This window comes from Vigna unguiculata, chromosome 3, assembly GCF_037176805.1.
Source record: "Vigna unguiculata cultivar grain cowpea cultivar isolate G323 ecotype 2 chromosome 3, ASM3717680v1, whole genome shotgun sequence".
In the NCBI taxonomy this organism is placed as follows: domain Eukaryota; kingdom Viridiplantae; phylum Streptophyta; class Magnoliopsida; order Fabales; family Fabaceae; genus Vigna; species Vigna unguiculata.
The window spans coordinates 37471577-37543665 of NC_140794.1; the positions used below are offsets into that span (position 1 = coordinate 37471577).

The 72089-nt window shown below is 32.2% G+C and overlaps 4 protein-coding genes across 9 annotated transcripts; 3 read left to right on the plus strand and 1 right to left on the minus strand.

Moving 5' to 3' along the window:
• Positions 1 to 3025: 3025 nt before the first annotated feature.
• LOC114176085 (nodulin-related protein 1-like) lies at positions 3026 to 3568 on the plus strand. Its single transcript, XM_028060997.2, has one exon. It carries the CDS (start codon positions 3056 to 3058, stop codon positions 3407 to 3409), a length of 354 nt encoding a protein of 117 aa, XP_027916798.1. The 5' UTR covers positions 3026 to 3055; the 3' UTR covers positions 3410 to 3568.
• A 23181-nt stretch (positions 3569 to 26749) lies between these two features.
• LOC114179095 (Remorin family protein) lies at positions 26750 to 29049 on the minus strand. Of its 5 annotated transcripts, none has more exons than XM_085670989.1 (6): positions 28933 to 29049; positions 28532 to 28626; positions 28024 to 28272; positions 27463 to 27817; positions 27217 to 27298; positions 26750 to 27144 (listed from the first exon to the last, which is right to left on the minus strand). In XM_085670989.1, the coding sequence occupies exons 1-6, from the start codon at positions 28956 to 28958 to the stop codon at positions 27088 to 27090; spliced, it is 864 nt and encodes a 287-aa protein (XP_085527115.1). In that variant the 5' UTR covers positions 28959 to 29049; the 3' UTR covers positions 26750 to 27087. The 5 variants fall into 5 exon arrangements, with proteins under 5 accessions (XP_085527115.1, XP_027921113.2, XP_027921114.1 ...); XM_028065312.2 differs by having other exon boundaries at positions 26750 to 27124; positions 28933 to 29047; XM_028065313.2 differs by having other exon boundaries at positions 26750 to 27124; positions 28532 to 28606; positions 28933 to 29004.
• An 18112-nt stretch (positions 29050 to 47161) lies between these two features.
• Positions 47162 to 50592, plus strand: LOC114177730 (putative inactive purple acid phosphatase 9). Its single transcript, XM_028063223.2, has 2 exons — positions 47162 to 48115; positions 49019 to 50592. Exons 1-2 carry the CDS (start codon positions 47408 to 47410, stop codon positions 50294 to 50296), a joined length of 1986 nt encoding a protein of 661 aa, XP_027919024.2. The 5' UTR covers positions 47162 to 47407; the 3' UTR covers positions 50297 to 50592.
• A 488-nt stretch (positions 50593 to 51080) lies between these two features.
• Positions 51081 to 58948, plus strand: LOC114175353 (alpha-1,4 glucan phosphorylase L-2 isozyme, chloroplastic/amyloplastic-like). Of its 2 annotated transcripts, XM_028060129.2 has the most exons (16): positions 51081 to 51549; positions 52044 to 52273; positions 52377 to 52478; positions 53532 to 53708; positions 53876 to 54151; positions 54344 to 54615; positions 54956 to 54997; positions 55135 to 55252; positions 55388 to 55834; positions 55950 to 56102; positions 56506 to 56634; positions 57088 to 57324; positions 57422 to 57498; positions 57666 to 57852; positions 58173 to 58373; positions 58483 to 58948. In XM_028060129.2, the coding sequence occupies exons 1-16, from the start codon at positions 51333 to 51335 to the stop codon at positions 58597 to 58599; spliced, it is 2982 nt and encodes a 993-aa protein (XP_027915930.1). In that variant the 5' UTR covers positions 51081 to 51332; the 3' UTR covers positions 58600 to 58948. The 2 variants fall into 2 exon arrangements, with proteins under 2 accessions (XP_027915930.1, XP_027915931.1); XM_028060130.2 differs by lacking the exon at positions 54956 to 54997 and having other exon boundaries at positions 51082 to 51549.
• Positions 58949 to 72089: the final 13141 nt, after the last annotated feature.

The following is a 72089-nucleotide window of genomic DNA, read 5'->3' on the forward strand; positions in this document are numbered from 1 at the left end:
CACCAATTGTTGTTGTTCTAAAGATGTTGTCTGGCGCTGCATCGACGCTTCATATTGTTGCATCATATTAGTGCTTTGTTGAGTTAAGGCGGCCATCATATCCTCTATCGCCCAAACGATATCTGGTGCGTCGCCTTGAGAAGACTAAGAATTCCAATGCAGAGGTGCCATGTCACTGGCACACAGGAAAATAAGAGTCAAACTTGGTTAGATGAGAAACTTAGCTAACAATACAAAAGACACTATAGTAGCTAAGCAGGCACACTAGACCATAGATCCTAAGGAACGACAGCTCTGATACCATAAATGTAACGTCCCAATTAAATAGATAAATCTAATTTAATAAAACGTTGCATACATAAAATATTCAGAGTGTACAGAGTTTGGGATATGGAGGTATATAACACACCATGCATATCCATACCAAAAGGAAAGAGGCCACACATGGCCTAAACGAAGTACAATAGTTTAAAAGTAGCACAAAGTCTTGTCCAAAACAAGAGGATCTTAATCTAACAAAACTCCATCCGTTGTGGGCTCCGTAGCGAGCCCAATACCCGTCCATAACCATCAAGCTGCGGCATTCCTATTATCATTACGACTACCAGGGGTTCTCACATCTTCTCACATCAATTAAGTTGATGATCATCGCAAAGGAGAAAGACCACACATAAACATACAAACAAGCAGAAGGGTAAGCTAGTGAAAGAATATCTTATATCATAACAGTCAACATGCAGTTTCAAAGTCAGGCATAAATAACAGACATTCACACATGGAATACCAAACCATTTAAGACTCCAAGACTTGACTATTCAGATATGTAAAATGAGGCACCACTAGAAGACCGTGGAATTACGTCCTAGTAGTGAGGCACCACCATGAGGCCTTCGTGAAATTACGTCCTTGCATGAGGCACCACCACGAGGCCTTCGTGGAATTACATCCTGGCCTTGAGGCGCCACCACGATACCGGCGTGGAATTACGTCTTTTGGTTGAGGCACCACCATGAACTCTCACCCCGAGGATTCATGGAATTAAGTCCAATAGGTGAGGCACCACCAGGGACTCCCATTAGGAGGGTCCATCGGATTACGTCCATTAGATGAGGCACCACCATGAGCCCTCACTACAAGAGTCATGGAATTATGTCTTACTCATACTTTGTACATGTTTCACCAACCAATCAGAAAGCTCCCATGAACATTAATAACATGTCAATATGTATAGGTAGATAAACAACCAATCACACAAATCATACTTCCCAAGTCATAAATAATAAAGCAACATCTTGTTCTCATCTCCACCTCATACAGTAATCATGGCATTATCCTTCAAACCTTTCTAGTAAAGTATTTAAGTCAGGCAAGCAAGCATCCACATCAACCACATCAGTGAACCATTCACACTATAGCACAAAATTTGCCCCAGCCTCGCTCAGGCTAGAAGACCTCGCCTAGATGAGACACGCTCGCTTGGGCGAGAAAATCTGTACCCACCATTGTTCTCGCGTGCAACAGACAAACATTCAGGCCAAATAATGTTTAAACATGTTTTCAATCAATTAAAATCATCAATCAAGTCATGCCATCATTAAACGGAAGTAAAGCAAGCAACAAATCGAAACAAACAAGCGAACCCTAGCTTCCCTTACTTGGAAAGAGTTTAGCAAATGACTTCGACACCAGACTCAACGAACCTAGCAGCTTCAAGAGCGGACTCAAGAGTTGAGAACAGTGACAAAAGAAATAACGAGGATACTACAGTAAGCCCAACAGAACCATGAGAACCAACTTAGAAAGAGAAGAGCACGATTGAAGAATAACTTACGTGAAGGGAGAACGAGGTTGGGCTAGCTCGAAAGGGATGTAGGACCAAACCCTAGCAGAGGATCTGTGGAGAGGATGAAGGGAGAGTTAGGGTATTGATTTCGCAAAGTGAGCTGAAATTGAGGGACTTGGCTGCTTTAGAGGCCTTTGCATCCTATGGACCAGCCTTTAAGCTCAACAATGTGACAGCCCTTAAACTTTAGGATACTAAAATAAAAGTGGGCCTTACAAAATTTATTTTAATTTATTTATAGCTATTTTTAACACATTTATCAAATTTGAGAATTACTTATCTCTAGAATATATATATATATATATATATATATATATATATATATATATATATATATATATATATATATATATATAAAGTCTTGATGGATAAGAGTAACTAGTTTCGTTAAGTTAAATTCTAAATTTCTCAATATAAAGTTGATTTTTAATTTATATATAACAAATATTATAAAATAAGTTTTGGATTTATATTCTTTTATATTTAGTTATTTTATCTTGACATATATAAAAAAATTACCCAAAAAGGTGAAATTATGCCAATAGTACTCTTCTTAGCTGAAGTAGTGGTCTTGTGATAGGCGCATTAATGATTAAGGAAACAAGTTTGCAAATCTTCAAAGATATCAACCAACAACACTATTAATATTATATACCCATCAACATATTTTAATCCACATCATCCAATTAAAAAAGAAATTGCTAATCAGTTCCATAATTGTTGTCTGATTTCGTTTATATATTTCCCGGTTTCTTAAGTCAATGATTGTATATTATTTTAACGTCTATATAAATTATTTTCATAACATATGGTACAAAACATTTATTCTTCTATTATATTAAATATGTAACTATCCAAGAGATATAAACTTCCCCAATCCACCTATTATTTTATTTTCTTTAATCTTTAAATTAATATATATATATATATATATATATATTTTAATTTATAACATATTTCTTGTATACTTTCATTAAAATTTTCCATTTGTGAGAATTTTATTTTCTCTCTAAGCATAAAGAAAAGAAGGAAACAGAAACAGAGGTTGCCGACACCGAGAGCAAACAGTACCACACGACATGATGTCTGAGAGCAGATAAGGCTGACCCACATATCTTGAACCACAAATTCAACAGATATTTTCTCTTGCAGGATCTTGGGCACGCACTATAAAAACCCACTAACAGTTTTCACAGAAGAAGCAACAAAACAATGGCTTCGGAAGAAACCCAGAACAAAGCGACAACAGAGCAGTCGAGCAGCGAGCTTCTGGCGAGCGCGAAGCTGGTGGCGGACGCGGCGCAGTCGACGCTCCGGAACGAAAGCGACAAGGTGGACAAGGCGAAGGTGGCGGGGGCGGCGGGGGACCTGCTTGACGCGGCGGGGAAGTATGGGAAACTGGACGAGCAGAAGGGCGTAGGACAGTACGTGGACAAAGCTGCCGATTATCTGCATGGGTACAAGGACAAGGCTGCTGCACCTTCTCAATCTGAAGATTCCAAACCTCAAGAGGGTGGTGGTTTGGCCGGTGGTATTGCAAATTTGGCTGGAGGATTTTTCAAGTAGTTCTGCTACAACAAAAAGGACTCACTTTCTTCTTCTTGTGGTTGTTCTTCTATGATGTAATAAGACTCAATAAATATGATCTGGTCTGGTGTTTGTAGAAGAAAGACCTTTTCTTAGTTCCACAAACATGCTAATTACTACTTCTTCTCTTTCTGTGTATCCGTTTCCTTTCCCTTGTCTTTTGAAAATTTAGGATTTTATAATTAAAATCAAATTATAATTAGGTTCAAGTTATTTAAAAAGTGATACTGTTAAATAAAGTAAAATTAGTTAATAAGCTGATGGAGTATAATTCACCTAAAATGTTTTTTTTAATTATATTGCAAGAGTATGGTCTGGTATATTATATGTACCGTCCGGTTTCTTCGGCATTTGATTTAATTCCTACGTATGGATAAGGCGTTTGAAAATTAATTTAAAGTTTATGAGTCTTCGATATTATATTAACATATATGAGTCAGTGAACTATTATTTCTGTAATTATTTTGTTTATAAATAAAAAGTGAACTATCAAAACTAAGAGAAAATTATTTTCTGATCTTAGGATTCTTTATTTCAAGTGAAGTCGTGAGAGTTTTTAAGATTTTTTGTCGGATCATAAGAGCTCGGTGAAACATTTCCTAATGGCACCACTATTTTTAATGTCCTAAACATAACTTAACCCTCTCCGTTTTGCCTCCTCAATTCTTTCACCCGCTCGCTTGGATGCCTTCCACGCCATCACAATTACTGTTGCATCTTCCGCTTGTGCAAATTACCCATCGGATTTAGCCGTAGAGGAGGAAATCCGAGTATTCTTTCTGTCCATTATTAATAAGCATGTATACTTGTCTACGTATTCAAACATATTTATATATAAAAGCTTTTTCTTTTTTCTTATTTTTAATTTTTACTAGCTTCAAATATTTCACTTATGAAAGTTATTTGCGTAGTTAAAATATTTACGAAACTTTTTATATATAGCAATTGCTTATTTTGAATTATAAATAAATTTATTTAGATAAATGCCACAATTGTTATGTATATTTTGACATATATGTAAACCTTGAGTTTGACTTGGGTTGGTAAAAAGATGTTAAAACGATAAATCTCGAGCTTGGTCCGGGATTGGTGAAGAACGGTTAAAGCGACAAATCTCGAGTTTAGTTTGGAGACAGTGAATGGCTATTAAAGCAACAAATCTCGAGCTCGGTGAAGAGCTGTTAAATCGACAAACCTCGAGCTCAACTCATGGACGGTGAAGAGTCGTTAAAACGAAAAACCTTGAGCTCGACTTAAGGATAGTGAAGAGCCGTTAAAACGATAAACCTCGAGCTTGGCTCGAGGGTGGTGAAGAGTTGTTAAAGCATAAACCTCGAGCTCGACTCAAGGGCGGTGAAGAGTCGTTTAAACAACAAACCTCGAGCACGACTTAGGGGCTGTGAGGAGCCGTTAAAACAACAAAACTCGAGCTCAACTCGAGGGCGGTAAAGAGCCATTAAAGCGACAAACCTCGAGCTCGACTTGGGTACAGTGAAGAGTTATTAAAATGACAAAACTTGAACTTGACTCGGGGTCGGTGAAGACCCGTTAAAGCAACGATCCTCGCAAAACCATGATTTCTTTTTTCAGCCTTTATGCCTCAAATATTGATGCTTAAGGCTAGGGGGTTGTGTACCATCCTAGTTGTCTGGCGCCCGACCTAATTCTTAAAGATGGATAAGATGTTTCAAAATCGACCTAAAGTCTATAGACTAGGAATTAGGCCCAAGTTCATCCTTCTACTAGTAGATATTTTATTAATAGATATTTTGTGTATGAGAGATTTTTTGGTCATTCGATTATTATTTTTCTAATTACTTTACCTATAAATAAAAGGTTAACTCCCAAGATCAAGGTGAAACTATTTTCTAGCCTCAATGCTCTTTATTTCACGTTAGGTGAGGGGGTTTTTTAAAATTTTGTCTTTGTAGAGAACACTCTATTTTCTGCTGGAACACATACATGACAACAATTGTGTGTTTTAGGTTGTGTTCTTTTGAAGAGATGAATTTGGAGAAGAATCTGTGGATAAATTTAAGTGGATTAATTTTTGTATTTTTTTTATAAAGATTTAGAAGTAAAAGTGAATGAATTTAGGATGAAGTTTATGAAGGTTTGTGAGGGATTCGAGTGATATAATAGATTAAATTTTTGTAATAGATTAAAATATAAGACTATTATTTTATTCTTATAGTAAAAAATAATATATTATTATTTATTAATAATAAAATTAATTATTATTAATATTAATGTTATTATTTATTAATAATAATATTAATTATTATTGTTATTAATATTATTATTTATGATTATTATTTATATTATCATTTATTATTAATTATGATTTATTATTACTACAATTATTTATTATTATTATTATTATTATTAATTATTATTATTATATATAATAATAATAATTAATAAATTTAATTAGTTATTTTATTTTCATAAAATGAAATTATGTTTAGTCAAATGGAGCATTACATGTCTTTGTGGATAGAAACGATGGACCGAAAAGAAAAAAAAGAAAACACAAAAGTGGAACCAAAAGTATATGCATGTCCAATTTGAAATTTATGTTTATTTAAAAACAAGGTATTATTGTAAATGTGAATAATTCACCTCCAAATCTCTTTGCAATTTGTGGAATGAAAAAGAGTAAAAATCTCCTCATTCGCGTCTGGCTTCCCTCATAAAACCATGGAAAAGAACACGATTTAAAACGCAAATTCATTCTTCATTTTTTTATAAATAATAAAATTCATAGAAAAGAACAGGTCTTAGATATGAAAACTTACTTCATCATTCATCATTCATCATTTCATCACTAATTCATCTCTAACTAATTAGTTTTATTTCGGATAATGATATATTAGCAACATATATATATTTTTTTATAAATTAAGGTAACTAATTAGTGAGATGTTTTTTCCCTTCTGATTTGTTATTTTTTTAGTTATTTTGTAAATAATTCTGGACTAATTTCTCACAAAATTATTGAACTCTTTTTCTCTTTAGTATTTTACCTTGAAGTGGTCTCCATTGTTTTTTTACATTTTTATTTTATTTTTAATAATTTTTCATGTGTAGATGATTAATAAATTTTTGGATATCAATATATTTGAGACATTAAAATTCATAATAATTCTTTACATAATATTATTTATAAGTATTTTACCTTAAGAATTTATAAGTTTTTGTCGTATAGTTTTATTTATTTATATGATTGTATAATAAAATTATTTGTTTGATTAGTCTTATTATCAAAACAATGTCGACCTCTATCGATAAGTCGTCCATCACTTCCTCGTGTCTTGCATTTCTTTTTGGCTGTGGCTGTTCTATCATTGTCACCTCCTATCTGTTAGTGCTCAGAATCAAATTTCTCAACATGTTGTCGGAGTCTCTCCACTTTTACGACATTGTAGGCGGTAGGAAAATTACAACCAAAGGCTTTTCGTCTTGTGTGACACTGTTAGTGGTTGTTATTTTCAAACGCAACCGACCTCAATAGTGGTTGTCAGAGCCATCGAATTAGAAAGCATCCGGTCCCAAATGAACCACAAATTTGGGAAAATGCAACACCTGAGAAAAAATTTCTCCATAGATACAAAAGTCTAACAAGAAAGTGAAAAGAAAATTTCAAAAGCCAAAATGGACAAAGAAAAAATCATTACCAATGTGGTCGACATAAGAAGATTTGAAGAGAGAGATTGGAAGCTGCGATTCACATACAAAAGAGAAATGGAGAGAAATTGGAAGTTGTCATTCATAAAGAGCAAAGAAAGATTTCTTATAAAGATTTAAAAAAGAAATTAGAGCACTCAGAGTAAAACAAATGAGGATAGAAAGGAAAATGTTGGGTTTTGGAAAAATGAAAAAGGGGGTTTTACGAAAATATATGAGAGAAATGAAATTTACGGGGCTTTTATTAGAAAATCCCTTGATAGTTACCAGAGGTTTAGAAAACCTCAGTTACAGTTAGGTATATTTATTAGGAGATGTTATTATAAGCGTAGTTAATAAACCCTTGTAAAAAACATAATTTTTTATAGTGATACTTGCAGATCTTTTTGAAATCATAATTAATTAGTTACATATTATTTGTGAAAAATATTTTTTCCTATAAATTAGGGAATTTTTTGTGGTGAATAAGATATTATTTATGTAATATGTCCAAACTTTCCCTGGTTTCCAAAATAAATATTAATAGATGAATATAATAAATAATAAAAGAGAGAAAAAGAAAACAAATTGTAGCCTACTTAACTTTTCTTTCTCCAACTTCCCATTTCTTAAACCCTCAATACTCTTCATTTGTTGGCTCTCAAGTAAGTATTCACCCACAAAATTGTCCTTTGAGTGATAATACTTTTTATTGAGTATTTATGGATATAGGTTAGTATTCGTGGATGTAGGCCTTTAGATGTTGTTTCTTGCTCTTATTTGTGGGTGTGCTTTGACTTGAAGAGATTATTTTCTTAGTGGACTTCCATTTCTTGCTTTTATTTTTTATGAGTATTTGTGAATGTAAGGCTTCAGGTGCCATTTCTTGCTCTTATTTATGGGCGTGCTTCCGCTTAAAGAGATTATTTTCTTAGTGTGTATTTTCCAACCTCATTTTACTCTCAAATTCATCTTCCACTCTCAAATTCATCTTTCATTTTCATCTATTTTGACAATCAAATAACACCATGTAGGAATCAAAGTTCCCAGGAGCATTTTGAATCAATCCGTGTTTGTAAGTTCTATTAGTTCTATTTCTACACTTTTTGTTTAAATCAATTTTTTTCCACCTTGCATGTAGTCTTTTTTTTGGTTATTTTGTTTTTCCACCTTTTAGATGGTATTATATAAGTTTACAATCTTAGAATCACACTTTGATATTTGTTTGGGCCTTATTGTGGGTGTAGAAAGAGCAAATAAAAAAGAAGTTGTGTAAAGAGTGGTCAGTTTTAGGAACCACATTAGGGCAAGGAAAGCTAATAATTTTTTCTTAAAAATTGATTTGAATGAATTATTAATGTTTTTGAAATATTGAGTCTTTATTTTGAATTTAAATTTGGGGGGTGTTGTGTTTTGGAGTGTGTTTTGATACATGTGTGGGTGTGCTAATAAATGGGATCAGAAATTTGGTAATTTCGGTGATTGTGATTATAATATCTTAATGCTATGAATTTGTGAAGGGATAAAATGATGTTAATCTTAAGTGATAAACTATTTGTATGTGCATGCTATGAAGCTATGATTGAATTTAGATTGTCAATGAAATTATGATGAATTTAGAGCTTTGATGAACAGGAGAAGTGTGGAGGAAAAATAGTGCGGTGAACAATGAAACGTTGTGGATGAGTTGTGTAATGAATGACCTATAATTGTGAACCAAATAATTCATGATGAAATTTTTGTGTGAATATATGTTATTATGCATAAATTGGAAAGAGACGGCCAGGATGAAATCTAATGCGCTGTTGTGCAAATGTGGGCTGTTGTGTTTTTCATGCCTACAATTTGAGTTTGTAGAAATTGTAAGAAATTGAATATAAATTATGCAGTTGAAATTTTGAGAACTTTGCTATGACTTTTTGAGATGATGAGAGAAAATAATTGATTTATGTTATGTTGTTATGGATTTTTATGTATTAATATATTGTTACTAGTAATTATGTATGCCCGGTGAAAATAGTAAATTGTTGAGAATTAATGCAATAAAAGATTTATGACAATTGAAAAAGGTAGGTGAGTGATTGTCTTAAGTGCTAAAATATTAGATCTACATTGATGCTTTTTTTTTCTATTGGACCCGTAAACTCACCGTTGGACAAAAAACTTCATAGAAAAGGGGGTTCTTCCTGCACCCCCAATATTTCTTCTGCACCTCCAAATATTCATGCTCTTCCATTTATGTCCTTGGAAAATTAAATAAAAAAAATTAATTAGGTAGACGCAATAATTAAACAATTATGAACTCACAGAGTTAGTTAGTTGCCTGAATAATTACCAGTAGTGTTTTATATACCCTGCACCCCCTCTTCTTTCACTTTCACTTGCATTGCAATTCTTTCACTTTCACTTTTTCACTTGCACTACAAAAGAAGAAATTTCGTTGGTGGTTGAGGTGTGAATTTTTCAGTTGAGGGTCCATTCATATTTCACCATTTGCTTCATTTCTTCTCAGAAAAAGGTACGCGCATTAGAATATAAGTTTATATTTGATAAGTTTATGTTTGAGGTAAATGTTATAGGTGAAAAAAATAAGAAAAAACTTAGCTGCGTTTTTAATATTTCATGTTACGTTTTACGGAAGTCATTTTTCATGCAGCCATTTACGGAAGTCGACTTCCGAAATCGACTTCCAAAACAGAAGTGAACTTGTGCGGAAGTCAAGTTATGTTTTCCATTCACAGAAGTCGACTTCCAGAAGTGTATATATAAAACGAAAGTCGACTTCCAGAAGACAAGTGAATTTCTATGGAAGTAATTTTTTCCCTTATACGGAAGTCGACTTCCGGAAATGTATGTGTGAAACGGAAGTCGACTTCCGGAAGTGTATGATTAAAACGGAAGTGGACTTTTGGTGAAGTGAAATTTTTTAGTGTTACGGAAGTGGACTTCTGGTCTTTAAGTGAATTTTTCGCAACGGAAGTCGAGTTCCGGAGAGTATTTTTTGTTGTTGTTATGGTAAGTAACTTTTTGTTGTGGTGAGTAAATTTTTTCCACTTTCGTAGTAAGATGGTTTCTCTGCTTTTTCACTTTTTCCACTTCCGTAGCATGCTTTCTCTTATCTACCATGCTTTCTTTTTTCTTTTCTTTTTTTCACTTTTCCACTTTCGTATATGCTTTTAGACTAAGTGATATTTTAATTTAGTTTTATTTTGTAATTTGTAATTTTGTTAGGGTTTGAATAATAACTTATGTTTTATTTATTATTTATTTAATTTTTATTTACATGAATGTTTATTTTTTATTTATATATTTTTTATTGTTATATTTTTGTGTGTTTTAATTATTATTTGCTTAAGTTTACTATTTATTTATTTATTGTGTGTTTGTTTTATATTTTTGAATGAATATTTTTATTTTTTATTGATTTAATTTTATTTATTTTGAAATTTTGTTTTATGGTTGAGTGTTTATGTATGTTTTATTTTTTTATATTTATTTAATTGTTTGAGCAATATTTTAATTTTTTTATATTTATTTTATTTTGTAAAAAATGGTATTGATTACTAATGTTAGATTATAGGTGGTTAAAGTTATCTAAGATAGACGATCTCTCTTTAACTTTCATGGATTCACAAGTAAATTCGAGTTTCATATCAGATTTCTCTTCTTTTATAAATGAGATGAGTGATGGAGACTATATAAATAATTTTACAACTGATCATATATTTTCAACACGAGATTAGTTGATTAAGTGGGTTCGAGGGATAGCATTTCATCTTGGTTTTGTTGTTGTCACTATCAGATTTGACAAAGCTACTTGTCAACCTAGGAGGAAAACGTATGTATTGTTAGGCTGTGAAAGGGGTGGTAAGTATAGGAAGTATAAATCTGATGTTCAACCTAGTGTCTCTGGCACAAGAAAATGTGATTGTCCATTTAAAGTCAAAGGCAAACCAATTAGTAATGGAGATGGTTGGATGTTGAAGGTAATGTGTGGATATCATAACCATGATATGTCTCATACACTAGTTGGTCACCCATTTGTTGGGAGGTTAAAATCTTCTGAACAGTCCTTACTTGTTGACATGTCTAAGAATCAAGTCAAGCCAACAAATATTCTACTCACTTTGAAAGAAAATAGTGAGTGTAATGTCACAATGATAAAGCAAGTTTATAATGCAAGATATACTTATAAACGATCTTTGAGAGGTTCAAGAATTGAATTACAACACTTGATGATGTTGTTAGATCGTGATAATTACATCCATTGGAGTAGATGTCAAGAAGAATCTGAAGTGGTTAGTGATATGTTTTGGACACATCCCGATTCTGTTAAATTGTTGAATGCATTTAATATCGTATTCTTGATGAACACCACCTACAAAACCAACAAATATCGATTGCCATTACTTGAGATAGTAGGGGTGACATCTACAGGGTTGACTTTCTCTGCTGCGTTTGCATTCATATCTAGTGAACGAGAATCTAAAGGCATGGACAAATCGAGAAATGCATTTAGGAAACACAACATCAAACATGTATGTTTCATTGTTATTATCATCAGTTATGTTCTTAATTCACTTATAATATTGTTTATGTTAAATATAATAGGGTTGAATCAGCGCACTGGAGCCTGAAGAAAGTTCTAGGAAGTAGTATGGGAGACTTATGCTCGTGTTGGGATGCAATCCATAACGTTATTATCCTCCAACATAATGAAATCAAGGCATCTTTTGAAAAAAGTATAAATCTAATCAGTGACGCGTATAAGGGAGGCATGTATAAAAGATTGGTTGGAATTGTATCAAGACATGCTTTAGGACTCATTGCTGATGAGGTTGAACGAGTCAATCATACAAGATTTGATAGCGAGAGTTGTGGATGTGTGTTGAGAGCGACATATGGTTTACCATGTGCTTGTGAATTAGCACATATGTCTATGGGGTGATTCCTCCGACTGTTCTTCATATAATGTGGACTAGATTAAGCTTCTCAAATATTTCATCAAATGAATCGCTTCCTAGGTTATGCACAGACAAGGAAATTAATATGGTTGTGAATCATTTCAGTGAAGTCGACATTGCAGAAAAAGTAACAATCAAACAAAAGTTACATGAAATTGTGTGTCCTGCAATGACATCAATGGTGGTTCCAATGCAAAAAGTTAAAACCAAAGGTGCACAACAAAAAAAATGGTCATCGATCAGAATGGTCCACTAAGCGTGATCCATCCTACTTTGAGCATGTCGACACCTTCTTTTCCTCTCAGAGTGGTCATTCCTTAAAAAGTGACGCGAAATCTAAAAGGAAATATAAAGAAAGTGCAATTTCGATGTTAGATCAATTTCATCCTATCTGTCACCCTTACATTGTCAATGTTGTTGATGTGGTTGCTGATGGCCATTGTGGGTATAGATGTATTGCTACCTTTTTAGGGATGGGTGAGGAATCGTGGCCCCTAATCCGACATGATCTTTTTAAAGAACTTAGTTAGTGGCGTGATGAATACGCAAGATTAGTAGGATCTTATGACCGTTTTGAAGAACTAAGGAAGTCATTGTTAGTGGAATCGTAAGCAGGGGTATGTTATATCTGTTTCCTGAAACTTTACTGTTTACTTCTTACAAATACGTTTCTTAAGCAATATTAATCATTATTTACATTATTTACAGGCTAATATGGATAAGTGGATGACTATACCCGATATGGGCTACGCGATTGCTAATCGATATAATGTTATCTTAGTCTGCATATCATCACGACAAAACATTATAGTTTTTCCACTACGTACCAGACCACCAATTGATTCAAGACAACATAAGCTAATAGTACAGGACATGTTCACAATTCTCATTTTGTTCAGGTAACCCAATTGTTTTATTTTTTATTTGATTTACAATTTCAATGTATCACATCATTCATTTGTTACAGGTTCACCTAAAAGATGGTTGTCCTATACCCATGGTAGATATCATATCATCTACACATTGTTATCCTGAGGCTCGAGCTTGGTCTGCGTTTTACGCTAATAGGATGCAGACATTTGTGCACTTGATGGGTATGAATACTAGTTATCTCTGCTAAGCTGACATCACCAATAGAAAGTGGAGACCTCGGGATATGCTGCATAAACCCAAATTGGCGCAAGACACGGTCCGACAGATGACGGTGCACAATTTCTCCCAACCGGATGAAGCCACAGAATAGAGTGATGTTCATAAGAGGACGAGTAACCCGATGTGTTGCATAGGGGTTCCAAATGACCCCATCTTACGTAAGTGCATCTAATTGTGCCCTAACCTCAACCAAAGTACAATTCAGTCTCGGTGTCACATAATGTGTCGCCCGAGGTCTCTGTTCATCATAGTTGTCCAGTACTTGCTTCCTTCCCAATCCTGGGAAGTGCTCATATATCCAACTCTACAAACAAATGCATAGATTTTTCATCAGTGAAACAAAAAATATGACCAAAGTAAAAAGTTAATTTTCGAAAAATAATTTTGTACCTGTAAAAGAGTAAGATATCCAACTAATTGCTTGGTGTGGGCAAGACTAGCATCGCTAAGCTGCTCATAAAGATGTGTCAATGCAATAGTTCCCCATGCAAACCTTCCACAAGACTGCAGATCTGCAAACATATTGAGGTACGAGACGTTGATGGAGGAAGCGCTCTTATTCACAAAGATGGTGCAGCCAACAAGATGCAGCAGATACGCCCGTGCCACAAACTGCCACTACTGATTGTCACAACACTCAATGTAGACGTCTCTCAACCAACTGAGTCTTACATGGGGACCGCGAAAATGATTCAACTCAGATGATGCCTTTGACAGTTCAACGCCTAAAAGATCAATCACACACTCAAGAGCAACATCGAAGTCTAATGCTTCATTGCTTAAAAGCCCTCCAACTATAGGCAAATGGAGAAGGACAAAGATGTCGTCTAATGTCACAGTCATCTCTCCAAAAGGAAGATGAAAGTTGTCAGTCTCTCTATGCCACCTCTCAACAAAAGCTTGTATGAGACCCTTATCAGGATATTCATATATTATATCACATAGTGGCATCAATCCTGAATTTTGAACAAATGGCTTAACAACTGCATGACAAACTCCAAATCTTTTCAATTTCTTGCCATGGGACACTAACTTCATGTCCACTCGGTCCTAATAAAAACCATTACACAAATATTTTAAATTCATCCACCAATTTCAACAAATAAATTATTAAAGTACAATACTAACTTGGCCATCCCAAATAGCACATGCAACATGACTAGTTGATGAACCAGCTTCCCCATGAGATGATGGACCACTCTCTCTATGATGACCCTTACCTCTTCTGCGAATAGATGCAGTAGGTCTTTGTCTAGGCTTTTGCTCAAAAGCCTCAGCATGTGAAGAACTTGAGCCACCACGATGTGCTCCTCTTGTCCTAACCATGTCTGTAATTAAAAAAAATTATTCAAACAATATAATTAATTAAAATGATCCAAATTTGGAGTTTGCTTGTTTCTTGGTTTTTGGGTTGCTTAGTGGGCCTTTGTGTAGAGAGGAATTGATGCCATTAGAAAGCTTGAGAAGTACTCAGCTTCAATATTGGTTGCTCTCACTACTTGTCTTCTAATTTGGTCTTGTGCCAAAGGTGGTGGCATTGGTCATATGCTCTCTTTGTCTTCCAAGCTCTCTACATCTGAATTCTAGTAGGTTTTCTTCCCTTCTCTTTGTTGGTTTTGTTTGTCTAGCTGATGGTTTTTGTGTTGGGTTCAAGTGGATAATAAATACCAGCACTCATGTGAAAACAAGGAGAACACTATTCATGGATGGGTGAGTGAGTGTTGATGCCGATGCACCCGTGGGTTTCTGGATTATAACCCTAAGCATCTAGTTCCGCAATGCTCTTGATCCCCCAACTCTGTGGCACAAACTCGTACTTCTGTGAGCAACACAATCTCACCAACATTTATCAGAATGATTAATAGAACTATGTTATTTGTGAAATTATGTCAAAAATTATTATCCTCATTCTTCCAATGTTTATCTCCTCTATTTATATCAATTTCATAGTATATCATTTCAAGGTCTTATCCAAACTGTTATAAACAGTTAAATTATATAAAAAGAAGTTAAGCAAATTGATATAGGAAAGATAAAAGTAGGAATGTTTAAAAATGCAGTTTTTTGAGTTGGGTTTAGTTTTAATATTTGGAAGACCCGATACTCTTAGCTAAATAATGATAACTTTGATGGTGGGAAAGTGAATATATTCTTTCTATGCACACACCATTCTTATAATTTGTTTTATACTCTAATCAAAAGTTATATTTTAAAGGATTTAATATGTTAAATGTCGTAATTGTCTATACAGTTATTCTGTTTTTTTAGTCAAGTATAATGTTTAAGAAGATAAAATGCTTAAAATTTATAAAATACATTGTTTTTATACTCTGTTATTAGTTAACTATTTCATTTAATTGTTTTGAGGATAGAACGCATTTCCCTTTGTTTGAGGATAGAACATCTTTATTTAATTATTTTAGAATTTAATTGTATGGATATCTTAATTTATTTGAATTTCACTTATTCATATGTAATTGTATTCTTTTTTCATTGTAGGAAGTGGTGCGTCATACAATATATGAAGATTAAGTGGTGGGAGCAAAACAACTTAGAATTAGCACCGCAAGTTTTATAATTGTCTTATAAAATTGTAATGTTTTTTTGGATGAATGAATATTTTGGTACTTTGGTGTAATTATGTTATGTTGATAATAAAATAATTTAGTCTATTAATTTCTTTTTTTATAGTATTATAATTTTATATATATTTTAAATTATCATCAAAAATAAATTTTATTAAATTATGAAAGTATCAATGTAAGTGGAAAATAATAAATAATTAAATATTAAAATCATGACACTTGATAATAACGTAATTTATCTAAAAATTAATTATAATAGTGACAATTAAAAATGTCATGATATAATGATAATAATATTAGTTTAAATGACATTTTTTAATTGAAATTTGTTTTCTATTAAAAATATTACGTGAGTTTTAATTGACGTTATTTACATCTTTAAATCGTCATTGTATACATAGTATAAAATGACGGTTTCTATGGCGATTCATCTTAAACCGTCATATTATACTTTGTGACGGTAAGAATTACGACGTTTCTGGAAAATGTCGCTCAAGTAAATAACGATGGTTAAAAATGACGTAAAATATAAAAATAATTGTCGCTACTTACACATTTTTTTGTAGTCAAAATTATAAATAATAATTATAATTTTTCAAAATAATAATTATTTATAATTATTATTATTCAAAATTATAATTGATTATTATTATTATTATTATTATTATTATTATTATTCAAAATTATAATTAATTATAAATAAAATTAATTAATATTTTAATTAATTAAATTAAATTAATATTAAAATAAATTTAAAATAAATTTGTTCAAAATTATAATTATTTAAAATTATATTTACTCAATAATAAAATTAAATAAAATTAAAATTATTCAAAATCGTAAATAACTACAATTTTAATTATTCTAAATTATAATTATTTAAAATTATATTTACTCAATAATAAAATTAATTAAAATTAAAATTATTGAAAATCGTAAATAGCTAAAATTTTAATTATTCTAAATTATAATTATTTAAAATTATAGTTATTTAAAATTATATTTACTCAATAATAAAATTAATTAAAATGAAAATTATTCAAAATAAATAACTAAAATTTTAATTATTCTAAATTATAATTATTTAAAATTATATTTACTCAATAATAAAATTAATTAAAATTAAAATTATTCAAAATCGTAAATAACTAAAATTTTAATTATTCTAAATTATAATTATTTAAAATTATAATTAATTATAATTAATTAATATCAAAAGTTATTTACATTAAAATTAAAATTAAGTACAAAAAAAATTATAAACGGAAGTCGCCACGTCATTACGAAAGTGGAAGTCATGCCTACGAAAGTCGTGTCTTCTACGGAAGTCGCGTACGGAAGTCGCGTACGGAAGTTGCGTCTTCTACCGAAGTCGCGTCTTCTACCGAAGTCGCGTCTTCTACCGAAGTCGCGTCTTCTACCGAAGTCGCGTCTTCTACCGAAGTCGCGTCTTCTACTGAAGTCGCGCGTTCTACCGAAGTCACGCGTTCTACTGAAGTTGTGTCTTCTACGGAAGTCACACGTTCTACGGAAGTCACGCCACACCTCTACGGAAGTCATGCCTCTCTTACAAAAGTCAGTTATCTCTACGGAAGTCACTTCAGCACGAAAGTCATTTTCAACTATGGAAGTCGACTTCCGGTATTGATGGCTTACGGAAGTCAACTTCCGTAAGTGCCATTTTTAATGTTTTTACGTGATCTACGGAAGTCCACTTCCGAAACTTGTTCTCTACGGAAGTCCACTTCCGTCACTTATGGAAGTCGACTTCCGGGTTTGTGTGGTTTATGTTTTTACATATCTATACTCAAATAAAAAGAATGTCTATATACATAGATGCAACAAAGCAAACATGACAAGAACAATAAAAAGAATTAAAAAATTAAAAAATATAACAGGGGATATGTTTACCTTACCTGTTAATGTAGAAGAATGGTGAAGGGAAGAGGGAGAGCGGAGCAAAAAATAGAGAGGAGGAGTGGGACACCTTAGAGAGGAGAGTGAGGCAAATGAGATATGGGGGATGAGGTGAGGCGGCGGCTAGGGTTTAGGTTAAAACAAAGTGAGACATTAAATAAGAGAGAGGAATAAGATATTAATTGATTTATAATTTTAAGGGTTAAATATGTTTTTGGTCCTTCAAGTTTCAGCGAAATTTGGAATTAGTCCCTCATCAAAACTTTTGACTAATTTAGTCCTTCATCTTTCAAAATGCGTGAATTTAGTCCTTTTAACCAAATTTTGTTAAGTTTATCTGACGTTTCAAGCGCATTTTATGATAGTATTTAAATTATTTATACTGTTTGACACATTTTTGCTTCAATGTTAACTTAAATACTATCATGAAATGCGCTTGAAACATCAGATAAACTTAACAAAATTTGGTTAAAAGGACTAAATTCATGCATTTTGAAAGATGAAGGACTAAATTGGTATAAAATTTTGATGAGGGACTAATTCCAAAATTCACTGAAACTCGAAGGAAAAAAACATATTTAACCCAAATTTTAAAATGGTAAAAGGACAATTTTGGATTTTAAGAAAAATTTGGAGGTGCATAAGAAATATTGGGATTGCAGGAAGAAAACCCCCCACAGAAAATTCTCTGTTTTGAAGTGCTGGACCGCAATTCTAGCCTAAACTTTTATAAATCATTAATTTTAGAACTGTGTTTGAAGTAATGATATTTTCATAAAGAAATACTACTTTTAGTGTCAAAATATATTTAAGGAACTTAAGGAATAAAACTAAATAATATTATTTTATATAGAAGTACCTCTAGACTTTTGTGATGAATGTATCAAAATAAAACTTCATCTTTATAAAATTCTAAATTATTATTATATTTTATTTTTGTTTGTAATAATCTTAGCTGACACAATTAAATCTTTATATATATAATGTTAAATATATATGTGTTTGGTGTATTTTTAAGGATGTTACGATTTATAAAATAAACACTCATATTATTTAAAATGATGTTGTACTTCATTTCATTTTTTAAAGAGTTAGAAGCAAAATTTAAGTTGAAGTGGATGGCTGAATTGAATTTCGAAAATTTTTCAGAATTAGATGAGGCATTTACTTTGTCTAATAAACTTGTATGATTTTAAAGAAATGACAAGATAATGTTAATTTGTCTTTCAATTTAGAAAACATTTGTTTTAGCTAAAAAATATAAAAAATATGTAGAAATAGGAAAAAGAAGGGAAACACAAACACTTATATTGTTTCCCTCTGACCAGAGAACTGCATTGAATAGTTTAATTATCCTAATTAAAGTAATTCACTTATATTTAAAGTTTTGCAAGCATTTCAGAAGAATTCTGACATGATCAGTTTTTACTTCTCAAGGATACAAAACTTTCAAGGCAATCATCACAAAGCCACCAAAAATCTGAAAGTGTCTTTGGATACACACTTACTTATCATATAAAAAGGATTGGACAAGAACATATAAGTAGAAAACGAGAAGAGAACAGATATTAATAAGTAAAGTTATCAATAAAGAAGATCTTAACCATGTAGAGTTATCTCCTTAGAAAACAAATTTAGTAAATATATCTTGACATAAAAAGGATTCATTTTTTATGTACACATTTTTTTTTCAATTTTACATTTTTTTAAGTAACTGTCACTTTAAATTTAGATAATTATATTTTTATTTTTATCGTTTAAATAATTATTAATCTAAATTTAATTATTTTTATAAATTAAAAGAATTATTTTATTATTTTATACTTTAAATATTTAATTATTTAAATTTAAATAATTATTTATAATTAATTAATTATGATTACACAAATATTTAGCACGAACATATAATGTAAAAGCCACTTCATTCTATTATCAAGTTAAATATTGTAACATCTCATTTAATAGCTTTACGTTACTAAATAAAACGTTATATCATGATCACGTAAAGCAGATAGTAGGAATAGATTGATATAGAGTACTAATACAGTCAGCCAAAAATAACCATATGGGTCAATAACTATATGTACAACCTATACTAAGAAAGAGTTAACTTGTACATTCAAAACTCAAAAAAAAAAAAACAAACAACATAACCTAACAACTACTGCTAGACATCCAAACCACAGATTAACTCCTGTTCAAGAGGGGAGTGTCTTCACCTGAAACTTTCTCTGCTCACACCAATTAGCAGGTGATCATTGCAAAGGAGAGAACATACAAAGAGAACAACACAGGCAAGAAGGGTAAGCTAACTTAATTAAGAGAAATCATGCAGTTCAATTATGAATATCTAGCAAGAACCTATCACATTCATCAGAATTACTTAAACCACCAAAAGACAACAAAGATACATGACTCTAGACTCAATATATGGATTATGTAAGATACATTGGAGCTCTTGGTGGCGTGCACCTGTGACGGTCCCCAAACTCTGCATAGTTTGAGCTCAAGGGGTTATCACCCGACACTCCTAGGGTAAGTGCTATTCGCGTCTAAGACTGATCAAGTCCAAAGACTAGGACCTCTTGCTACTCCTCACGACATAATCCATTCTGCTCTATCTGAGCATGAATGATTATTGGAGTTTCAGGATACCAACCAATCAGGAGTCCTCATGTCCTTACACACACTAACATACTCTTTGGAATTTCCCTTGAAATCCTAGTCCACCCACAACTTCTCATAATTCGATTTCTTACAATTTCACCACATATAATACCAGCCATAACAATCCAAGCATATTATGAACAAATATCACATTATCTCATTTAAATATAGCTTCATCCATTTAAAACCGAGAAATAAACATAATTCTGCAGTGGTTCTCGCTCAAGGTAGAAGATCTCGCCTAAGCGAGATGGCTATCTCGCTTAGGCAGATCACTCTCGCCTGAGCGAGACTCGAAACAGTGGGCAATTAAAAAATTTGAGTGAATTCTCGCTCAAGCTAAGCTATTTCGCTTAGACGAGAGTGTCTCTCGCTCAAGCGAAACCAGCTCGCCTAGGCGACGGTTCACGCAGGAACAAGGTTGAGTTTCTGGTGTTTTCGCTCAGGCAAGAGCTGCTCGCTTGGGCGAAGATATCAGGTCCCCAATCTGTTTTCACATGCAGAGCCCAGAATTTTCACATGAACATCCAAATTCAGCACAAACAATGATCCAATCATCAAACAAACACGAATTCATGCAATCAAAGTCATCAGAGATAATTTCTAAACGAAATTTAAGCAAAACAGTTGGCTTCCATTACCTTTAGCAATCACTAACTAGCAAGAACGTTTTCAACAAGGGGCACCTCAATTGCATAACCTAAGGAACTGAAAAGTATGAACTTAGAGTGAGAATAGGATCCTAATTCGATTTAGTAAGAATGGAGCTCCAAAATTCAAAATTTGAAGAGAATTGGGGAAACTGAAATTGACTTACATGGATGGGAAGGAAACTCAGTTGGGGGAAGAGGTTCTATTCTGGTCTCAGATTCGCTTGCTGCAACAGGAATGGAGGATGGATCAGAATGGGAGCTCAAGCCTTCTGGTTAGAGAGAAAGTGGGAATCAAGAATGAATGCAGAGAGTGAATGGTTTTGCAAGAAGAGTGTGGGTTCTGTGGTTAAGCAGAGGGAAGAAAAGGGAGAGTAATAAAAAGAGGTTTCACAAATATTTCGTTGTGTCTTATTTGTTTAAAAAATATATCTCGTATCAATTGAATTTTTATTTTGAAGATAAGTAATAATTAAGTTATTTACGTTAATACTATGTTAAATATGTGTTACAATTTATGTTTTTTTATTAATTTTTTTAATTTATTTTTTCATTTGTCAAATTAATACTATGTCGGTGCTAAAGTACGAATAATTTAGTTTATATATTTATTATTTTAATTTAGTTTTGCTTTTATTTTTAAATTAAATAATTTTACTCATTTTTAAATTGAGACTAAATTTAATTTTTATATAAATATTATAGTAATACTTTGATTAAAATTAATATTTTTAATAATATTAAATTTATTTAAATTTATATTTTATATTAAACTTTATTAAAATGTTGTTTTAAAATTTTAAATATATTTATTTTGTATTGTTATAAAATTTTATATTTAAATTTATAATATTTATATAAATTATTGATATATAGTGTTTATATAAATATTTGAAATATGAATATGTAAAAGTGGAAAAATTTATATAAAATTATTTATAATGTTAATTCAAATAAAAAAACAATATAAAGTTTGATGTAATAAAATATTAATATAAATATATTTTAAAAAATTAAAACAAATTTAAAATATTTAAAAATTAAAAATAAAAAACAAAAATACAGAAGTGACATATCATACATAATTAATATTTAATTGTGTTAACATAATATAACGGAACTAAACTGGTCATTATACATCTTAAAAAATAAAGATTCAATCAAGATCAATGAAAGTAAGAAAAGATTTTCGAACGACACATAGGAGAACTAACGAAATATTTTATGATAAATAAATCAATATTGTTATGAATTAATGATTGTCCATTGATTTGATACATTTACTCATATATGATTGATACTCGTATGATTCATTACTCTTTATGTAAATATTTGTATTAACTGAGTTGATTTGTTTCCTTTATGGATTACATGTTGTATCTATAAATAGGACTCTTCCTATCAATAATAATACACATATGAGTTGCTCTCTATTCTCTCATTCTCTATTCTCTCTTGTTTCTTCGTTTCTCTATTATCTATTATTCTCTCTATTATTCACTTTATTTCATAACACGTTATCAGCACCATGCTCCAACCAATTGACGACTAGTGGAAGCTTTTTCTCTATAATGACAATGCTCTGCGCGTCTCAATTCAGGCTCTTTCTAATCCTTTCTCAAATTATAATTTTTTACCTTATATTCTTCTTCTTGTGATAAGAATTATTTAACTTTATTAATTTTCATCTGCATCTTATTATTTTTATTTTTATTTTTATTTTGACGGTGATTATTATTATTATTATTATTATTATTATTATTAATATTATTATTTTATGTGCTAGTTTTAAACACACAAAATGTTGCAAAATTTGGATTTGTGACCCTTGATATTACAAGGAAGAATTCCTTATATTAGATTTTAAATGTTGAAATATATTTAGATGCAATGGATATTGGGATACCATTAAATAAAGAAATAAAGCATCTAAGCAACATGATAAAAATATTGTGAAAAGAGATTTCACAAATATTGTGAATTTATTTCATGCCTATGTATGGTTGGCTGGACAAAGCAATAAAGCTTTTGATGAAAAATCATGAGATCCGCCTAATCTGCTCCATTCCCAAAAGTGAATGCAGCAATCAATATTATGAATTTATTTCATGCCTTTGTATGGTTGAACAAAGCAATGAGCTTTTGACCTCAAGAAAATCATGAAACATGTCCAAATTGGTTCTGCTTCATTCCCAGAAGTGAATGCAACAACATTTTGATTTATATTTTCATGATCGTGATCATGATCTTGATTTTGGACATGGTTATAAAGAAAATTTCAAAGACACATTTTGTCACCAGAAGTGGCACAATAATGTGAAAAAAAAAGGAAAAGGAAAATGCGAAAATATTGACAAAAAGATGAAAGTATTTATTATCATTACGATGGTAAAGGCCATTTGAGTTGTATTTATTGTACACCAAAGCATCTTACAAATAATGAGAAGAACATAGAAACACACTTTGCTTATGAAGATGGTGATTTTGATTATGGCCATATGGATGCTACTCATCTTAATATTGTTATTTTCTTTTTGCTAAAGCAAATGGAAGCATTGATCACCATTGATTATGAGAGTGTTAAAAAAATATCTCATATTGATATTTACGTTTATATGAAAAACGAATGTTTGCACTAGTACCAAAAGATATGCGTCTTATTGATAGTGCAACAACTTATACAATTCTCAAGAGTAATAAATTTTTCTTTTGTTTGATAATGTGAGACATCGATGTTAGTATTATTTATAGTACTACAAATATATTTGAAGACTTTAGAAGAGCTATTATACTTCTACTAAGAAGTTGAATAGAAACTTATTAAGTTTCAATGATATTTGTCTAAATGGATATTAAATTGAGACAAACAATGAAAAAGATATGAAATATCTTTATATCTCTGTGATTGAGTTGAAAAAGAAAGTGTATTGGAGAAATTATCAACATTCTCTTATAGTTTGTACTACAAGTTTATTAGTACAATTGAAATGCATGTCATGGTAAACTAGAAGTTTACAAATCAAAATGATTGCCTTGTTTGACATGATCAGTTATTATGATACGAAAAAAAAAAGTTGAAAAACTCATGTGGACACGTTTGAAGCGTGGCAGACCTATTGATTCCAAAGATAAAAACTCTTGAATGAGAAAGGGAGCTAATATGCAAAATGACCTAATCGAAAAGGTTGAAATCCCAAAAAGATTCATTTGACATAATTAATGGTTCGGTTCCAGAAGAACCTGAGGTACCTGAAATGGTTGAAAACGATGAAATCTCAATAAATTATGTCATCAATCATATAATATGGAACCAAAATGAAGTTAACATTGACGAAACTTTTACTTATAACATAGTGATGAATGCTACGAATGACAATGAGGATCAATAAGCAATGATCATTGAAGATTGTTGGCGAAGAAAAGATTGGCCAAAATGAAAATATGCAAAGAAGCATAATTGTATTTGCTTACTAAATGAAAGGTTTTTTGACGTATAGTTCGCACACCTGAAGTTGCGAAACTCGTTGGGTACATATGGATTTTTGCGCAAAAATCAAATTAAGAATGATAAAATTGTTAGATACAAAGCACAATTGGTTGTTCAAGGTTGTTCACAAAACCTTGTATTGATTTATGAAAAAACATATTCACTAGTATTGGATGCAACAACATTGCAATATTCGATTATCTTAGTTGCACAACAAGGTTTGCATTTACATCTAATGGATTATGTTACAACCTATTCGTACGGTTCTTTTGATAATCATATTTATATGAAAATCCCTGAAGGATTTTATTTGCCTAACAATGCAAATTTTAAAGAGGATTATTCAGTAAAATTGAATAAGTCCCTTTATAGATTAAAACAATCAAGACGTATGTGGTATAATCATCTTAGTGAGTACTTGTTAAAGGAATGGTATAAAAATGACCCTATTTCTCCTTGTATTATATGAAAAAATTCGAGAATGAATTTTCCATAATTATTGTTTATGTAAATGACATAAACATCGTTGAAACTCCTAATGAGCTTACAAAGGCAATTGATTGCTTAAAGAAAGGATTTGAGATGAAGGATATTGAAAAAGAAATTTTTTTTTTTGAGATTACAAATTAAGTATTTAAACAAAGATGTTTCTATACATCAAGAGGCTTGTATAATTAAGGTGTGTAAAATGTTCTAAATGGATAAGTCACATTCATTATGCACTCTAATAGTTGTGAGGTCGTTAGATGTTGATAAATGCTCTTCTTAGACCTCAAGAAAATGATGAAGATCTTCTTGGTCCAGAAGCACCATATCTTAGTGTCATAGAAACACTAATGTATCTTGCTAATTATACTTGATATGATATTGCATTTGCTGTAAATTTGTTAAGCAAGATATATTTCTTCAACTATAAGAAGAAAATGATTTGGAGTAAAATATATGTTTCATTACCTTAAGGGTACTACGAATATGAGATTATTTCATCCAAATGATTCAGAATCAGACCTAATGGGTTATGTATATGCATGTTATTTTACATATTCTCACAATGTCACAATGGTTGATCACAACAACATGTTTGTTCACATGTGGTAGCATAATGGTTTCATGATGGTATATGAAACAAACCATAGTAGCAACATCGTCTAATCATATAAAATTACGAGAAAAGTTGTGAATATGTTTGGTTAAGATCTATAATTCAACATGTGCAAGAAATTTGTGACTATCCCCGATAAAGATGGAATCAACAACCATATATGAAGACAATAGTGTATTGTTCAATTGGTTCAATTGAAAGGATGATATAGATATCCAAAAATTCATTCATCTAAAAATATGACAGGTCTATATTTTTGCCAAGAAGAACTTTTGAGCAAATGACTCACAAGTTCGGACTCTGTCACCTTAATGATGTAAGTTTATATGAGGGGGAGAAATAGAATATGTGATGAATAATATTGTATTAAAAAATACAGAATGTTGTACTCTTTTTCCTTCACTAGGCTTTTTCCTAGTAAGGTTTTAACGAGGCACATTCTTTTATCAATGGACACTCAAGGGGGAGTGTTATGAATTAATGATTGTCCATTGATTTGATATATTTACTCATATGATTGATACTCGTATGATTCATTACTCTTTATGTAAATATTTGTATTAACTGAGTTGATTTGTTTCCTTTATGGATTACATGTTGTATCTATAAATAGAACTCTTCCTATCAATAATAATACACAGATGAGTTGCTCCATATTCTCTCATTCTCTATTTTCTCTTGTTTCTTCTCTTTTCTATTATCTATTATTCTCTCTATTATTCACTTTATTTCATAACAAATACATTTTTATTTCTGTTCAATCCATTTTATCCTACAAAAGGAACTAATTTCTAACATGAGAGCATTCTTATGCCCTTTTCTATTCTTTTGATTGATCACCACTGTGAAAGATGTTTCCTATAGTGATGATCCTCCTCTTTTTTGTTTTTCTCCTATCTTTTCTCTTCTCTTAACTTATTTTTCTCTTTACAATATTCTTCACCTAAACCAACAATCTCCAATGGTAGCAAACAGCAACTTCATCAATCTAAAATTGAATTAAGTTAAACTGATAACATCAGCACCACACTTTGATGTACAATGATTGTCCTAAATTCAGAATTCATGATCTTATGTATTTTAAACAACTGATATGTTAAGAAACCATCTTAACTCACACAAAGCATAGTTTTCTAAATTGATGGTCTAAATTTGTCCCATTCTGAAATAGTACGGAAAATTATCCCACTACAGAAGAGTTGTACAGTTAGAAATCACAGAAATGTGTAACAAATATACATAATCCTTTGTGTTAAACCCGAACTCAGTGATGTTATGTAATATATACACACAAATATAATTGGTTTTGTTAGAAGCAGGAACATGGCCCTGGAATTTTGCCTGTTGTTCTAATTATATTAGCCTTCTCTTTTGCTTTCATCACTTCATTCCTTCGCCTTTCCTCTGCTTGAGCTCTGGCTCCCCCTGCAATCTGATTTATATAGTTCATCTTCTCTTCATATTTCTTCAAAGCTTTTCCCCTTTTTCTCTCACTGTCACCATGCTGCATGCACATCCATTCAACTACTTTTCAATAATCATGCATCTGTTACTTAGATCATAAGGGTAATCAAAATTTCAAGCAAGAAACCTCACCTGAAGCTTATTTAACTTGCGTATTGCTTTCGCCTTCTTCCTCTTTTCCCATGACTCTATTGTTTCCAACAACTTCTCGTACCTGATAATTATAACTTACATTAAGCTTTTAAGAACTACAGTAACATAAAGTTTTTTATTTTGTGTAAAAGATATAACATGTTAAAAGACATCATTCTAATTTGTCTTTTTGTGAAAAAAAAAATGTTCAAATCATGTTCATCCTACGGTGTGACAAGTATATACCTTTCTTTGATCTTTTCCAGCTCCTCTCTCTCCCAAGCATCTGCTTTTGTTTCATTGGCACCTGGTCTTGCCGAATTCTGCCTGATCGGCGGCGGTGGAGGCGGCGGCGGCCTTAAAGGCTCCGGCTTTAGAGGCTCCGGCTGATGAACCGGTAGAGGAACTTTTGGATGTGGAGTCTCAGGTTTTGTTTCACCTGTGTTCACCAAGTGCTCATCACTAAAAGTTGGGGTCCTTTTGGGGGGTTGGATCTCAGGTTTTTTACCGTCACTGTTACTCTTTAACTTTTCACCAAAAGTTGAACTCCTTCTCATTGAAGAGGCTTGGTTCATGCCTTTTTCAGGCCTCTTTATATCCACTGTACCATTTTTACTTTTGTCATTTGGGGGTTTAAATAAGTATTCATGCATGTGAAGCATTGCAGAGATTATTCCCTTTCAAAATGAGTAATGTTTTGGTGTTAAACATAATTCACATTCGGTTAGTTTTCACTAAAATACCCAAAGTTTTGTTTTTTTTCAAATAAATGAGGTGAATTTGATGATTTTTTGGTACTGTATGTACCTGAGAACTGTCTGGATGTGCTACCAAACTGTGAAAATGGAGGCTTTGTATCATCCACCTTGCTTTTTCCTCTGCTCAAAGGTGTCTCCCTCATTTTCTTTTGCTGTGGAATCAGTGAAACCTCTTGTGAAAAAATTGCGTATGCAGCAGCAGCAACTGCTGTGGCATGCTCCATTTCTGTGTCATAATCATGACTCATGTTTCTTGAAAATTGTCTCTGGAACCAATTCTGACCCTTTTTCTTATTATCTGTGAAAAATCTTCACTTGAGTTTGTTAATTATCAGCCAAAAGAAGTAGAACGAAGATGAACAGCTTCGTTATCTGTTAACATTTTCACTTGGAGGGAACTTTTATGCAGAAAAGTTATCATGAATGTAAATTCACATCATCATAAGTTTATTAATTTTTAGGATAATGAAGTGTAACAATATATTACCATGATTGTTCGAGAACGTAAAAAGTTCTCACGACAAAATCACACGACGAGAATGGAAAAATTACATCACCTTTGAAGGATGAAATTTGCTGTGTTGAAACTTTCTGATCCCTGCTGCCACCAATATCAGCTTTATTCTCTTCCTCTGCACCAGTTAATTTCACTCTAGCAAAAAGTTTTCAGCAAAAACACAATATTCATGGACCAAAACTTTAGACAGCAATTTTGGTTACATGCATGTGGATCTATAGCATGTGAGAAAGATTGTGCAGAATAGAAATTAATTAATATAATATTATTTATCTATAACCTTTCTGAATTACGTGGTAATTAATAACTCTACCTTTTCAGCAGAGTTAATTGTTGTTCATGGAAACAGCAGTAGCATGAGATGTGGAAATTACAATAAATGACACATGTTAGCATCCAACATTTGAACAGGGTAAAAGGGTAAAAGCAAGAATGGCTAACCTTATTTGCTTCATCAAAGTTTCCATTCTATAGGAAGAATTTTTCTGATCTTTCACTTCCCTTTTATTGGCAATGCTTTGTAATAAAGTAAAGTGGTTGAAGCTTATTTGAAAGGGAATAAATATACTTTGCATGTGTTGTTTGGTTTGGAACTGAATTAAGTGCCTTGTGGTGGAAGACAGGTATTCTTTTCTTCTTTGAAAACTTTCAATTAAGCATGGGATCTTGCTTGGTCTTCTTCACCACATTTTCTAAATATTTCTCCCAACAAAGTTTTAAGAGTTGAAGTAAATATTCATAGTTTGTTTTTTCTTGCATGGTTTGAAACATTTAATGAATTAGCATGTGGAAGTTCTAAAGGAATAAGGTGTTTATTTCATAATGTCTTTATCATATATGTGTGGAGAGACTCAATGGCTTTCTTTATGGATTCCACATATAGTTATTAGCTTGAAGTAGTGAAATATTTTAACCTTATTTTTAATTTTACAATTCCTATGAAATTTAATTATATTAACTTTTTTTCATTTTTTATAATAAGATCATTCAAATTTATTAGATGTTAATTACTAACAATTTCAAATATTTATCACTTAAAGTTTGCCAATATTAATTAAAAGTAATCATTTAAACTTTAATAAAAATAAATGAATATGGTTAATATATGTAGAACGACACTATTACAAACATTAGTTAATGGAAGGAAAAAATAAAATTAACAATTAACTTTTGTTTGATAAAGAGGGTGAAAAAAAGTTGTAAGTTCAACATTATCCACCAACCAAAAATTAACAATTAACATTTATCATTTACCATTTCGCAAAAAAAAAAAACAAACATTAATTAAAAAACTCTTATAAATACAGGCAGAAGTATTATGATTTATATTAATAAATAAATGATTCCAACAATTGGTTAAAAAATAATTGATATGAACCTTATTAATAAGAATTATTAATAATAGTTTGAAGTAGCATTAATAGAAAAATAACCTTATCATTTTAGTTAAGAAAATATTAATTAATTTTGGTTGAAAAATAACTTTGAACTATACTTTTATCAATTAGTTGAAAATAACTTTATTAAGATAAACTAAAAATAATATGTTTTTAAACACAAGAATTTAAAAAAAAAAAATCTTTGCCGACACCAACTGAAGAACAATATTGAACCGATGAATTTTAAACTAATTGAATCCAATATTCTGATTGAATCCGAGCAAATAATATATTGACCAAAGATATAGAAAGAAAACCATAAATTTGAAACATTAGAGAGTGTAACATTTTTTAAATTTACACATTTTTAGATTAAATTTGAAATTATCTTATATAATAAAATATCTCTAATAAATTTATTTTAGAGTTTTTCATTCAAATAACATATTTCATTATAAAACAACATTTCAAATTCTTTATAAAAAAACTTTTTAGAAAAGTATTGAATATGGTTGTTTGTACTTTATTTTTTATTTCTTATGATCTATGTAGAAACAATAAAATTAGAGGAAGAAAAAAAAAAGGAAAGGAAACATAAAACAACATAGATTGAAAAAAAGTGTGTTTATATTTATTATCAACAAAGATGGGATAAATGTAGTCACATGTATGCACCGAAGGCAGGAAGGGTTACATTTTACATATATACCTTTATGTTATGGTCCTGAAAACAACATAATAAAATGTGTTTTTTTATTTTAACGGTTAAATATTTAGAATTTGTTTTTTATACTCAATTATCATGTTTGTTTATTTTAAAATAAAATAGCACTTTTAATCACAATTTTAAACTCAAGTACAAGATCAATCTTTGATTAAAAATAATCTAAACTTATTAAGACCTCTTCATCATAAATATCATATATAAGGCTATAAATTTATGATATATGTATTTTTATAAGATGAATGTGTTAAGAAAATAGAAGAAATATTTTATTTAGATTAAAAAATTGTTCTCTTAGGAAGTTAAGAAAAAAAATTATTAAAGTGAAATTTGTGTATTTTAATTTAAAAGTATAATAAAGTTTTTATTAGAGAGACCCATACCAGTTATTAGATAAGACAAATTTAAATTATTAGATAAAAAATTTAAAACATATAAATAAGTACAAATTTGTTCATGTATTTAAGATGTTCTTTGTTAATTCTGTTGTAACTCTCTTATCACACTATTATAGGTCATCCAATAAATTCAGTCTCATTCAAGTTGTATATGCAAGTTTATTTGTTAACATTTTTTAAAATAATTTAATTCATTAAATTAAGAACTGGTTAAATAATTTAAATGAAGATGGACTTTTTCATAATAAAATATTAAAAAAGTGAGTGATGTATCATATGTACTTGTCAATGTTTTGTAAAAAGTTAATGGTATTGAATGCATGCATACATGAGCACAACTTTTCACCATGTATATTAACTTTAGTTTGACCAATCCAGATCACAACATTGTTCCAAGTTTTTTTACGCAGATTTGAAACCTACAAGAGGTTGTTTACCATAAAAAATGTCTAAAGTTTCCTGATGTTTATTTGATAAATAAATTTCTGAAATGTTGAGGTGGATAAATAAAATTAAGTAAAAATTCTGATTAGCTTTGTATCTTTCCGTTTTATTATAAATGTTTATTAAAAGAACTATGCTAACTGAATCATAATTAATATCCTTTGTTAGCATTATTGGTATAAATTAAAGGATTGAAGTTATGTATTTAAATAGGAGGAAGGGATCGTTATTGTAATAATAGTAACAGTAATAATCACAACAATTTCAATATATAAAATAAAAGTTGACACATGTTGGCAGTTCCGTTGCAGACAAAAAATGCAAGAAAGGAAAACCGTGTGTGACACTATTACAAGCTTAAATTTTTGTCAAAAATATTTTAATTGTATAAATTCAAATTCATCTATTATTTTTATCATGATATGTAGGGTCCATTTGATCCCATTCATTTTTATTAAGGTGAAAAAAACATTGCACCATTAATATATTTTACCTACCTTTTCTAGACATATTCAAAATTTATTTTCATTCTCTCTTTTCAAAGAACCTAAATATTTAATAAGAACAAACATAATTCTATTTCACATTAAATTAATGTTTTAATATAGAAATTATGAAATAAGAAAATGTCAAAGATTCCATCTTATTTAGAAATATAAAAAAAAATGTAGTATATCCATAAACATCAATTTTATTGTACTAGTATTAGATCTTATTAAAAATGTATTCTGATCAGATTAATTAAATCACTCTTTATGAAGATGTTTTCTACTTATACATTTCCTCACCAACTTAATATATATGTATTTAGTGAAAAATTTAAACTCAAGAGTATATATAGTTTCATATGAAAATGTTGATAATGATGAGGAAATAATAGTTCTGAAATAAAGAAACAAGAATGAAAGCAAAAGAGGGGAGTTCCATATATATGGATGCTCATTAATTGAATTCAATTGAAAGAGCAACGACAAACTATACATGAAGATAATAAATATTTAAATGAAAGAAAAAAAAAAAATCTGTGGTTGACTAAGAAGGCACGAAGAATGAGCGTGTTCTGACCTCAAGAACTGGTGCAGAAATCATAAATGGATGCACCCTGCACTTTCGGTGGCTCCACATTAATGAAACTCGTGGGGTCCAACTCAATTCCGCTCCCAACCATATTCTCTTACCATTTCCATGTTTGTTTTCAGATTCATCTCTTCTTTCACCACAACTCCCGTGTACTCTTCCACTTTTGCCACCTCCCACTTGCAAGATCCGAAACCCGAAAACAAACATGGAAATGGCTCTGCATTGTCCCACACCAGAGGCCACCACCACCAAACTAACACTCATTAATTCAAACTCTATAAATGTTATACCATACATTACATACCCCTTATTTTCTTTTTACTAACCAACGCTATATATACTTTTCTCAGAGTTATCTTGTTCCAACCATACATAAGGGTTAAAACTCTTCGACAACACATGTAAGACTAGGCTAATTCCACCAAACTTGGTGGTTAACATATACCCATTTGGTCGCATATAAAATTAAAGAAAAGGAAAAGCTAAAAATGAGAAAAAGATTGAAGATTTATAAAGAAATGGAGAACCCCATTTTCTGCAAGAGATTGTGTCTTTCTGCGGCCATTCTGGGTGTTGATGAGCAAGTTTAAGATAGTAGTACTAGTGGGCCATGAGAATAATATATGAAGAAAGGTGGTGATGATGGTAAGAAAGTGTGAGTTTTGTCTATGTTAAAAGAGGGTAGGGTGAAATTGAAATGGTACGTGGAAATTAAAGATATACCTTAATGGTTATGTAGTGGTATAGTGGTGGAGAGGGGTTGAACTAGTTGTGAAGAGGGTTGGGGCCAGTGGGGACTCGCCTCTTCTCTGAGCCGAACCTTGGATCAAGAAGGGGTTGGTGGTGCATTCTTTGAAGGCCAATGCACAAAGAACGTGGTCTGGTGTGAGGGAAAGAATCACAGTAGTGGGTGTTTGAGGAAGGTGTGGGATTTGGTGGGGAGAGAAAGAAGAGAAAGAGGAAGATGATGATGATGGTGATGATGGTGATGGTGGTGGTGAGTGAAGAAAGAGAGGTCTTCATGGTGAAGAGGGAGAGGAGAATGAGATGTGTGGAGTGGAGATAGGGAAGGGTGAGAAAGTGATGGAGAAAAGAGGAAGAAGGGTGAGATTAGCGAAGTGTGTGTGTGTGTGTGATTGTTTAAATGCAAAGCAAGAGACACATGAAGTGATATAATTGCTTTGAAAATGGAGGGGGGCTCACTCTCAACTCTCCAATTAATGGTGTTTTGTCAGCAATCACCATCTCTCATCAAACCAGTCACGAAGTTTATATGGAAGTGTTATGCGCATGTATATAACTTTGTGCTCATCTTGCAAGTACACTTTTACATGGAATTCAAATGCTTCTGCTTCCTTTGTCAACACTTCAGTTGACACAAACAGTGAGTGGAATAATGTCCAATGTGGAATGCTATATTTTAGGATGACTCATTTTTTATTTTAATGTCTAATTTCAAACTTCAGATCCATTATATATGAAGGTGCTAACAATTCATTGGTTCATAATAAAAAAGGAACTTACACAATTATGTGTGTTCATTTGTGAAAATTGTTTGCGGGAAGTTGTTTTTTCAACTCTCTAGCGCATACCAACGAATGATTTACAATTCATCTTTGCTAATTTTCTATAAAATGATCAAATTATTTCATTCTATATCCGTAGAGAACGGAAGAAGAAAGAAAGAGATACAAACTTCATAAAAATGCGTCGATACAAAATGAAAGACTTAGAAATTATTCTTTGTTTTGTTATTAAATTCATGTTTTGTGGCAATTTCTATGAAAATTTTTCAATGTATCCAAATAATTTACTATTTTAGAGCATAAATTTTGGAGTTGTAAACATGAACTACTCATGCGAAATATTAAGTAAGAGCATAAATGCTCTATCGAGAATACATATTTATTGGAGATTGAGAATTTAAAAAAAAAAATTGTTATTTATTTTCAATGGTGGGCAACTTATTTTCATGGATGATGATGGAAAAACAAGAAAGATATTAACATTAAACATGAGATATTCATCTTTAATAAGTCTTAGTTTTTAGATTGGACATAAAAATTGAATCAAGAGTATACATAATAGAGTTTATATAAGAATGTGTAAAAATTGTAAAACGGATACACAACTACCTAACCGAAGGAAAAAAACCTTGTTAACTAGCTAATATAATACACAAGAAAAATATATTGTAATGCGCCCTCAAGTTGGATGGTGAATGTCACAAAGTCCCATTATTAACAAAGTTGTAAAAAGGTGTAGGATGAAGTGGCTTGGCGAAAGCATCAACTCGTTAAGCTGAAGAAAAAATAGGAAGAAGATGAAGTACACCTTATTGAGTATTCTCACAAACAATGTGACAATCAATCTCAATATGCTTGATGTACTCATGAAATACAAGGTTATAAGCTAGATAAATGGCAACTTGATTATCACAATATATAGTAGTGAGAGTCAATGGAACATGAAGATCGTGAAGAAGATAGTGTGACCATTGCATTTCACAAGTAAGATTGGCTCAAGCCTCATACTCAACTTCAAAAGAGGAACGTGAAACGATATACTGTTTCTTGGATTTTCAAGAGATTAACGATGAGCCGAGAAGCACACAAAAACTAGTGATGGAGTGTTGGGTATCCAAGCAACAAACCCAATTAGAAATAGCAAATGTGAAGAGTCTAAGCTCTGAGGAAGCAAAAAAGAACAAACCTTTGGCAGGGAATCCTTTTAAGTAGTGGAGAACGCAAAGCGCAACCTTGAAATGAGTATCAAAAGGATGGACATGAACTTAGTAAGCTATTGGACAAAATAAGCAATGTCTGGTAAAGTGATAGTGAGATACATCAGTTTACCAACTAACCATCTATAGCCAACTGCATATGAAAAAAGTTTTCCTTGAATTGCTTGAAGTATAATAGAAGGATTAAAAGGAGTGGGCGTAGGTTTAGAACCAAGCAACCCATTGTCATCAAGGATTTCTAAAGCATACTTGGATTGATTCATGAGAATTCCATATTTGGATCTTGCAATTTCAAGACCAAGAAAATATTTTAAGGAACCAAGGTCTTTGATTTTAAATTTGGTGTCTAAGACATGCTTAACAGAAGTGACTTCATCCAAATCAATACCAATTAAAACAATATCATCAACATAAACTAGTAAAGCAATGAAAGAATGAAAGAAAATTTGATAAACAAGGCTTCTTAAGTAGAAGATTGTGTGTAATTGAGAGAGAAAATAATGGTGGGTAACATGTTATGGCATTGTCAACTGCCATGCTTGAGGCCATAAAGAGACTTATGCAATTAAAAAACTTTGGAAAAACCAGGGGAAACAGACCAAGAGAAGGAAACATATATAAACTTCCTCATGAAGTTCTCCATGAAGAAAAATGTTATTTGCATCTAGTTACTCAAGAAACCAACCTTTAATAGGTGCCATGGCAAGAATGATTCTGATTGTAGTGATTTTAGCAACATGAAAAGAAGGTATCACAATAATCTACACCTTATAATGGTGTGTAGCCTTTGGTTACTAACCATGTTTTATATCACTCAATAGTTCCATTAGTGATAAGTGTCTAGGATACCTTAAATTTCATATCAGTTTAGACACTTATCTTGTATTAAATGAGTATATTTATAAGAGAACAACCCTTTTTGGCTTAAGATACAGAGTGAAATAGTAAGAATTGGAGTTCTATGAATTTTGATGATATTTTGTTGTTTTGTAGTGAATATGAGAGAAAATATCTAGCATGCAATTGAGCCACAGTCACTAGTGTTGATCCATGGAATTAGAAAACCTTCTTTATAAAGAAAATTGAAGCACCAAAATTTGAAGCTAAGCTACCAAGAAAACCCTTTCAAGAAGGAAAGGTCAAGCATTGAGCACTAGGACAAAAAGGCTGAGCTAAGAAGAAAACCGACCCATGAAGAAACCTTAGTGGCTAATTGCAGAAGATGAGGTTGAGCACCACTCAAAATGTTATATAAAAATAAGGCTATGCTTTTGATTTCATTTGTTTCTCATAACTTTGAGGCATTTCCTTTTTGTAATACATAAAATAGATATAGTGAGAGCCATAAGGTAGGTTCTGCAACTCTTAGAGCTTAGATTTCATATCATCACGAGGGGATGAACTCTTTTGTGGAAGGTTGGATGTATTTAACTTTGATTCTTTATATTGGTACTTCTTAATGTTTCTTTATGCTTTGTTTAAATATTTTTTGGGTTGATTTATATTTATTGATTGAATGAATTGACAACTAATCTTATCTCATTAGCTTATATTGAGTTAGAAAACTAATCTTAAATTGTGGTCTAATCAAACCATCACACTCTTCCTAGAGGCTCCCACATGATCTAGAGGGTGTGTTGGGTATAAAAGGCTTGGGCAATAAAACAAGGATCATTCAACCAAGAGTAGAGGAATCACACTAGGTCTAAAGCCCTTAGGTTTGGATGCAAGAATAGGTCTAGATCTACCTTAAAGTACTTCTAAAGGCATTGAATAAGGGATACAATATGCATGAAAGAGTGGTGACAATATAGCAAAAGAAGAGGAAATGAAACATAACCTCTCAACACATTATTATTACGATATTTCAAACTTGAATTTAAGTATACCTTATGATCAACAACTCATTTACAAACACTATTTTATTGAATCTAGAAATAAATATTGTAGGATCTTAACAAATCCATATGGATACGACACTTGTTCATATTACTGCGCACTTGTTGGAATTGGTTGCTTCAATAGAACCTAATCAACATGATATTTAACCTTGTAGACCCATTTGCAACAAATAGGACTCTTACCTTTGGGAAGATTAACAAGAGACTAAGTTTGATTTTTCTACAAAGCATGCAACTCAACATTCATAGCCTTTTGCCAACAATCTATTTTAGAGGCTTGAATTTTGATGGCAAACACCCCAACCATGGCCAGCGCATACAAGAAGAGTGGACTTCAAATGTTGGAGTGGGTCTAAACTCTTATTCTCTTGGGCCACCTTTAAGCACTCTTAGTAGTATAGATTTATTTTTTGGGGCTTTGTATTATGGGCCTAGTAGTGTAGATTTTATTTTGGGCCTTGTATAATGAACCAAGTAACATAAGGTTTTGGGCCTTAGAAAGCCCATTAGTGTGGAACACATTCTTCATTGACTTTTCAAGTCAATATGCGCCTAAAAGAGTAGCTTGGATGACAAAGGAGAGACTTATCTCCTTTGGGAGAGAGTGGTCATGTGTCATGCTCTCATTGGAGAGGTTTCTTCCTAGTGGCCACATGCCACTTTAAGAATGAAGAGTATTTTCCACCTTCTTGAATGGCCATATGACACTCTAGGAATGAAGAGTATTTTCCACCTTCTTGAGTTACCATATGTCATGCTCTCATCGGAGAGGTTTCCTCCTAGTGGCCACATGTCATTCTGGGAATGAAAATTATTTTTCACCTTCTTGAGTGGCCACATGACATTCTAGGAATGAAGAATATTTTCCACCTTCTTAGGTGACCATATGTCTTCTTCCTATTGGAGAAGATTTATGCCTTGGACTTCAAGCTAGCCAAGTTAGAGTTTTTAGGATTTTGCATCTCCAAATTTGGAGACACCTTAGGCTATAAATAGAGGCGTATCCCCCTTGTAAATTCACTTTGAGATTAGTAGAGTTAAGCTACCAAATTATTTTGTGCCTTCATACTTGTCTCCGAAGTCTTAGCTAGAACATCCATGTGGTCTCCTCTACCCATCTTCCTTGAGTGTTGGCCCTACTTCACTTGAGAGCACCAAACCACACCATTCTACACACCAAACCATCAAAATCGAGAGCATCCTTTACCTAAATTCAAGTCTTTCGCATGCCACTTTGTACCATGGATTTCATATTCTAGCTTTGGAGAATCAGCTTGAGGAGGGAGCCACCAGGTTCATAAATAGTAATTATAGAAAAAAAAACTTTTTATAAGAAGTTTTGCAATGATTATAATAAAGAACAAAAGACAAAGAATATGCACAAGTACTTGTAGCAGGATTGGTTGAACAACTAGAAGCAACCACAAGATGATAGTGAAAATCTGTTAAGTATGAAGATTGGTGTTGAAGTCTAGTGGAATGTCTAAGAGGTTGAGTTTGTAGACATTACAAAAAAATAGTATTTAGTAGGGGTTATTTTTTGGAGGTTATAAAACCACCTACAAATTCACATTATTTAAGATGATCTAGTGGATTGTCTAAAAAGAAAATAATAGTGGGGGTTTTAATTTCTTTTTTTGAACAAGTTTATGACCTACACAAATGGTAGGTTAAAATTTCACTTTCCCACTTCCATTTCATTTTTAGGTTTCCCTCTCCCCTTTCCCTCTTAACATTTTTGTCTCTTGTTTTCGGGTTTTCCTATTCAACTCCCTTTCTTCATCTCACATTCACGCTCCCTTTTCTTCTTTCTTTGTCTCACATTCACATTTCGCTTTCATCTTTCATCTCACATTCATATTTTTGAACCCATCCACACAATTCGATTGAAAAATTTGGAAACCCTTTTTGTCACGTCCAACCTTAGACATAGTTTGGCAACTATTTTGAATCACCCTAGTGGAGTGGTGGGTAGTGAAGGAGTTGTGGTTAGATGTTGTTGAAGACGCAATGGGTTTGCAATGGTGAGAGCTATTTAGTTATGTCCAACCCTAGACATAGTTCGACTACTATTTTTAACCACCCAAGTGGAGTGGGGCGTTGAAGGTGTTGTGGTTGGAGGGTATTGAAGACGTGGTGCGTTCATGGTGGTAGGTGTGTTTGGCTTTGAAGATGCGATGGATACGTGGCTTCAGTGTTGGAGTTGGTGGCTATGGTTGACACTACAAAGGCAAGGGAGTTGGTCCCTGTTTTCGTAGCATTCACTACAAAGGAAAGGGAATGTGTGAAATAAACTAGTAAATTTACGAAACCCTCATATTTAAAAGTTTATTGATATAAGCTAAAGGTAGTGTTTATTGATTCATGTTTGAGTAGGGATGTTGTTATTGCCCAACACGTGTTTGATGAAATTCCCAGGTTGAAGAAGAGAGTGAAAAACTAAACTCAAAATGTGTCATTCGGTTGCGGTTGTTCTCAGTATTTAAGAGCAGAGAATGGATATAATCTAGTAGTCATTAAGCTGCAATAGAATTTTCATGAACTCAATTCTAAAACATCTAATGTGTACTTTGTATTAATTTCAAAAAGCATCTCACAAACATTTTCCATTCACTTGGTTGGTTTGTTCCACTCTTTTTCACTTTGGATTATGTTTTGGAATATAACGTGTGGTTACAACATTTGTGTTCACTTTTTTATTTTTAACCATTTGTATTTCCATCTTTTTGGCTTGGTTCTTTTTATGAAGTTTCTAATGAGCAATCTTTCCCTGTTTAGATTATTTGCATTCTTTGTAGAGTAATAAAAGCCTTAAAAGGGACAATGGTGCAGTGGTAGCAAGAGTTCTCTAGATGGTTTATGGGTTCTTTGACTTGGTCAATTTAAAGAGGCTTGGGTTGAGAAGGTGAGACACAACACACCATTTCAGTTGTTGTATCATGCTTAGAAACTCTACAAGTGGTTTACTAATGAGACAAATTTATATGGTAAACATGTTGATTCTTTTCATGTCCTTTATGTTCAATTTGAAAATGAATTAACTATTTTTTTAAAATCTGCTTGTAGTGTTCTAATATCTTTCTTACCAAGGTTCAAGATTTTTGCCTTTGGTGAGTTCATTTACCATATCTAACTTATTTAGGATAGATTATAATGTTTTCATCCTAAATTTTGTCTATAATTTCCTGACAATTATATAGGGTATTTTGCAATGAGCAACAAAAAAAGGACATCATGAAGGTGCTGCATGATGGAATTAAAGTATCAAGAAAGGGGCACAAATTAATGAAAGTTCCGAACATTAAAAGGGGCACAAATTGATTGTGAAAAGTAGAAGAATACTAAATTTTGTATTTTTTTTTTTGGCACAAAGCAAAGGCATCTGAGGCAAGAAGTATGTAAGAGAAGGAAGTGAAAGAATTTCTTGCTTTGGAGCAACATGGCCATGATCCTTGTAACTTGGGTTTTCGATGTTTTTACTTAAACATTTTATCAATTGAAGAGGCTTATTTATATGCCTCTTCTTCTTACTTATTTTCTACAATTTTAAAGGACTGGTTTGTATAAGCACAAGTAAATATGATTACGTTGTATTTACATTTTAGTTTAAATTACTTTTATGTTGCTATGGTGATTTTGAGAATAAAATGTTTCAATATATTTGAGCAGTTTGGTAAACATTTTCTTGTCTTTTATCACAATTAAAGTATTTGAACGAAGTTTACAAATAAATATAGTTGGCACAAAAATATAAGCATCTCAAATAGTGACATACATTATCATATACAAGAGTTTCTAATTACTAACAAATTATTGTATTTATGAGATTAGAAATAATGCAAGCAAAATAAAGTAGTAAACTCACAAAATAAATAAAATAAACTTTTAAATCTCTACAATAAAATAGTTGGAAATAAAGAAGGTTTAAAACCTCCACAAAATAATAGTCCCCAAATAGGTTGTGGTGAACCTAATTGCAAGGATTTAAAAAAACCCTGCAAATTAATTTACAAAGGGTAAAAACCCTCACAAATTAAAATAAAAACCTCCACAGAATAGCCTTTTTTTTTGTAGTGAGAGATTGATTAAGGTGGAAGGATTTGAAATGTGATCATTTTCCATAGGAAAAGTAGGGACAGTAACAACATGAATATGTTGTGATGCAGTTCGAGTGAAAATATTGGAAAGTAAAGGAAGTTGATTTTGAGAAGTATCAGGTTGTGGGGGGAATAGTCACAATAAAGGAAAACACATTTTCATAAAGAATGATATTCCTTGAAATAAAGATTTCATGAGATTGAAGATCATATAAGACATATCCTTTAGTACCTTCCTTATATCCCACAAAAACAATTTTACGAGCTCTAGGCTGAAATTTTGTTCTATGAGATTGAAGATTTCTAGCGAAAGTTAAACAACAAAAAACCTTTAAATGAATCATCTAGGTGGTTAAGCATACAACAATTCATAGGGACATTTGAATTTTAACAATGGAATAGGCAATTTATTAATAATATGAACAACAAAATGCCAAATTTTTTTAGGCAACTGACTTTGTAAGACAAGGTTGGAGCTACATTTAAAATATGTTGGTGCTTGCATTCAACAATGTTGTTTTGTTAAAGTGTCTCAACACATGTTCTCTAATGAATTATTTCTTTTCAATAGAAAAAATCAGACAATAAAAACTTTACTCAATTGTCACTTTGAAAACATTTTAATTTAGTATTGAATTGTGTTTCAATCAAGGAAATGAAGTGAATCAAACATGTTCTAATTTAGGTTTATGTTTCATGAGTTTAATGCATGTAAAACAAGAATAGTCATCAACTAGAGTAATAAAATATCTATGTCCAGACATAGAAAGTACTAAATTTGGCCCCAAATATCTCCATGAAAAATGTCAAAAACTTTATTTGAACGTGTTTCAGTATTGTAGTGTGGTAACTTCCTTTGTTTAGAAAAGTGGCAAATGTCACAAGGAGTGTTATGCTACAATGAGGAATAAAAGGAAAATTTTCGAAAATAAAACATAATATGGAATTAGAAACATGACCTACTCTAAGATGCCAAAAGACACATCTCTGAAAATAGTAGAAGCTATGTGAGCATAAACAATGGGGACTTTAATGTGTGAAGGTAGCAGATTTATCATATACAATCCCTAACGCAAGATAGTTGAACCAATCATCCTCGTGGAAGTATTATTCATAATGAAACAAGAATCAAAGTCAACAAACAATTCGCAATGCAATGTACATATCAACTTATTGACATAAATAAGATTGACATGAAATTCTAGTACATAAATAACATCATAAAGGATTAGAGAATATGATAAAACAACAGTACTAGGAATGGAAGTAGATACTTGAATATTATTTGGTAAAGTAATGAAAATAGGAGAAATAGATTTGTGAGAAACAAAACTTTGTAAATTGAAGTTTTACTGCCTTTCTTGCTGCTTTACCATATTGGGACTTTAGTAATATCAGGTAAGGGATCAAGCAACATAATTTAAGATCTCACTTGAGCATATTGGTCATTTAAACCTTTAAGAAATTGAATAACATGATATTACTTTCTTATATTTGCGGGCAGACACAACAAAACCACAAGAATAATAGGCACACTTGTAATCAAGTCGACCTCTTCTCAAATGGTGCATACCTCGGTCTAAAATTCAATAACGAAGAGAGTACCTTGGTTCAATTTATACAATTCTTCTTGTAAATCAACAATGTGAAAAATGTCTCCCTAGTGAAACTTGTGATAACGATCTTGCCATACGTCAATGGTGGTGTCGATCCAGATAATGAATTTAAGAATTTATTCATGCATCGATCGTTGAAGCCATGAGGGAACCATAGTATTGCAATGATCCCAAGGCTCTTGAAGAGGACTTCTTGACAAATGTTTTGAAAAGGTGTCTATTATTCTTGGATTTTAGGTCAAATTTCATAGCTCAAGCTCAAGCATCATAATTCTTGCCATCTAACAAAGGAGACATAAGAGCAAGAGTAGGGTTTTTCATTTGAATGGAGGAAGAAAGGATTGGTGTGAAAATCGGTATGGGTTTCGGAAGCTATATCCAATAGAGAAAGAATCAAGAATGAGAAAGAAGAGGATGAAAATCTGATACCATCTTAGTTTTCATATTGTGTAAAAATTGAATTAGGAGTATACATGTAATAAGACTATAAAAATTGAAAACAATTATGAAACTAACTAACAAAAAAAAATGTTAACTAACTCATACAATACACAAGGAAAATATCTAGTAATAATAATAATAGGTTAAGATTGAGAGATGCATAACTAGGTTGGGTAAGACTAGTTTGTTTCTATTGATCTATGAAGAAAGGAAGAGAAAGTGTGTGGGTTTCACTTGTCTTTCTTATCCAGTACTATGTGAGAAATGACAAGAAATAGTACATGTAATATTCATTTTTTCCTTGCTCAAATAACATTAATTATACATGTAAGATTCCTTGTTTTAAGTTGAACTTGATCAATATTTTTACCTTTTGACCATGCACATGATTATAATCCATTGTATATTATACAAAGACGACGAGGTTGGAAGCTATTAACATATTGTAGTTACACTCACAAAACTTTACCACACAAATAAAATGTTGTTTAGTAACTCGTAAGATCCAATAATTATTAGATTTTAAAATGAATTAGGTATGAAATCTAAAGATAGAAGTTAAATGATAAATTCTTAGATCATCTTAAAATTTTCAGTTTATACAAACATTTTTTCTCTCTACATTTTCTTTATCATAACACGAGTTTTTTTATTGTTAATTTAATATTAGATTGAGACTTTAAAGAAGTTTGAAGCTATTTGAATTGATCAAATGTTTAGTTATACTAAGTAGTTTTATTTCTTCTTGTATTTTAAAGTCCATTCTCATTCTCTTCTTGAATGAGTGTTTAAGGAGAAATGTTGTTAGTGTAAGTTTGAGTTTTTGGAAATTTACTTGGATTATTAAGGGATACACAATGATTTGTTCGATAAAACTAGTTTCAATATAGCTAAAGGGAGCTAATAATCCTTGCCTACAATATGATGTATGTATGAAGTACTTAGATTGTATGAAAAATGATATTATATGAAATATATAATAGAAATGGTGAATTGATTATACAAGGAAGTGAAATGAAATATGAATTATATGCATTTGATATGAGTTTCTTGAATTTGTACACTATAATAAAATCACATATTACTGATGGGCACAATCCGTTGATAGTAGTAAAAATTCGTTGATAAATCATGCTTACTAACAAACTATTGACGAGTAAAAATTCGTCGGTAAACTTTACTAACGGTTCACAAATCTGTTGGTAAGTGCCGATAATCATAAATTCGTGGATAAATATTCGTCAATAAAATGCACGATTGGATCTCCTTTCTCTTCCTCCTCTTCCTATTATTTTTCCTTTATTTCTAAATCTTTTTCCTCTTCATCATCGGGCCATTGCGCCACCCCTTATATAGGTCACTTTCAACATTTAGGATCTCATCCTCCTCCTCTTTTCCTCCAAGTCTTTCCTCTTCTTTCTCCTCATCCTCCACCTCCTTCTCTAACTTTGACAACCACCCTCACCATCACATTTGTCCTCCACTTACACGTCATAGGTGAGCCTCCACATCACCCTTGAGCCATCTCCTCATCTCCTTCTACTCACCCATCTTCCCTTAATATAAAAAAAAATCTTCATCAGATTGGGTAGGAAATTTGCCACCCAAAGTGTCAACAAATTTACCCATAGAATGATACCGTCGATAATTGTGTTGATAAGGTAATAAGACTTGTGATTTACTGATAGATAATTTCATCGACTTATGTCGTTAGTAATTGTTATGATAAGTTATTAGCGAAAATATTTTTCAATAAATTAAAATGTTAACTTTGTAAAAAACAATTCGTCGATAAATTTGAGTTTATTGACTAATTAGTTGCCTTTAGTAGTATTTCGTTGGTAAGTAATGAAAATATATTTGTTATTTTGGACTTAATTATGGTCTAAATATTGAATTTAGATTGTATAAGTTTGTTGTTGAGGAAACCTTTGAAAATGTTGTGTAATATGAGTTTGGGTTATTCTTCGAGTGATATGTTGTCATTGGGACAATACCTAAACTGTGTGCAATAATTACATTTATCACCTCACGTCACTCAGGTTATGTGTTGGTCACTCATGCGACATATTGTATAATGCAAGTGATGGCTTGGAGCTTAAGTGAGAGACGTGAAAAAAAAACCTTTCTTGTTGGGAAGTATATCACTCAAACATTGGAGAAGCTGCTCAAGCGATATGGCTTGTGCAAAGCATTGCTCTAAATTCTTAAGTTTGGTATAGGAGAGGTATACATGTCTTGAACATGTGTAAGTGACATGTATTTTGGGTACTCAAGCGCTAGTTGAACACTTTAATGTTGGTTAAATACTTAAGGGTAATTGATGCGTTGGTAATATCTTTTGATAAATTTTTTTTTATTATTGATAAAAATATCCATTGGTAATGAGTCCATAAGTAAAATTCACTAATGAATTCATCAGTAATTTATAATAGTGATGATATCGACTGTGACTAGATATGTCAAAAAGAGTTTCAATCCGTGAGTCATCCTTTATAAATCAGATTGAGTCACTTTGACACTCCTAACTATGACCTTGATATGGACTGCTGGTAATAGTACTTCTTTAAAACCTATTGGTAATTTCATCAATAAATATGTTGATGAAAGATGGGTGTGAAGAGAACCCAAAGATCTTTTACTATACCGATGCATTTATTATATTGATGGTAATTTATGAGGAACCAACAAATTTGAGGAAAAATTATTTAGATAACGGTCTACGCGAAACATGGGAAATAGAGACTCGAATAAAAAAAAGGGTTAAATATGTTTTTGGTCCCTTAACTTTCAGTGAATTTTGGAATTAGTCTATTTTGAAACTTTGGACCAATTTAGTCATTCATCTTTCGGAATACGTGGATTTAGTCCTTTTAATCAAATTTTGTTAGGTTTATTTGATGTTTCGTACGCATTTTAGGATTGTATTTGAGTTGTTTATACTATTTGACACATTTTTGCTTTAATGTTAAGTCAAATTCTATTATAAAACGCACTTGAAATGTCAAATAAACTTAACAAAATTTGATTAAAAGGATTTAAATCCACATATTTCAAAAGATGAAGGACTAAATTGATTCAAAGTTTTAAAATGGACTAACAAAATTCACTGAAAGTTAAGGAAAAAAAACAGATTTAATCTAAAAAAAATAGACAAAAGTGAATGCAGGAATCAAGAAAAAATTGAGGAAATATGATCTTGAAAGATTGAGACACTAATATATTGGTTGCATTTCTGAACGGTGACGCCTCCGAAGATGACCCTGACATTAGCGATGTTGGTAAAGGCGAGAATCCAGTTATTTTCGGCTGCCGATTTTGTGACACACAGCCTTGAAACTTGGCGATGGAGTGTGGAGCCTTGCAGAGATAGAGATTAAGGAAACCCTTCGTGGTTTTGAAAATATTTGGTCCATCTTTTTAAAACATAAGCAAAACTGGTCCAGTTTTTAATTTTTTATTTCATTTTAAAATAATTAATTATTGGCACGTGAACAACTAATGTAAAGCAACCCGTAAATATTTTTATATACCTTGATAAAACACCGTTTACCACTTCAAACAAAATTTACTACTGTTGAGTAAGAAAGAATAAATCCATTATTTATAGAATCAAATAAAATTAAAATTTTGAACAGAAGTCAATACTAATTTTGCGTTATATTTGACGGACAAAGAGCAAATGTTTTTACTTAAAACCAATCAACCTCTTCTTTGCCGGAACAAAATTAAATTTAAATCTTATAATAATTATTTTTTGAACGAATAACAAAAAGCTAATTTAGAATTTTTATAATAATTACTTTTAAATGATAATAATTTTAAATGATTGATACAGTAATCCCTTCACTAAAAATACACATCGATGAAGAGAGCGGGGGTAAAAGTACGAAGAAATTGTAGAGGAAGAGAAGAGTGGCTAAAGCAAAAGAAGATTGAGGGATGGAATATGCCACTTCAATGCAAAAACGATGCTTTTCACGTCCCTAACCATCGTCCCACAAAACCACGAACAAGAGTAATTCCCACATCCAATATCAAAATCCGAATCCGAATCCGAACCCGAATTTGAATCCAAATCCACCCAACCACCATGATTTCCGATCATGGCACAGTCCCCTTCTTTCTCTGCTTCTTCATCTTCCTCCACTTCCACTTCCCCGGCGTCCACTCCAAAGCCTCCCTCTCCGCCACCCCCACCACGCTTTCTAAATCTGGCGACTTCGTCCACCTCCAATGGTCCGGCGTCGAAGGCCCCTCCGACTTCGATTTCCTAGCCATCTACTCTCCTCCGACTTCCCCCCACGACAACTTCGTCGGCTACCGATTCCTCTCCGAATCCCCAACTTGGGAATCCGGGTCGGGCAACATCTCCTTCCCTCTCGTTGACCTCCGCTACAACTACTCTTTCCGAATTTTCCGCTGGACCCGATCGGAAATCAACCCCAAGCGCAAAGACCACGACAACAACCCCCTTCCCTCCACGCGCCGCCTCCTGGCGTTCTCCGGCGAGGTCGCCTTTGCGCCCAACCGGGGACCCGGACAGATCCACCTGGCCTTCGGGGACCAACCCGACGCCATGCGCGTCATGTACGTCACGCCCAACCCCCAGGAAACCTACGTGCGCTATGGGGAGAAGGAGGACGCGCTCGATGCAGTCGTACTCGCGCGTGTGGAGCGCTATGGGAAGGAGCACATGTGCGACGCGCCCGCCAACTCCAGCGTTGGGTGGAGAGACCCTGGTTATATCCACAACGCGCTTCTTACGGATTTGAAGAAGGGACTAAGGTATTATTACAAGGTACGTAATTTGTAAGGTAAACGACGAAAGTGCCACATTTTAAGTTCCTTTAAGTTGTCTAACAAAACAACGTAAACAATTGTTCTTCAAAAATAGAGCTTAGGATTAGCTTAATGATGTGATGATTCCGTACAACTTAATCAAGTAAAACGTACTCCTACTTTTTATATATTCACTCATAAGGTTTACGACTTGGGTCTTGTGAGACTCCGGTCTTATAAATACTCTTGCATTACTGATATAAATGGAAGAATAAATAATACGTGCTCTGGTAGTACAGAGATTTTATTATACCAACATTCAAATTTCAATCATATTGAAAAAACTGTTATGATTGATAAATTTGCCAACATCATAATTTTTTCTTTAAAAATTAGAGATTAACTTTCATACACTGTTGGCGTAAATATATTGAGCTATCTATCAATCAGAAATCATATTAAGTATATATATATATTTTGAAATTATTATTGTATTAACCAAGAAATTTATCATTGGAGACAATTTCTAATTGGTCGATATTGGAAAAAAACCGTCAATGTACATATTACTTTTTCTGAAGTGTATATATCATGTTTTATTAATTGAATTGTTAAAACTTTTACATTGAATGAACATATCTATTTAGCTCAAACTAAATACCGTTTTAAAAACCTTATATTGAGTCAATACGTTTCATGGTTACACTGGTGAATGAGATTTTATTTGATAAAAATAATGTGGAACACTTGCTTTGGACAGTTTTGCTGACGCCCAAGTCAGGTATTAATTTTGCTTTTGTTAGTACTAAATTGTCTGGTGTTAGTCAATTTTAGAAACAAAATTGATGTTTTGCTCACAAACAGTGAGCCCATGAATGGAGAAATGTTAAGATATTAACTGTTTAGAATTGGTATGTTCCAGGTTGGAAATGATGATGGAGGTTGGTCTGCAACTCACAGTTTTGTCTCGAGGAATAGTGATTCAGATGAAACAATATCTTTCCTGTTTGGTGACATGGGAACAAGTGTACCATATAATACGTTTGTGCGAACACAAGAAGAAAGCTTATCAACCATGAAGTGGATCCTCCGTGATGTTGAAGCTCTAGGTGACAAGCCAGCCTTTGTGTCTCACATTGGAGACATTAGCTATGCAAGAGGTTATTCGTGGGTGTGGGACCATTTTTTCAACCAGATTGAGCCTGTTTCGTCCAAAGTGGCATACCATGTTTGCATTGGCAATCATGAGTATGATTGGCCTTTGCAGCCGTGGAAACCTGATTGGGCCAGTTATGGGAAAGATGGGGGCGGTGAGTGTGGTGTGCCTTACAGTTTGAGGTTCAACATGCCTGGAAACTCTTCAGAACCGACTGGAACTGAAGCCCCACCAACTAGGAATCTTTATTATTCATTTGATATGGGAGTAGTACACTTTGTGTATATTTCCACGGAGACTAATTTCCTTCCCGGGAGCAACCAGTACAACTTCTTGAAGCATGATCTGGAATCAGTTGACAGGAACAAAACTCCTTTTGTGGTAGTGCAAGGGCACAGACCGATGTACACTACCAGTCATGAAAATAGGGATGCTGCTTTAAGAGGGAAGATGCTCGAGCATTTGGAACCTCTGTTTGTGAATAACAAGGTCTCACTTGCCCTTTGGGGTCATGTTCATCGATATGAGAGATTTTGTGCGCTGAATAACTTCACATGTGGTGGTAATGTGGGTCAGAGCACAGGGGACAAGAAAGGATATACTGTTCATATGGTGATTGGCATGGCAGGGCAAGATTGGCAACCTACCTGGGAACCAAGGCCAGACCATCCCAATGACCCAATCTTTCCACAGCCGAATTGGTCCCTGTACCGTGGGGGTGAGTTTGGGTACACAAGACTGGTGGCTTCAAAGCAGAAGCTTGTGCTTTCTTATGTCGGAAACCATGACGGTATAGTGCATGACACGGTGGAAATTCTGGCATCTGGGGAAGTTGTCAGTGGTAATGGAGACTGTAGTATTGATGTTAATTCTAAAGCTGAAAATAAGATTGTGGAATCCACTTTGTCATGGTATGTGAAGGGAGGAAGTGTGCTGTTTCTTGGGGCATTCATGGGTTACGTTCTTGGTTTCGTTACAAGTGCCAGGAAGAAGTCTGAAGAGACCAGGAGCAATTGGACTCCAGTGAAGACTACGGAGACTTGAACTGTTCATTAATGGTTACCACCTTTTTAAGTAGGTCGTGAAGGTTCACATAAAAGAAAAACAAAATGAGATTTCCGCTCGTTTTAGTTCAAGACTATTAAGTTGTCACCTCATATACTTGAGGACGTGTCTCTGTATATATGCATTTTTTTCTTGCTTATTTATGGCATCTGAGGCCTTTCGTATGACCTTGTGTTGTACATTATTCAAGGTAATATGATTTGTCGGATGAGACCATACTGTTGTAACAGAACAAAAATGTTAGATATGATATGAGTGCACTATTGATACACTAACTTTGATGTCGCAATAGGAAATACCCAATTTGGTCTATAACTTGTGAATGTCATAGTTGTTTTTTGATACACAAACTTGGAAAGGAGAGATTGTTACCCCTCTTGAAAGGCAAGCAAGCTGGTTTCATTGAACGTATAAGATACTTTTACGCAACTCTTCAATTAAGAAAATTTTCTAGATTCAAACTCGAATCAATTGTTTATTATGGGCACATAGCACAGCGATGAGCCCAATCTATTTTGTCATGTGTAGGATTTTAAGTCGGATAGAAAAGTAGCAATATTGCGTTGCTGTCCAAGTGGTCATATTCGGACAAGGAATCAGCGTGCTATATCAAAATGTGGACAAAAATTACTCAAAAAAATCTGAATGTGTTGGGCAGAAACCCAGAAATATCACATGGGTAATTTGGTCATTAACTGTTTCGTTGATATGCGAGTTTAATAATGATGATTCTTGATCATGAAAGGAAGAAGGAGAACCAACCAACCAGTGTCACAACAGGGAACGGGGATAGTGACACTGTTTTTGCTCGTGCTCAAAATGAGAGTACCGTCTACAAATACCAAAATATTAAAGATAAGAAGACAGACAAACACACACATAAACACTTCCTCTTTCACTCACTTCTTGGTCTTCCTCTCAAGTCAAAGCAGCATTGCATGAACATTATTTCTGTGCTGCTTGTTTCTATTTTATTGGAGAAGCTTAAGCACTGATTTAAAGAAACCGAGCACCAATGGCTGCTCTACCCTTCTCAACGACCTGCAGGCATTCCAACTCAGCTTTACATCACAATCCAAAATCAAGCTTCACAGGTTTCAGTCAAAGAAACAATATTTGGCAGTTGCTTGTCATCACAAAGTCAATTTCCAGAAGGGCAATAAGAAAGCTCTCTGTGAAGAATGTTGCCAGCGACGAGAAGCAGGAAGTGAAAGATACACTCACCAAACGAGGTTGCTTGCTTGCTTGCATTTTCGATTACTTTGTCACTGTATTTCTTTAGTCACTTCTTTTGTTCTAATGTATATAATTCAGAAATTCATGTTTATAATTCTCTTGGTTATATATCTTTCAGTTAGCTTTGTAAGATGTTAGTTTTGGGGAAAAAATTGTATGAAGTAATAAGTGGTGCATCATGAACAAGTTCATCGGTAACCCTGTTCGAGCATATATCAAATTAAACTGTCAATGCATATAATAGCAGACCTAAATAGTGGCTTCTTATGATGGTTACTATAACATTTTTAGGAGTTGAATTGGATCTTACATTAGCTTTGGAATGTCCAAAAATAGTAATGTCCCTTTGGAAGTATGCTCCAGATTTTCTCCCCATCTTTATGTTTTTATTGAGCTACAAATATGAGATGTATTAGTAATAGTCTAAACATTGTTTTTATTTTTCCTGTAAATAAGTTCCTAACTAATAGTTCTTTCTTCACGTTCGCAGATAATTTCTATGAATTTATTCCAGATTCTGCATCTATTGCTTCAAGCATAAAATTCCATGCCGAGTTCACCACCCCTTTTTCTCCGGAGAAGTTTGAGCTCAATAAGGCTTTCTTTGCAACTGCAGAAAGTGTTCGTGATTCCCTCATCATAAATTGGAATGCAACAAATGACTACTATGAAAGGAAGAATGTCAAGCTAGCTTACTATATGTCTATGGAGTATCTACAGGTTCTTTACAGGGTTTTCTTTATTGGGGGCAGAGATCATTTTCATAATAAATGATTATTAATTATTAATTTCAATTAATATCTTCCTTTTCCTAACTGTGAAGGGTAGGGCATTGCTAAATGCGATTGGGAATTTACAGCTCTTGGGTCCTTACGCCGAGGCTCTCACAAAGTTGGGTCACAATTTAGAGGACGTGGCTAACAAGGTTTATTTATATTACAATTTTCTTCTCTAGTTAGAAACTATAAAGTGATTTAATTTTATTTATCAGTCAGTCGTACAGGTGGCAAGTTGAGCAGAACTAATACTATTTTGTCCATTTCACAAAATTGTTATCTATTATCTTGCGGATTAATAGTTTCATATTTAATTCTTGAAATCACTGAGATTATTTTGAAGATTATTGTTAGCATTAGAATGTGGATTTGGACTTAATTCAAGTCTACATAATCAACTTATAAAATGAAGAGTGCACTTACTAATGTGCTATAGAGCAAACCCACATGAGAGACTTAACACCATGTCCAACCCATAACTCAAACTCTCAAGACAATAAATTTATGAGTCTTCTTACTTATATGATGCTTAACTTTTTCAGTTTTACTCAATTTGGGATTTATGCTCACACTTGGATTTTCAACAATATTTTCCCTCAAGTGAAACCCTTTTTCATCCATGATTATTTGATGATAACCTCTAGAGCTTAGCCATGACCACTATAAGGCTCTAGAACAGACTAACCTCCACATTTTTAGGAAGACTTTTGATCTCCATATATAGATCCACTGTCAGGAAGATTTTGACAGAAGGAATACTCATATCTGGATTCATTGCCAATTCCATTACACTCATCTTAGTTGGTCATCTGAACGAGTTATCGACTATAATACCATCTTAAAATGTAGATTTGGGCTCAATTTAACCTCACGGAATAAGTTTGCGAGGCAATGTTTGCACTTTACTTATCTACCCTATTTTAGAAATATCACTAGTTAATGTAATACTAAATCACTACTTTTGAGGTTGCAATTAAGGGAATCCCAAAGAAGTCGCAACTAAGGTGGGTTAGGACTGGCCTCAATTAAACAAGTAATCAAGTTTACCAGTAAAATCCATTTATCTTTTATTGAAACAAACTCCAAAGATTAAGATAAACTGTGCAAGGACCACATAACCCTTCAGGAGCTACAATCTTATGTACATACTTTCAATAATTGAGTAAAGCTTCATTAAATGCAAATTCATGTGAAATCCGCAGGAGCCAGATGCTGCCCTTGGGAATGGTGGATTAGGTCGGCTCGCTTCTTGCTTTCTCGACTCCTTGGCCACTTTGAATTACCCTGCATGGGGATATGGACTTAGGTATAAGTATGGTTTATTCAAACAACATATAACAAGGGATGGACAGGTCGAAGTTGCTGAAAACTGGCTTGAGGTATATTTTATATGCATGGTTTCATAGTTAATGGCTTGAAGCCACTTTTCATATTAGGTTGGGCATACATTTTTCTTTAGTTGTTTTGTTACTTTTTTGGGTGATTCAGTTGCTATATTAGCAAGAAGTTGTTTTGTTGATTCATTGATCGATTTGTTTCTATGCAGATGGGAAATCCCTGGGAAATTCTGAGAAATGATGTCTCTTATCCTGTTAAATTCTATGGAGAAGTTATACCAGGGCCAAATGGAAGTAAACAGTGGGTTGGAGGAGAAAATATATTGGCCGTTGCTTATGATGTTCCCATTCCTGGATACAAAACAAGAACAACCGTAAACTTGCGATTGTGGTCCACAAAAGTTTCACAGGAAGAATTTGATTTGCAAGCTTTTAATTTGGGAGACCATGCTAAAGCATATGCTGTTTTGAAGAATGCAGAGAAGGTCTAACCTGTGGAATATTGTAACTGTTGAATAAACAAATGTCTAGTTTCTCCTTGTTACAAATTGAACTTGCACCTTCATTTCACGTACTAACTGTTATATAAACTTCTTTGTTTTAGTACTAACTTCAGTTGACTGTGTGGATAAATGACAAAATTATGCTCACTTTTTTTAATGTTATATTTCAAGCAGATCTGCTACGTTCTGTACCCTGGTGATGAATCAATAGAAGGAAAGACTCTGAGACTGAAGCAACAATACACACTGTGCTCTGCCTCTCTCCAGGATATCATAGCACGCTTTGAAAAGAGATCAGGAAAGAGAGTAAATTGGGACACTCTCCCAGATAAAGTGGTGGTGCAAATGAATGATACTCACCCAACTCTCTGCATTCCTGAGATAATTAGGATATTGGTGGATGTCAAGGGTTTAAGTTGGGAGAAAGCCTGGAATATTACCAAGAGGTACTTACTTTTGCAAAACATGTTTATTCACCTTGTATTTAGAAGATATAAAGCCATTGTTGAGATTTCAGCTAATAGCTTGGTCTCTTGGTGGTGTAGGTCTTTAAAAAGATATTAGATCCTCACATTTCAATTCTTTCCATCCGTTTGTGTTGAATTTCAGCACAAACCAAATGTCTTAGTCCATGCTTTAAGCCCAAATGGCTCTTTCGGAGGGGAAATACTGCCTTATGGAGAATTGGTGTTTAAAAATATTATTTACTAGTAAAGGGTAGTAAGACTTTGTTCTTAATTTTCTTTTTAATCCTTGGCTTCAATATTTTCAACAAGACTGCTGCAGCTACATTGACCAAGGACCAGTGTGCCAACTTAAACAAATAGAGTAGGTTCCTATCTTCAAAATTCAGAGCCTCTCAATAATAATATTTGATATCGAGTGCTTTGTTGATTATCTTCCTAGGTAACTACTAGTTTGAATTTATACATTTCTGATTCATCTTTTAATGGATCTTCTGTTAGAACTGTTGCCTACACAAATCACACAATTCTACCGGAAGCACTAGAGAAGTGGAGTTTGACACTTTTGCAGGATTTGCTTCCTCGACATGTGGAAATAATACGAATGATAGATGAGGAGGTATTATTGTTCCAAATGAGACTTCTGATTTTTAGATTGTCATATTGTGTATAGTTCTTGGTTCATTTGTCCATTCACATATCATTCTTTGTGAAACCTTATCTTAGTGTTATGCGTGTTTGCATTGCTATCCAGTTGATACACGAAATCATTTCCGAGTACGGGATAGATGATCTAGACTTGTTTCAACAAAGACTTAAACAAATGAGAATACTAGAAAATATCGAGTTGCCTAGCTCAGTGATGGAACTACTTCGTACACAAGAGACTTCAACTGTTGATCCTGTGAAGGTAATTGATGTTGAAGATAATGATGTAATGGCAACTGAAGAAGAAGAAAAAAAAGATGATGATGATGATAATGACGAAGTAGAAGAGGGACAAGAAGAAGAAGATAATGAAAACCTATTAGTTGAAGAGGATACAGATAATAAAGTTGAAGTGAGATTCAAAGTTGATCCAAAACTACCAATGATGGCTCGCATGGCTAATCTGTGTGTTGCTGGTGGGTTTTCTGTAAATGGTGTAGCTGCAATACATAGCAAGATTGTAAAAGATGAAGTTTTTAATGAATTTTACAAGGTAACACAAAAATGATTTCTCTGTTTTCAAGAACATTACTTTCTTGGGATCTCACCGTATGTAATCCAGAAAATAAAATTCTCATCAAATTTCATCATCATATGACTTTTGACAGTTGTGGCCTGAGAAATTCCAGAATAAAACAAATGGGGTGACTCCTAGAAGATGGATCCGTTTCTGTAATCCTGATCTTAGTAAAATCATAACCAAGTGGATTGGAACAGAAGACTGGGTAACAGATCTTGAAAAATTGGCTATACTTCGCAAGGTAAACTAATTTAAAATGATATTTGAATTAGATAAGTTGTCTTGACATGATTTAACCTCCAGAGTTGGACAATGAATATATGTGCATGACTGATTGATCATATGTTTAGCTTCATAACCTGAGGTAATATTTTTGTCCTTATTGAAATTATGGGGTTTTAGACAGCGGGAAGAAGATATAAAAGAGAATGAAATACTAATTGATATTAGGAGAATGAAAAAGCTTATGTGGTAACTAATCCTAAGAGATACTTATCATAATCCTAATGAAAATATGTTAACTAATCCTAAGAGATAACGAGGAGATAGAGAAACTAATATTAGAGGATAATCTAACATATCATGAGACATTTCCTATATTGTAACAGTTTCTTTATCTTTTCTTTAAGAATTTTATTTACCAGTTTGCAGATAATGAGGATCTACAGCTAGAGTGGATAGAAGCAAAAAGAAGAAACAAGATTAAGGTTGCATCATTTCTCAAAGATAAAACGGGTTATGTCGTCAATCCAAGTGCAATGTTTGATGTACAGGTTGGTTTTCTGTCACCAACCACTTCATTCCTTTCTTCCACTGTTTTAGTTAACATTTGTATTGAAGGTCTGGGGGTGCATATTTGACCTAGATCAAAGAATGGATGTTACTTATCAAGTTCCTCCTTGTTGATTCTGTAAACCTAGAACAACCCAAGCATATAATACCAACCCGTTGCGAGAGATTCTTGCATACTATAAAAGTGTAGCAATCAACCATGCAAATTTTGCTTAAATGTTACTTTAACATCACGGATTCAATTTTTAATTTAGTTATTTTAGTGTATGTAATATTAGGCTACACATGAAAATCCAATCAGTGTCGGCTAAATAGAAAAGAAGTCTTAAGTAAAATTGTACTTGGGAAAGTGTGATAATCATTAAAATTCTAATGACATGTTTCTTCCTCACTCAATTCATGGTTAGAGAAAGATCTGATATATTCATTTTCAGGTGAAGCGCATCCACGAATACAAACGACAGTTACTGAACATCCTGGGAATTGTTTATCGCTACAAAAGGATGAAAGAATTGAGTGCTGAGGAAAGAAAAGAAATGTTTGTTCCTCGAGTTTGTATTTTTGGGGGTAAAGCATTTGCAACATATGTTCAAGCTAAAAGGATAGTAAAATTCATCACAGATGTAGGAGCTACAATCAACCGTGATCCAGAGATTGGAGATCTTTTGAAGGTATGATTCAACATAGGGTAAATATTTTTAAATGTTCAACATAGCTACAAACCTTTTTCTGGACGAAGACTGATTCTGGTCTCTATCTAATGTGCAGGTTGTGTTTGTTCCTGATTACAATGTTAGTGTTGCTGAAATGCTAATTCCTGGCAGTGAGTTGTCCCAGCACATCAGGTACATTTTTTATTAGCAAATATTTATTAAAAATAATTTACTTGTAGTTTACAACCAAAATGGTTGGTTTTGTGTTCTTGTAAGTCCTAATTTGAGTTCATTTTATAGGACTGATATTATCATCAACTATAACAGTTTTTGTTTTAAATTTTTCTTTGTCTGTTTAGCACGGCTGGGATGGAGGCCAGTGGAACAAGCAACATGAAATTTGCAATGAATGGATGCATAGTTATAGGAACTCTTGATGGAGCTAATGTTGAAATAAGAGAAGAGGTAGGAGAAGATAACTTCTTTCTTTTTGGTGCAAGAGCAGAAGAAATTGCTGGGCTACGGAAAGAAAGAGCCGAGGGAAAGGTAAATTTTAAAAGAAATAAGAATACATGATTCATCATTCAATGTTTTCTTTCCCTTTCCTTTCATGTTCTTCTTTCGTAACCATTGGCTAAATGTAAACAAGAAATATATCAGCTAGACACTAAAAAAAAGCTTGACCAAGTTCAGAACCCTCATGTTCTGGTAATTTGCTCTACTACCATGATGCATTTGGCATGAAAGCAACAAAATATATAGTCTAACAGTTGAAGATTCAATAATAAGGCTCTATAGATCCTTCAAAATATTATCATTGTAGACCAAACCAGTGGAAGCATCATAATCTTCCAAAATATGTGCAGTTCGTGCCAGATCCACGGTTTGAAGAAGTAAAGGCATATGTAAGAAGTGGTGTTTTTGGCTCCTACAATTACGAAGAATTGATGGGGTCCTTGGAAGGGAATGAAGGGTATGGTCGTGCTGATTATTTCCTTGTAGGGAAGGACTTCCCCAGCTACTTGGAGTGCCAAGAAGAAGTTGACAAGGCATATCGTGATCAAAAAGTAAGTATTATATATAAAGGAATCATATATAGAACCCTAATAATGCAGTAGTAATAATATCAAGCACATGACTCATGTAGCGATTTAAATTTCATTGATGTGGGTGCAGAGATGGACAAAAATGTCAATCTTGAACACGGCTGGTTCATACAAATTCAGCAGTGACCGGACCATTCATGAATATGCTAGAGATATATGGAGAATTGAACCCATTGAATTGGCATGAAAAGTTACTCATGCAAAATCTGAGTTTTTGGCATCTTCTGCTTGCTTAAAGTCCATCAAAATTCAAGTTCATCAGGGCTTGAAAGAATGTAAGTATGTTAGTGAACCTCCTTTATTGTTATGGGAGAGTTAACATTATCTTCATCCATTTTGCTTTACGTCTCAGAAAAAAATAATGTAAAATTAGATCTCTGATTCTATTTTAAACGTTGGTTTGAACTAAGTAATCAATGTCAAATAAAATCAGACTCTTGTTCTACTTAGTCCGTAACCATTTTGTACAATTTTACAGGGACTGTTGTGTACACAATTCATATATCTGGGCAATGGTAACATTATTATATTATTTAGATGAACATTCTATATCATAAAAAGCTAATTATATATATATATATATATATATATATATATATATATATATCTTTTTTTATGTCAGCAACATGCTCGTGTTTTTTTGTTGTTGTTTCAATTTTCAAACTATCGTGTCTACATGTTCTTTATAGTGTGTTCTTCTTTCATTGAAATCCTAATCTCATGAAATGCATCTTTTTCATTCCTTCAAGAGGTAATGTTGTATCTTTCTTACAGTGTTTTCAAATCCTAACCTAATTCCTATCTGATATGTTAAGTTATTGAATTAAAAGTATTTGGTAAACTAGATGATAAATTTAAAATTATAAAATGAATATAGTTATATAACTGAATTTTATGCTTTTTAGATAAAAATATAGTATTATGTAATAATAGTTTTATTTTTTAAAATAATTAAATTCTTACCTTTTTTTTAATATTTCAATTTTTAAATTTGTATATGCTTTTCTACTCAGACAAATCATTTTATTTAAATGAGTTGATATAATGAGTATTAATTAAATTCAATTTTAATTTATTTTCAAAAATTTAAACTTTTTATTTCTCATTTAAAACTCTTGTTATATTGAATTTGTTGTTTTAATAATTTTTACTCTCTAACATTCACATAGTACTATGTAAGAAAATGTCAGTTATTTTAATATATATATATATATATATATATATATATATATATTTTAATTTAAACTACATAAAAATTTAAAAGTAAGCCAACAAATACTAAAAATAGTAAGATAATTAATAGTCTTTATAGAATTTAAATAAGTAATAATAAGTAAAAAGAAGTTAAGGTTAATAAGTTATTGTATAAAATATAAGAGTAATTATAGAAATATACTAAATAAGATAAGTAATAAATAGGTATGGCAACGGGAGGAGGATGAAGTTTGCAATTTTATACTCATTTTCATAAAAAAAATGACTTAGATATACATTTGATCTTATTTTTGTTGTTTTTATTTAATTTGGTCGTCATTTTTGTGTTGTGTTTAATTAGGTCTTTATTTTCATCAAATTTTGGTCAATTTAGTCTTTTTCACTATCGGTGTTTAAATAGTTAACGTTCTTTAATAGTGCATGTCACGTGTCAGCTCCTGTTTTTTTGATTTTTTTTTTATTTTCTTAAATTTTCTAACTTTTTAATTTTTTTAATTATAAAAAAATTGGGTTCACGTGTCAAGTCACAATAGTTGCTACGTGTTAATGCTAGTGCCACGTGTCACTTTGTGGTTGTATATTTTGTTCAATTTAGTTTCAATATTCTTTAGTTTTGTTCAATTCAGTTTCTATATTCGTTATTTTTATTTAATTTAGTCCCAATTTTTGTTAAAATAAAACAATTTAATTTTTAAAATTGACATTTTATTACTTATTTTTGAAATTCAATTATAAATTATTATATTTAATTATAAATTGAATATAATTCTTAGATTCAATGTTAAATAGAATATAATTATTTAAATATTATTAAAATTTTAAAAATATATATTAACATTTGTAAAACTGATATTTAAATCTAAAATATTTAATATTGTTATTGCATTTTAGATATTACAATTTAAAATATTTTATATTTAAATGTTAATTTTATAAATATTAATTTACTTTTCTAAAATATTTTGAATATTTAAAATATTTTTAAATATCAATTTTAAAAGTATTTTAGAATATAAATATTAGAGAAAAACATTTAATAATTATATTCTTATAATATTTTAAATAAATATATTCTATTTAGTAATTAAATATAATAATTTTATTCAATTTATAATTAAATTTAATAATTTATAATTGAATTTAAAAAATAATTAATAAAAATGTCAATTTTAGAAAAAATATTAGTATAATTTGTATAAAAGATATTAAATTTGGTATGAATTTGAAAGGGACAAAATTGATTTATTTTAAAAAAAAATTGGAACTAAATTGAACAAAAATAACGAACATAGGAACTAAATTGAATAAAAAAAAAAAACACAATCACAAACTAACACGTGGCACTAACATTGACACATGATACAATTGTGACTTGACACGTGAACAATTTTTTTGAAATTAAAAAAAAAATTAAAAAAAATTAAAAAAAATTAAGAAAAACAGGAGTTGACACGTGACATGTACGGTTAACTATGTGAACACAGTTACTCAAAAGGACCAAATTGACCAAAATTTGACAAAAATGAGGACTTAATTGAACTCAAAACGAAAATTAGGTTCAAATTGAATAAAAACAACGAAAATAGGGACCAAATATATATTTAAGCCAAAAAAAATTGATCTTTGTCCTTATATTCAAATCCAACATCTATTAAACTTCTGTCTCATCCCATCTTCACCAGGTAATGGATATATATTTTTAACCATACTCATATCCGCTTTCTTATTGTTTTAATATTAATTAATTTTCATAAAATAATATAAAATTACAGTAAAGGAAATATAATATTATCAAATATAATATTATCAAATATTCAATATTAAGTGGAGGTTTGTTTTTTTGATATCAAATATATAGAAAGAAATTATAATTATATACATTTCAAATTAGAATACTAAATAGAATTTCATGAGAAGCAAAACATTTATTAAATTTGCAAATATTAATGAAACCTAGTTGATAAAATTTAAAAATATTTTTTTAAGAATATAAAAGGAAAACAAATATTCAAATTAAAATATATTTTAAATGTTTGTTTACTTCAATTTTTTAAAGTCTAATGAATCTCTTTTTTATACACTAATAAAAGTTATAATACATCACCGAATCAAAATCATGCAAATAATAAAGATTAAAGTAATAATATTAAATTTGTGCATTAGAAACAATTTGAGAGATTATTGAATGAAATTGCACAAAGAAAAACATACATATAATTACATGTATGATAAGATGAAAAATACCTTAGAGATCCAAGAAAAATTTTCAAATATCAATACAGTCAATGGTTGAGAAATAACGAAAATTGTTTTAGCAAAACAAAAAAGTTCATCAAATGAAACAAAAATTAATAATAATAGAGTAAAGAAGATAAATTTGTAATATTACCTAGTAAATGAAATGTTTATAATATTAAACACTTGAATTGAGAGTGTTTAACATTTTCAAGTGAAAGAAAAATATATAATAAATAAAAATATTTAAAAATAATAGAAATATTGAAATGTAAGACATAAAAAATATTTAATTAACATACATTAATTGAACATAATTGAAATTGAATCAAGGTTATGATAAGATGAAAAATATATTGAAGATGTGAAAGAATTTTATGTAAAACAAACAATTAGAAGAATTAAACAATATATATATATATATATATATATATATATATATATATATATTATAAAATGTTACTAATTAACTATGAATATTTTAATAATTTAAACGAGAACAGAGATATGGTGGGATGGATATTAGAGTGAGTATAGGACGGGGACGTGACAGATATGTACATTTCATACTCTTCCCTATAACTAATTGAAAAAGTTGGAGATTCTCCATACCTATACTGATACCTACTCAATACGAAGATTTTCTGTCAAAACGGAAATAGGTTCGAGCAATATCCACAAGAGTGGGTTTATTTGCCATCTCTAGTTATGAACTAGCTTAAATAATTTGTAGTCTATATAGTTTATAATCTTGAAGTTCCTAAAATAAGTTATTTTGATATATTTACAAAACACTTTTATATTAGTTAAACTAATTATTAATTTATTAATGTTACCACATTCACTCTTATTATTTTATTGTATTTTTATTTCTTAAAGTTTGATTAGTTGATGACACTTTCTCATTTACTTAAATTTACACTTTATGAAGGGTAAATGACATTTTACTTTTTCTTATTTTAAACTTTTGCTCTCTAGCATTCCTTAATAGGATTTGAAGAAAATATTTCTTCATGATGACTATGTAAAGTTTGTGTTTCACAAATTGGACTCATAACTTCGCATTCTACACATTCACCTTGTGTTTAGACATTATATTTTTTTTAAATATTTTGATTGAGTAGAGTAATTAAAATATCTTCTATTTTATTTTTCTTCTTTATTAAAGTATTTGAATTTATTTTTTTAGATAAAATTTTATTTTAAAAAAATGTGTATTTTAAAATTAATAAATTCAAAAAATAATAGTTAAATTTAAATATTAAAATAATATTTAATTATTTTTTTTTCAATATGTACAATGGGTATGAATTTGGCCTAGTCCAAATGACTTGATCCTAGTTCACATGAGTCAAAGTAATAAAAGTTCACAAGATAAAAAAACCACATAAAAAAACTTAAGGACCAAAAGAGTAACAAAATCCAAAATAATCAATCAAACTGAAGGTTGAACTAAGTTAGCTTGAGCTGAAGATGGAGCCGAAACGGCTTGAGCCGAAGGACGAATCAAGTTGATTGGGTTGAAGAATCTAACAAAGCAAACTAGGCGAAAATTTGAGCTGAGTTACCCCATACTAAAGGTCGCAATGTAGGTCAGGTTGAGAAATTAAGCGGAGCTGGAGAGAGCCAAAGGTTGAGTTGGCCCGGTTTGAAGGTTTAGCCGAGTTGACCAAGTTCAAAGGTCGAGCAGAGTCATCTGGTCGAAGGTCAAGTCAAGCTGATTCAGGCCAAAGGTCTACCCAAGTTGGTTAGGCTGAAGAATCGAGTCAAAGGTTGAGTCAGGCCAATTAGGGTCGAAGGTCGATGATAGTAGACCCAGACGAAGGTTGACCCAAGTCGGCTTGGGTCGAAGGTCGTCCGAGGTTGGTTGGGATTGAAAATTGAGTTGAATTGACTCAAGCCAAAGGTTGAGCCAAGTCAATTAGGCCAAATAACATTAACTAAAGGTCGAGATGAGTCGACTTGGGTCCAAAGTCAACTTGAGTCGACTCAGGTGAAGGTCAACTTAAGTTTACCCGGGTCAAAGTTCAACTAAAGTTGGTCAATCCGAAGAATCGAGTTAAATTGGCCCAAGGTAAAGGTTGTGTCGATCCAATTAGGTCCATAGGTCAAACAGAGTCGACTTAGTTAAACCGAGTCAGTTTAGACCGAAAGTTGGCTGAAGTCAACCAAGTTGAAGAATCAAGTAAAGTCAGCCTGACCCAAAATTTGAGTCAACTAATTAGGACCACATATTGAAATACTTTCTTAAAATTCCCAATTTTCAATTGTCTTTTAATTTCCTCCTTTAATCAATTCATTTTTGTTTAAAAAAAAATAAATTCACCAAATAAACTAATTAGTCTATTAAATTGCCTCATCTAAACACACTATCAAGTTTTTTTCTCTGTTTCCTAACCTATTTGTAGAGGTTAATGAATAAATTAATTAATTAAAAATCAAAGCAAAACGAAATTGTGATTTCCTTAGTCAAGAAAAATGGTAAATGTAATTTCATCAATTTATTTTACGTTGTGTCAAACTCTTATTTGTGGAATTTATGATAAACTATATATAGGAAGAAGGATTCCTTTACGATCATGAAAGCATCAACAAAAGTCTTCCAGTGAGAAGTGATTTATTGGGCAAGAACAATACTGGAGAGGAAATGCAAATTAGAAAGTGAAGAGACCATGTTAGTGTCTAACCCAAAAAAAATTGATAGCAAGTAGAACACCATTAAGATTTAGGTTCCTCAAGGATCAAATGGGGTTCTTGTGAAGAATCTTCACCTTTCTTGTGATAGTCAAAAAATTTTTAATGAGGAAAGCTAAATATTGCATGTTTAGGTATTGCACTACCACTAAAAAGATAATAAATGAAATTTCAATCTTTTGCCTTCCATATTATTATGAATAATGAGAGTGTACAAGACTACGACTTCAAGGGATGCATTTCTAAATAGAAAGGATGCTAAGAAAAATAATGAACGAAAAACTATATTAAAGAAGGACAAAGTACTATTACCCTTCCCTTGTTTTCTTTACATGGATTAGCATAAAAATAGGTGCACTATCATGTATGTGTGTACGCATATGTAAATATGTATAATATTATATTAGTAGGTATGATATTGTAATGTTATTAAGTTAAAACAAAAGATAAAATTTGTTTACAACGGTTGATGAGCAGGGAAAAAAAAAGGAAAGAAGATTAACAGTTTTACAGAAAACATTGTTAATTTTAAAAAATTTAACAAATAATTATATGATAATGATATAATGACTTGATTTTTTGACCATTTTCTTACCCGCCTACGTGTCATCCTTTTTTTTTTAAAGTGTGAATGTCATTTGAGGCACACTGCAAACGCATGTAGTGTGGAGTGCACGCACGTGAAAGGCAAAGAAGAGATTGAAAAAATTAACTCGACGTGTTCATGTAAAACAGGAACACTTTGCAGAGACATTTTCCCTCCTTCTTCTTCCACAAAGTTTCTAATTTCTTCATTGTTGATGTTTGGTCTGGATAGCAATTGGAGCGGAGAGCGGAGAAGTCGAGAGTGGATTAGGTTGTTGGATGTCGTTGGTTGGCCGAAAATTGGTCGCTTCTGTTGGGCGATTCCGTTGGGCGCATGGCTTGGCCGCAGGTACCTGGTTGCGTCGTGGTCTTACAGGTAATATGTTTTATGTATTCTTTAATTATGAGGTTTAGTAATTGTTGTTTTGTTTAGATATGATTATGGTATATGTTATGTTGGAGATTTGGGTGTTTGAGAGACTTGGATTAGGCGAGCCCAATAGGGAAATTATTTTCCCAAGAATTTTGCGATGGCCAAGTTTGAAGTTAAGGACAACAAGCATTGAGAGGCTTTTGATTAAACTGAAGGTAATGAATTTTGTGATTTAAAAGTATTTATTTGGTTATATTCATTATCTTGACATCATCGATTATGTTGTTCTTGTTTCTTTAAAATATTTTATAGATTATTTGGGACTGGGAATTAACGATTGAATGTAGATCAAATCTAATTGATCGGGCTGCACTAAATATTGACGGTGAAGCAATCAATGAAGATGATGATAATGATAATGGTGAATCTAATTTGGAGGATGCTTGCATGAAGAAAGTGAAAATGAATGAAATGGAAAGAATTGCCATGAAGAACCAACTGAAGATGTTGCAAGATGAAGTATTGTTACGTGGTAAATGATCGTCCTAAGAAAAGCCTAATGTTAGAGATGATAAGGCTGATATTTTTGAAGGAAGCGGAGAAAAACCTTCTTGTTTTGATGATGCGATAAAAGGTAGTGGAGATAAAGTTCACGATGATGTTCACATGAGTAAGGTTTCTGAAGCATGTAGAGAGAAGTGTGTTAAGAAAGCACAAGTTAAACAAAAATATACTTCATTTAAAGTGGTAACTGTTAACTTTGATGGATATCGTTACGGGACTATTGACTTTGTTCCAACAGTAACAACAAGTGAATCCATTCAAGTGCATTGTAATTCATTGGGTGTGGATGCGATGAAGTTGTACATGACGTTGAGTTGTGTTGATTGTCCTTATCGGTATGCCATTTATTTTACTATTATAAGCTTCATTTACTTTTATTAAATTATTAATAGTCATAAATTTTATTTTGTAGTGTTGTTTGTAATATAAAGAGTCAAATATTGATGACCCCCGACTGTATGGGTTTTCGACCAATGAGTCATATATGCAACATGGTAATAATCTAAATTACGTCTTCATGTTAGTAATTCAGTTATAATGTACAATAATTTAATGTAGACTAATGTGTTGTTGTAGGCTGTACTGTTTGCAACAAATATTATGATGTATAATGAAAGGAAGTTACATCAACAGCTACAAAGAATCTCAATGAATCCCATGTACATGGTATTATTATCATATTTAGTTGAAGTTGATATATTCCTAAAAATTCTTTGAAATTGACAAAGTGCTTTGTCCAATGCAGAATTTTGTTCTACATGACAACAATAAAAGAGTTGCGAATAGATGTGTTTGGAAATTAAACGACTACACTATGTTTTTCTATGACATCAAGCCATCTTTTGAAGTGCAGACTGTTGACACTCCAATTCAACCTAATGGGTAACTTTTTACATGTTATTTGTTTAATCAATGGAATGTATCATACCTTAAGGAAGTCTGAATATTCTGTTTTATGTCTTATATATATTTGTTTCGATTATTTGATTTTGCAGTCATGATTATGGGGTCCTTGTATTGAAATTTATAGAGATGTGGGACGGTGTAACCAAATTCGATGGCAAAGTTATGCCTGAATACACTACTATAAGTTTACTTGTATAATAGGTGTTTATCTTTGAACATCAGATTTGGTAACATTATCATGTTGTTGTTTTTAGGAAGAGCTGCAATTAATGAGACATAAATTCTTTTGTGATTGGGTTTTACATGAAGATAATGACAGCAGGGATGACGTTATTCAGCACTATGCTCTGCTCATTAAGAAATAGTTAATGTAAATGAAGATGTTCGTGGTTTTGCATACAACATAATATTATGTTCTACAAGAATGCTTGAAATTAATCTGCAAATATTCATATTACAAACCATAAGTTAAACTTATATTACTCAAATATAAATGAACTTACAAAGGAACAAAAACTAAAATACTTGACATATATCACTACAATATCCAACTTCAAAACCTTCACTACCTTCGCAACATTCACTAATGTCACTCATGTCAACATCCACAAACCACTTCGTTTTTTGTAGCCACCCAATCCTTCGACGAAACGCTTCTTCTTCATAACCCTTCGCACATTCAAACCATTTTTGGTTAGAGAAACCCTCTCACTTTTTTTTCTTCAAAACAATTTCAAACTGATATTTTGGGGAACAAGAACATACGTTTTTTGGGGGGGCAAATTTCACAACTAAAATTACTTACCTTTTGGAACATATTTCGGATTAACAGACCATAAAAGCATTTCGGATTGAGAGAGCAACGACACACCCTTTCATTTAGGGAAGAAGAAGATATGAAAATAGCCTCTCATTTGGGGAAGAAGAAGAGACGAAAATGAGCTTTCAGTCGGGGAAGAAGAAGATACGAAAATAAAAAATTTCAAAACATGTTATCATATGTTTTCCCACAACCACACTCTTTCTTTCTCTATTTTCTCACACACGCGCGTAATCTCCAAACGCCTCTTCACCTCACGTGTCCAACAACTTTAAAATTTAACAAAATATGAAAAAAAAACGATGCCACGTAGGCGGGTAAGAAAATGGTCAAAAAATCAGGTCATTGTATCATTATCCATAATTATATTCTAAAGGTAAATTGGAATTATGAAAGGACAATGATATTTTGACTATTAAATTTTGACAACTTTCTTTTACGACATGAGGTGGCATCTCCTAAGTGATTTTGGAATATTGAGAATGAGAAAATGAAAAATTGAAAAACCACTTAAAAAATGACATCTAAGGTTGTAATAGAAAGTCGTAAATATTTAGTAGTCAAAAAATCATTTTCCATTATGAAATATGGACACAAGAGATGGAATATCTTTATATATAGTTATAGATAAATCCTAAAGGGGATCAACATTATAAATTCATCTACTCACACTCCCTCAAATTCATTATAGGATAAGAACAAAAGTTGTCAATATTTGATTGTTAAATACTTCAAATGATCGTAACTTTTGTTACAGACCTCGTATAAAGACGCTCCAAAATAAAAGTTGTTGAAAATGGAGTGATGAATACAATATATTTTTTATTCTCTTATTATTTTCACCCATTTTTTTATGCTTTACATCTTTATTTGAAATACTTATTTTACTTATAAAACTATGGAAATTTTATAATTTATTTTTGTATTGTAGATGGATTTCTGATGCTTTTAAAAGAGATAAATTTTGATTTAAAATAAAAAAATAAATCACAATTAAATAAAGAATAATAAACCTAAATTTAGGTCTTCTGCTGGAACGATTCACTTTCAAATCTAAATTAACATATCTAAAGAGTTTTTTTTACCGTATTATTTTGGATAAACAGAAATACATTAATTTATTGTTCAAAGAATACAGATAAAGTAATACAAATAAAATCGAGATACAAATAAAAAAGAATTCACATGAAAATTTAGATGAAATCAATACATCTACTTTCTTCCTACATTGCAAAGAATTGTTGAGAAATATATCCTAATAGTAATATAATTTATATAATATACTATTATTTTAAAATATAACTTTTTTAAATATTAAAAATTTATTATAATTATTTATTTACTTTTTAAAAAAATTAATTTTAATTTATATTTTTAAAAATTTATAAGTTACATTTATTTATTTTTAAACTTATTATTTTAAAATATAATCATAAAGTTAAATATTTTTTCCATCCTATCTTTACAAAATTTTCAGTCAAATCCACTTATTTTTTACACCTCTAATTCAAACACCTTTTTCCTCTAATTCAAACCATCTCATTTTTTACACCTTTTCCCTTATTTTAACCCTTTCCACTTTTTCAAATCCTCCTCTCATAACGAAAGTGTTAAATTACCATTATTGATGTGTTCCTAGCAAAAATTGGTAGAAGGACGTGGAGACATACCAATAAAACAACTGGTAGAAACTCACCTACATGAAATTTATTTCATATTGTAACACCCCATTTAATTAATAAATATAATTAAAGAAAACATCACACTGATTAATAAAAGAAAAGCGATTCCGGAGTTTAAACCCTACTCCTTACAAGTATTCAAGGAAGTTCAAACATAAAAGGCACACCACGATGCCAAACATGTACAAAAGTAAACGACAGTAGTTGATGATATACCCAAAAGCTAAAACAAAACATGGGTCGTGGCCCTAAAGGAAAGCCCAAATAAAAGAACTCCAGTCCGAGTAGACTATGTAGCAGAATCATCTCTCCTCTGTTGACCACGAGTACCTCTCGCATCTGCTCCCATCAATAAATTGATGATCATCGCAAAGGTAGAAGAACAACATACAAAGCAATCAAAAAACAAAAGGGTAAGCTAGAGCCATAAAGATTTCATCAATGCAATCAAATATACTTTCACAGTCCAATATACACACATCACCCAAGCATGTTATGACCTTCCAAATCAATACACTAAGACTCGACTCAACTCATCCGGATACATATAATCTGGTCGGATTCAGCGGATGCTTGCACTTGTGGTGGATACCTCTGCTCAGCCCCGAGCTATGTGTTACAAATGTTATAATAAATCAATTCCCTCACGCACAAGGTTAGCCCTTAATGAGTTTCAGGCCTCCTACTACTCTCACTACAGGAGTCAGTCCGCTCTAAGTGAGACTAACTGACTCCTTAGAGCGTCAGGATGCAACCTTATCTTGAATCCTTACCAGACCATATAGATGGGGCACCACCATGGACACCTACTAACAGGGCCATGGAATTACGTTCCGACCACTGAAGCGCGACCCTAAAAGTCTCACCTAGAGACTCCAAGGAATTACGCACTAACACAGACCAATCATAATCAAACCAATAATATTTAACACGCACAGGTATATATATATATATCATGTCAACCTTCACAATCCATCCTCACTTGTATTTCATATTGGATCCATTCCACTCATTCTTCACAAATCACAAATGTAGGAATGTATTTCCTACCAGCACCATGCCACATTCATTGATCCACCTTCACTCATGTCTCATGTCAAACCCATACCAAACCCATCATTTTAATTCCATGAATCACCTCATACAAACATCATGCTCACCTCATATTAAAACTCATGACTTATAACTCCATCTTATTCATACAAGGTCACTCAATTCATACAGTTCATACCCAAGGTAAAGCATAACAAGCCAAACATACAATTAAGGCCCAACAACATGAAAGGTACAGTTATATAGAGAAGTCCCGTGTCAGTCTCGCTCAAGCCACAGAGTCTCGCGTAGGCGAGACTGTCACTAGGGAACCCTGCGAGACTCACGGGTTCTCGCTTAAGCGAGCCGCTGCTCGCCTGGGCGAGAGTACCCCTCGCTCAAAAGCGAGGTTCCTCGCCTGATCTACTCATGCAGCAACGTGCCTCAAACCCTTCACTCGTCCTCGCTTAGGCGAGCCTCTCTCGCCTGAGCGAGACTGTGTCTCGCTCAAACAAAAGCTCTCCGCCTGAGCGAGAGCTCAAGCGCAAGTTCAAATCGGTTCCTGCAAGTCTCGCCTAGACGAGGCTGGGTCGCTTGGGCGAGAACTTCGGGTCTCGCCACTGTTCATCCTGTAACAGCCACACAATCACATCCCAACAACAACACACGTTCATCCAATGTTTTACACTAGTACTACAACCATATAATCATGAGAAACAACGACAAATGTGCAAGAATCAATTTTCAAACAAGGGTCTCTAGCTTCCCTTACCTGGAAAGGGTTTAGCAGGGGACCTCGACACCACAAGAGTGAACACAGCAGCTCTAGAACAATTTAGGGAACTTGAAAAACAGTGGAACAAAACATAAGAGGAGCTCCCTACAGAACCCTAACTGGGAAAAATACGAAAACATAACAAGGGAGGGATGGTACGAGACGAAGGGTAACTTACTTTGAGTAGGAAAGAGCTCGAACGAACTTGACAACAGTGAGGAAACAAACCCTAACAGAGGGGTTGACGGCTGCAGCTCAAGGTTCTCTGAAAGTGAGTAGAAAGTGTGAGTTAGGGCAGACTAGGGTCTGGTTTTCCTCTTTGGACCAGCCCTTAGGCCCATTAGATTAAAGGCAGCCCTTAAACATTAAGACAGAAAAATTGGGCCTTACACATATACCCATAGTGTTAAAAGCCAATAATTTTTAGGGACGAAAAATGAAAATGTTAATTGTATGCATTTTATTTTCTAATGTTTTTAACTTAAATAAATGATAAGAAATGTCAGAGTGAGAGAAAAATATGTCAACATAATAGTTAATCAAGAGGAGGTGAATATAACTTAACAAACTACTAGAAGAACTAATTTATCAATGGAAGAAAGCTACGGAGACTTAAAAATCACCAAAAAAAAATCAATAATCAATTATACAACACTCATACCTATAGAAACATTTTCGTTCGACACCACCGACTTTGACATCTTAAAAACTCTCACTTATATTACATCAAGTTTAGATATTAGTGTACTACATACGTCTAAGATCATCTCGAGTACTTGATCCGAGATAGTCTTGA

What these genes read in the sequence shown, in the direction of transcription:
- LOC114176085 (XM_028060997.2), top strand. Translation starts at nt 3,056, where the DNA reads ATGGCTTCGGAAGAAACCCAGAACAAAGCGACAACAGAGCAGTCGAGC.
- LOC114179095 (XM_028065311.2), bottom strand. Translation starts at nt 28,887, where the DNA reads ATGCTAACATGTGTCATTTATTGTAATTTCCACATCTCATGCTACTGC. An exon ending in CTGGAAAAGATCAAAGAAAG is followed by an intron (nt 27,299 to 27,462) that starts GTATATACTTGT and finishes TATAATTATCAG; the next exon opens with GTACGAGAAGTTGTTGGAAA. An exon ending in GCAAGTTAAATAAGCTTCAG is followed by an intron (nt 27,125 to 27,216) that starts GTGAGGTTTCTT and finishes ATGTGCATGCAG; the next exon opens with CATGGTGACAGTGAGAGAAA.
- LOC114175353 (XM_028060129.2), top strand. Translation starts at nt 51,333, where the DNA reads ATGGCTGCTCTACCCTTCTCAACGACCTGCAGGCATTCCAACTCAGCT. An exon ending in TAGAGGACGTGGCTAACAAG is followed by an intron (nt 52,479 to 53,531) that starts GTTTATTTATAT and finishes TGAAATCCGCAG; the next exon opens with GAGCCAGATGCTGCCCTTGG. An exon ending in GAGTTGTCCCAGCACATCAG is followed by an intron (nt 57,499 to 57,665) that starts GTACATTTTTTA and finishes TTGTCTGTTTAG; the next exon opens with CACGGCTGGGATGGAGGCCA.
- LOC114177730 (XM_028063223.2), top strand. Translation starts at nt 47,408, where the DNA reads ATGATTTCCGATCATGGCACAGTCCCCTTCTTTCTCTGCTTCTTCATC. An exon ending in GACTAAGGTATTATTACAAG is followed by an intron (nt 48,116 to 49,018) that starts GTACGTAATTTG and finishes GGTATGTTCCAG; the next exon opens with GTTGGAAATGATGATGGAGG.